The 72,089-nt window shown below is 37.9% G+C and overlaps 1 protein-coding gene and 1 long non-coding RNA gene across 2 annotated transcripts in view; one reads left to right on the top strand and one right to left on the bottom strand.

The window, feature by feature from the left end:
- The window catches only part of LOC109425116 (uncharacterized), a 23,047-nt gene extending 196 nt beyond the window's left edge, over positions 1 to 22,851 (bottom strand). Inside the window, exons 1-3 of the long non-coding RNA XR_009998784.1 lie at positions 1,168 to 22,851; positions 1,029 to 1,114; positions 1 to 972 (exon numbers count right to left, since the gene is read on the bottom strand). The exon at positions 1 to 972 is cut by the window's left edge and continues 196 nt beyond it. This is a non-coding gene — a long non-coding RNA (uncharacterized LOC109425116). The remainder of the gene's footprint in view (positions 973 to 1,028; positions 1,115 to 1,167) is intronic.
- A 10,782-nt stretch (positions 22,852 to 33,633) lies between these two features.
- On the top strand, positions 33,634 to 50,689 carry LOC109423383 (transcription factor SPT20 homolog). Its single transcript, XM_062856412.1, has 2 exons — positions 33,634 to 33,975; positions 34,037 to 50,689. Exons 1-2 carry the CDS (start codon positions 33,961 to 33,963, stop codon positions 34,637 to 34,639), a joined length of 618 nt encoding a protein of 205 aa, XP_062712396.1. The 5' UTR covers positions 33,634 to 33,960; the 3' UTR covers positions 34,640 to 50,689.
- Positions 50,690 to 72,089: the final 21,400 nt, after the last annotated feature.

Below are 72,089 nucleotides of genomic sequence, written 5' to 3'. Positions count from 1 at the left end.
TGTACCTAGCTATTTAGCACTGTAGTTAGAGGAAATGACAATGCAGAATCCGTAGCTTCCGGGAAGGTAAGGCCAGTTTCCTGAGTGGAACTGCAGATCTCTCAACTTCATTTGGAGCACCCGCATACTCGCCGATATACTGCAGGACTGCGGGTTCGGAATCGTAGCACTGCAGGAGGTATGTTGGACAGGATTTATGGCGCAAACATATGGAAGTAATCATACCATCTAGTAGAGCTGCGGCAACACGCGTGAGCTGGAAACAGCTATTATAGGCTGACATGTAGAGGCGCGTGATCGGTTGGTGAACAATCGATGAAAGAATGTGCAGGTTGAGGATCAAGGGCCGATTCTTCAACTTCAGCATAATAAACATTGTTACTTATAAATCTCTTTCCCGTCAATTAGGGATGCGAGAATGACGGAAACAACAAACTGCAGCCCGAACTCAATTTGTCATAACAAAGTTGCTTTATTGCTCTGATTTGCAAAGAGCCTACCTGTCCCTACTGTTTCTTAACTCTAGTTCATATAGCTTAACTTAGGGTATTCGTAGCTCACCGAAAATTAGGATTGCACCAGCAACCGTGTATCATCGATCCTCCCTAATGGGGGCCTTGCCGCGACGTGCCGGCCAGCCTGCACTCCGCCATCGTTCTCATCAGGTGGCGGGCCTCTGTCACCTAGAATCACCGAGGCCGTTGACACTCCCAGCTGCCTCTTTCGATGGCCGTCGCGTGACCTCCGTCTGGGGAATTCCAGAAGGCTCGGCGGAGGACGTGATTTGCCGATGCGATCGCGCTTGGTTGTGCCGGATTGCTCGCGCCTTCTTGCTCGTGGTTTCCGTGCGTGGCCGACGATTTGGTGCGGATTGGTTCCAGACGGACGAGGGTAGAGACGGGAACGCCTCTGACGTGCAGAGCTCCCTCCGAGGTTCCCTCTATGTGCGCTGTGAAGATGGTAAACAAAACCCTGTGGGGACGTTTAGGTTAAGTGCTGTTTATTCCTGCTGTGAATAATTTCCTTACCCTGTAGAGGGGCTTGTTTGGTGCGACACACTCTCTCCGTTGCCGAGTAGCTCGATCTGGAGCTTATTCGTAGGTGGTTTAGATTCCTGAAAAGCACGCCAATTCGTATCAAGCCTATAGTGCCTTTTGCTTCACTTACAGTGCCTTTATGCAAGGATGCCCGATCGTGCTCAATCCTCGTGTCAGAGTGCTGCGGTCCGTCTCCTGGACAGTCTGATCAATACGCTCCCTGTTGTTACAAATCGGATATCATCAAATGAACATTGGTAGATGATTCTGAACTTACAGAAAAGCGATGTTGGCCGCAAATCGTTACGTTGACAGTCCAGGCGCAGCGGATTGGGTGACTGTTCTCTCGACAGCTCCCGACACGTGCGGAATGTTGTGACGCGGGTTTTTGCCTGTTTTAAGTTATGTATCTGATTAATTGCAACTGCGGTTTATTTCCTTTACGGATGCACTTACATTGAAGAAACCGGATCTGCGCTAGCGTAATCTCTATGGCCAATCTCGTTCCGGCCCGACTTTGGAGATTCGGTTTCTGCGCACTATCACCTACTATGTCCGCTCGTTGTCGAGGCTTTGCCACTTGTGGTGCTCGTTCGTTTTTGGCGGAAGTCTTTTGCTGGCACGACACGTCACGACGATTTCAAGAAAATTTTTCCTTTGCTTCGCTTTTCAAACAATTTAGGGATGCCTAGAAATTGTTTTCCTTCGATGTTTGTTTAACACTTGAACAAATTTACGCTTTTCAGTACAAATAATTGCTCTATAAAACTAACTGTAACAACATGCACAACCCACACTCCGGAAGCACTGATGATGACAAGGGCCCATTTTACGCACAGCTCGAACACGAGTACGATCGCTGTCCAAGCCACGACGTCAAGATCGTCATATGAGATTTAAACGACCAGGAGGAGGAATTCAGACCGACGATTGGAAAGCTCAGGGCTCACCAGCAAACGAACGAAAATGACATACATGTCATTGATTTCACCGCCTCCAAAAATATGGCCATAAGTAGCACCTTCTTCCAACACAGCCGTCCTTATCGTTACACCTGGAGATCACCATAGAAGACGGAATCGCAAATCGACTACGTTCTGATGACGGACGGCACTTTTCCGACATTATCGACGACATGACCTATCGTGGCGCCAACATCAACTCCGACCTAGTGATGGTCAAACTGCGCCTCAAACTCTCCGTCATCAACAATGTACGGTATCGGCGACCGCCACGGTACAATCTAGAGTGGCTAAAACAACCAGATGTCGCCTCAGCATACACGCAGAATGAGGTCCCTCTAGAGGACTGCTGGAGTACAGTGAAAGTAGCCATCAACGACACAGTCGAGAGCGAATCTATGACAAAAGGTCGAAAGACATAAGGTCGAAGGACAAAAGGTCGAAGGACAAAAGGTCGAAGGACAAAAAGGTCGAAGGACAAAAGGTCGAATAGACAAAAGGTCGAATGGACAAAAGGTCGAATGGACAAAAGGTCGAATGGATAAAAGGTCGAATAGAACAAAAAATATAATTGGTCGGCGTTAAGTCAGAGAGGACCATGTGTATTTTGCTTAATTTCTAGAAAAACGACTTTAAAGTTTGCAACTCTTATAAGTTTTGAGTTTTTCATCAAATGTTCTTGAATTTCTGCCATAAAGCTCAATAACTATTCATCACAGCATCGCTCTGTATTGAACGCGAAAAAAAACATAAATTAAAGCTTAAAACCGAGAAATTGCTAATTAATTGATTGTACTTAGCCCACTCTGACTGAACGGTTTTTGGAAAATCTTCAACCAACTACAGTTCACACTCAAGTATTTACATATTTGATGAAAAAATAATGCACAAGTAGCACAACAGATAATGGGAGTAGTGTATAATGTGAGCAGGAAGTTTGAAATTGGATATTTGTCTGTTCTTACACTGTTGATTACCATTTTCAATTTTTATGTTCAGTCAGAGTGGACCAAGTACAACAGTTCAATATCACATGAAGGGTAGTCACTTAATGAGCTATTTAAGAATTCCTAACTTGACCATTTAATAGCTAACAACTTTTGAATGTATGATCATAGTTCAATACGTTTTTGAAATATTGTAGTTTCACAGTTCATAATAACTTATTCAGAGGACTGGCATTTTTCAAGAATTCGTTCAGACAGAGTGAACCAAGTACATAATTCTTGAAAAATTGGTAAAATCAATTTCTTCATGAAACGGGTATTGGTACATTTCAATATGATGCCCAGCAGCTACTAAACAAACATATTTTGATTTGGAAAGGATTACGAAGAGTAAGGTAATTTCAACCATTTTTCTTAGAGACACATGGTCCCCTCTGTCTGCACGCGAAATGCCACAATATGCTTCAACACGATGATCTGTAAAATACGATATTGACCATAATAAAATGGAATTTCAAGAGCTTTCTTAATCAATAATCATCAGAAAATGCGTTAGGGAGTCATACGATTTGCAAACGTATCACATTTTGATGATAAACTATTTAATTTATTGGATTTTAACCAATACATATTTTTTCAACTCACTTGACATCAAGCATATGGTCCACTCTGACTGCACACTATTATCGATTTTTGCGGTTCAATCAAAAGAAAAATGTGCTATAACTCTCGTTAAATGTAATATTAAGAAAATTGGGTGAATGTTTCAAGTAGCTTAAGTAATTCTTAATCAAATTCCCTAAAAATCCAATTTTCGTCGATTTTGTTACTTGGTCCCCTCTGACTTAACGCCGACCAATTGACAATAGACAATTTGGAAGACATGATAAAGTGGTCAGTATTTGACAGAAAAACGACAATTAGCTTATATGCAGCTATTTACTACCGCATTGCAATCCGAAATAGATGCCTAGAATGCCACAATGGTCCGAATCCACGTTTTAGCAGGAAAAAAATGCGTATCTCTGTTTTCGTTAATTTTAGGCATTTGGTGTCTTCAGAGAAGTTGTTTGAATTTGTTTGCTGCATCTTTTCCAAAAATTTTTGATAAGGGTGGTCCGCGCCTTAACTCAAATCTGGAATAGAACTTTTAAATTTCAAGTCATTCGCGATCGAGTTCTTCAGCAAAGTTGTAGGCAATGCTTTTTTGAGCAACTTTGCCGAATACGCCGTTTATCTAGCTCTTAATTTGAACATAGTAGGTCAATTTTATGTTTTGACTTAGGGTGAGCCATTAAAAAACGGTTTTTTCGCAATAACTTTTTTATTTGATTTTTTTGACGATGAGAGCTTCGGAGCATTTTTAGAGCAAGTAATGACGCATATTTGTCCTGAAAATTGCACGTTGCTAGATCTTGTCATTCAAATGTTATGGGCAATTTTGACTTAAAATCAACGATGTCTTCAAATGCGTATATCTCGAGGAGCTGGTAAAATAAAAAAAGTTCTTTAAGCGGCATTTGGATGGTCACATATAAAGCCAAATTTGGAGCAAATATTACAAGAACGTTATTTTTTAAATTGGAATAAATCGACTCCAAAAATCCCCTTGAAAATTGAAAAAAACTACTTATAACTCATACAATTTCAAAGATAGAGTCAAACTGTCTTCGGAAAAAACGTAGGTTTTTATCATGCCTACAAGTTTCCCATACACGATTTTTTTGCAAAACGTGAAACAAAAGCTTGAAATTGATAATTTGATTCTTAGGGGTACATGCTATGTTTTTCTAGGAAATCAGAACGATTATATTCTCTAAAAACAAATTATCAATTTCAAGCTTTTGTTTCACGTTTTACAAAAAAATCGTGTATGGAAAACTTTTAGGTATGGTGAAATCCCACATTTTTCCCGAAGACAGTTTGACTCTATCTTTAAAATTGTATGAGTTATAAGTAGTTTTTCGATTTTTCAAAGGGATTTTTTGAGTCGATTTATTCCAATTTAAAATATAACGTTCTTGTAATATTTGCTCCACATTTGGCTTTATATGTGACCTTCCAAATGCCACTTAAAGAACTATTTTTATTTTACCAGCTCCATGAGATATAAGCATTTGAAGACATCGTTATTTTTAAGTAAAAATTACCCATAACATTTGAATGACAAGACCTAGCAACATGCAATGTTCAGGACAAATATGCGTCATTACTTGCTCTTCAAATGCTCCGAAGCTCACATTTTCGAAAAAAATCAAATAAAAAAGTTATTGCAAAAAAACCGTTTTTGGGGGGCTCACCCTAAGTCAAAACTTAAAATTGACCTACTATGTTCAAATTAAGAGCTAGATAAACGGCGTATTCAGCAAAGTTGCTCGAAATAGCATTGCCTACAACTTTTGTGAAGAACTCGATCGCGTATGACTTAAAATTAAAAAATTCATTTCCAGATTTGAGTTAGGACGAGGACCACCCTAATCAAAAATTTTTGGAAAAGATGCAGCAAACAAATACAAACAACTTCTCTGAAGACACCAAACGCCTAAAATTAACGAAAACAGAGATACTGATTTTTTTCCTGCTAAAACGTGGATTCGGACCATTGTGGAATGATAGAAAGTAGAAGCCAATAGAAGGATATAAAGTAATGTTATTCATGAAAGTTAAATGTGGAAAATAGTACTCCTTGAAAGAATAGCCTATGGGTAGAAGAAGTATGAATAATATTTTGAAATATTGTCATCTGAAATTCCAATAATTACAGCGATTTAATAAAGTTAAACAATCTATTCATTAGAGAAGAACAAATCTCTGGGTACTATATGAACAAACAAAACGAAATATTTTACGTTGGGAGCAGAGATCCAAAATGTACTGTCAAAAACTGTAATTTGCATGATAATCGTCGGTGTATGGTCTTGACTATCATGCAACAAAAACATTCACGTATGAGCACATGAAATATTCATGGGTGACTGTGACATTTTTTTAATCACTGCAAAAAATGTAGAGGATTGGCAAATTGAGTGAACTAATGAAATCCCAGTGGTTCCGAAAACTGCAACGGGACATGCGTATAACTTAGGAACCGGAAGTGTGAAGAAGCGGAGTGTCAGTGGCTCCCAACTGAATAGCTACGACCCACGTCTAACAAATCAAAAAGTCTCATGCCATACGGATATTTTCGGTTAATTGAGTTTATGTTGAAACCCGATATCCTAGGCCATTTTGGAAATAAATATTGCGCTTGGGGTTTCGAGGACAATATAGGGACACTACTGAGGATTTCCGCCATTCTCAAAACGCCTCTGTAACGACTTTGAAATCAAATCTGCTGAAAATGCTATGAAGCTTTTTGGAATGCCTCCGAAATCTACCTTAAACCCCCTGAAACCCCATGTAACGCACCTTAGATCCTCCAAAACCCCCGAAAACGCCATGTAACGCCGCCATAACGTTTCTGAAATCCTCCGAATATGCTCTGAAGCCTTTTGGAATGCCTCCAAAAACCCCCTAATACCGCCGGAAGCCCCATGTAACGCACCTTAGACCCTCCGAAACCCCCAAAAACGCCATATCGGCACCAACATTTCAAAAGGGCGCAACTGCTTTTGCCTTCTCACAGAGCTGTGGATCGTATTTCATTCATCTCACGCAATTCACATCCATTAATCGAAAGTAGAGGATTTTATCTTTCTATTTGTGCTAGTGGATTGCTCGAGAGGGATGGGATACGCTTCACAGCTTTGTGAGAAGGCATTGATTGTAAATGCAGTTACGCCCTTTTGAATTGTTGGTGCCGATATAACGCCTCCGTACCGTTTGTGAAATACGCCGAAAATGCTCTGAAGCTCTTTGTGGAATGCCTCCAAAATCCCCCTGAAACCCCCTGAAACCCCATGTAACGCACCTCAGACCTTCCGAAACCCCCGAAAACGCTATGTAACGCCTCCGTAACGATTATGAAATATGCTGAAAATGCTCTGAAGCTGTCTCTGACCCCATGTAACGCACATGTGACTCTCCGAAACCCCCCATTCGACCTTTTGTCCATTCGACCTTTTGTCCTTCGACCTTTTGTCCTTCGACCATTTGTCCTTCGACCTTCTGTCCTAAAGCCATCTACCCCATTCACAAGAATGACGACCGCATGGAATGTGAGAACTTCAGGGCGATCACTATTTTGAATGCTGCCTACAAAGTGCTGTTCCATTCCGTCGTCTGTCACCTAAAACAAATGAGTTCGTGGGAAGTTACCAAGCCGGCATCATCGACGGCCAGTCGACAACGGACCAGATCTTCAGCGTATGGCAAATCCTCCAGAAATGCCGTCAATACCAGGTCCCAACGCATCACCAGTCATCGACTTCAAAGCGGCATACGACAGTATCGACCGCACAGAGCTATGGAGATGGAGAATCATGGACAAGAACAGTTTTCCTGGGGAGCTGACCAGACTGATAAAAGCAGCGATGGACGGTGTTCAAAACAACGTAAGAATCCCGGGTGAACTATCGAGTTCATTCAAATCTCGACGGGGATTGAGGGATTGTGACAAGGTTATGGACTTTTCTGCCTACTATTCAAGATTGCCCTAGAATGTGTAATTCCGGGCTCAACAGCCGGAGTACGCTATTCGCGAGATCATGCTAGTTGTAGTTTTCGTTAAATCACACATTATTATGAATATCAAGGTTATACATATGTATGTAATTGCATCTGACCTTGATATCTGCATGAAATTTTCAAATCTGTATCTTCTGTACCTTCGAGTTAGATTATTGGCCTGATTTTCATGCTTTTGCTCTCTTCTTACTACCACTCTGGCCACCTGGCGAAGTCACATTCAAGTAATTAATTTTTCAACAACGTCGCCACCGGATGGCATTGTTTCGGTTAGAGAACGAGTTGGAAAACACGCTTGTCCTTGAGATGGAAGGAGGTTGTTGAGCCGTTGTATTGTTGAGTTGTTAAACTTTTAAGCCGATTTGTGGTAGAACGGAAAAGTACAATGTATTTAGATTTAGAAATATAATATTCGAAAAGTACGGCATGTAATGAAGTTAATTAAAAAAAAAACTTGATTTATCCACCCAGTGGTGATCACGCCTTTCTCGTCAAATATGTACTCATGATCATTCCATCGACGTAAGCTATTATCTAATTGGAAAACTTATTGTTGGTATAGACAGAGCGGAACGATATCAGTTTCTTCAGTTGACTGCAGATGATACCGCAAATGACAGAAGCATATCCCATTTTAGCTATAACCTGACCTCTTGTCGGGGCCCCTGGCGCAGTGGTCACACGTTCGCTTCATAAGGGGATGGTCATGAGTTCGATCCCAGCCTTGGCATTTGCTATTTTTCGTCAGTTACTCTTCCCCCCGGGAGCAACTGACACTGAGCCTACAGCTCTATCGGACCCGGAAAATTTGGATATCGGTGAACCGCAACCGCCATATAACAACATTATCGTGGTAGAAAAGCGAAAGCAGCACAAAGGCACCAATTCGATATAGTAGAATTAGAATAGAATACATTTAGACGATGTACAAAGTACAAGTGCAGCTGGCATCGCTCACATAAGGCCCTTGTGGACAAAAGAGAGCCCTGTAAATTAGGTTAAGTAATAAAGAATTTAAAAAAATCTGACCTCGGAAACTGTTCGCTTACAACATCACATTTATATCACACGGTTGCTCCAGAAACTAATTGTAACAAATTTATTTGACATTATTTATTTAATATTCGATCTACATCTCTTCTTACAGCTCCCATCCTTGATCCTCAAAAAGTGTAACTTATCCAGTGCCCAATTATAGCTTGCCTCAGTCCGAAAAAAAAATCACCCCAAACCCTTGATACGCAACCGCATGGCCCCCTTGGTAATTGAATACAATTTTTCATTTTACGCACCAACGCAGAACAAATTTTCCTGTCGCTTTTCACCACCACCTCCGTCTCATGGTGCGAATTCCCGGCCTTGCCAGTTTCGAGTTTGGTCGAGCACGTTCCTGCAGTGCTTATGGTAATGGCATGCGTTCCGACACCGCTTATCTTTCCAGTACATTCACTCACCCTCACTCACCACCGTCAAGTCGATTACGAAGTAGGTAATACGCATCATAAACTGGGCGAAAATTAGGTTGGCGACAATAATAATTATTTGCAACTTGCGTGCTCTTTTCGATACTCACGAACGATTCTAACCACCGTTTTCAAGAGCTCAAAAATACCGATGTAGATACCGTCAGTGCTGTGGTATTGGCTGTAGCACAGACACACAAACGTAACATCTAGAAGATCTAGAAGATGATGAGCATGTTGCACAAAATATGTTTTTGCAGACTATAGTCCACAGAAGGCGCTAGCACAGCTTGTTGGATCGTAAGAGAAGGTGTATATCAAAGGAATATATCGCTGTCTAATTAGTTTTGCGCTTAAAGCTTATTCACAAAAGCAAAAGCAAAAGCAAGTTACAGTTACAGCCCCCCAAAGATGGCAATTTTGTATGAAAATCGACATTTTTACCAGTCAATAATGGGATGACTGCTGTTTACATTTTTTATTGATTGCTCCCAGTTGGCGCCAGCAGTAAAAATTGCATGCAAGAACTTTTATAGAATCTAGTTTCCAGCGCTGACAGCCCGACGGCGACACCATCGCTTGTATTCAACAGCCGGTTGCGATTCGTCCATGTTTTTGAAGTCAGCATCAGTTTCGGGGCAAACATTTGATTTGAGCGTAATTTGCGAGTAAATTTTTTTATCTCTTCTTTAGGACCACAATAACGAGCTAATTCACACACGTTTTTATTTAAAGTACCATATACCAATCAACAAGATAACTTTTTGTCACAATTGCCCTAGTATTTTGGAAAATTATATATTTTGTTGGGAAAAATATTTTGCCTTTTTCAATTGTTGGTCCTGAAACGATTATTTGTTTGGGGTTCAGCACGTAGTGACGTAGTGGGGTTCAGCGATGTTGACTCACTTTTTTCCTGCGGGGTAGTATTCAGATGACAGCCGCCTGGTATTCGATGCATCGTCTGTGCTACTCTCGGTTGTCAACTTTCTAAAATCCTCACCTCAAGCTCACGGAAGCATGGTAGTCAAGAACTGCGAAATCGTATGGAAAAATCGCGAAAACCATTAATGGAATGATTGCTGTTTACATTTTCATTGATTGCTCTCAATTGGCGCCAGCAGTGAAAATTGCATACAAGCTCTTTTATAGGATCTAGTTTCCAGCGCTGACAACCCTCAAACTCACGGAAGCATGGTAGCCAAGAACTGTCAAATCATACACAGAAAAAAATATGTAATTAAAATTCAGCGAGAAATCATGCACATAAAGGGAATGCTAGAGTTAGTGCACTTTTACATGAGATATAATGTAAAATTACATTACAATCGTGTAAATTTCCGCCAACTATCGCGTAAACCATCATGGACTCCAACCGGTTACGCGACTATTAGCGGAAATTTACACGAACGTAACGTAATTTTACATGATATCTCATGTAAATATGTACTAACTCTAGCATTCCCTTTATGTGCATGATTTTACGCTGAATTTTACATGAATATTTTTTTCTGTGTATGGAACAAAAACGTTAATTGTTAGAAAACGGGATATTTTTGTGAAAAGTTAGTGATTAGAAACCAACAATGGTTTGGAAAGGCAACTTTTAGTGATTACTTCATGTTCCGGAAAAACTTCTTCACCGAGAAATTTCGTTTTTACTACCACAGAAAAAAGTGCCATCTGTTATATTTTTAGTTTGGAATGTCGATGTAGGTATTATGCATCACAATGCACATCAGTCATTCCGACTTTAGAAAACAAAATTCTGAAATGGAACAAGCTCACCAATTGTTGAACACTCTTTTACATAAATAAAAGAAAATCGGGCTCTATCAATTAGTAAATAGAACACAAAAAAGAACAATATTTTATTATTCTATTTAACTGTTCAATAATCTTGCGAGTTTACAAGTTTTTTTTAATTATTCCTTCGGACATTTTTTCGCAATTTCTTTGGTTTTTTTTCAGGCAATTTATTTGGAAATTTCTCTGGCCACATTTTTTTGGGAAATCACTTAGTTTGGAAATTTAAGTGTAATGACTTCGGAAATTTCTTCAAAGAATCTTCAAAGCACATTCTTTAAAATTTTCATCGGTAATTTATTTGGAAACTGTTTTGACAATTCCTTTAGTGGTTAACTTGGCATTGTTGTCAACCATTTTCGTAATTTCTTGGGCATTATTTTTTTTTTAATTTTTCCAGTAGTTGTTAAGATTATTGTTTGCCTTTCTCGTACACCAAAGTGTACTGAAAGGCTATATGTTCACTTAACAAACGAATTGTCGATAGAAGACTCGGAAGGTCAAGTCACATATACCAATCAACTCAGTTCGACGAATGATCCGAGATGATGTCTGTTGCTATTAAAAATGGTCCGGATCGGTCAAGGCGTTCTGGAGCTATGGCCATTTCAGTGATCCGGATCAGCACCGGTAGAACTGGCCGTATATAAAACTGAACCAAGCCCTATCAACCGACACATCAAACTGCGGCGATTTTTGTAGCTTTTGGAATGGTTGACGATTTTTGTACGAAAATCAACATAAGAGACCAGAAATTCCATTATGTCGGCCCAAAAGTCAAGATGGCAGCCTAATATTCAAGATGGCGGCTCCAAATTCAAGATAACGGATCTAAATTCAAGATGGCGTCTGTTCAATGCAGTTTTAGGTCCAAAACAATTTGGTATGAAAAAATTTCCGGAGTTCAAAAATTGCGAATAGAATGCTCGGTCTAACATCCAAGATGACGGCTCCAAATCAAAGATGGTGGCTGTTCAATGGCGTCTTAGGCTCTAAAACCATGTAATATGGTTGTATTTGGAATGAGGAAGATGTCCAGAGTCCAAAAATGGCGACCAGAATATCCAAGATAACGGTTCTAAATTCAAGATGGCGGCTGTTTAATTGAGTTTTAGGCCCTAAAACCATGCGATATGGGTATATTTGGTATGAGGAAGATATCCGGAGTCCAAAAATTGTAAACAGAATACCCAAGATGTCGGTCTAAAATCCAAGACGGCGGCTCCAAAGCCAAGATTACGGCTGTTTAATGGCGTCCTGGGCTCTAAACCATGCAATATGGGAATATTTGGTATAGAGAAGGTGTCTGAAATCCAAGATGGTGGCTCCAAATTCAAGATGGCGATTGAGAAATGGGGGTTTAGGCTCTAAAATCAAGATATATGGGTATATTCGATATGTAGAAGATGTCCGACAAGAATATCCAAGGCGAACTTAAATCCAAAAAGGCTGTTCAAAATTCAAGATAGCGGCTTTTTTTAAGATTTTTAGGCTCAAACATCCAAATCCAGATAAACGACATGATTTTTGGTGCCATGAAATGGATTCTTGTTAAACGTATGAAAGTGCGATATTCATCAACATGTCACTTGAGTTTTGTTGAAATGGGTTTTTTAGGGCACGAGAAAGGTGCAATCACTGCTAGGTGGATTAATTAAGGTTTTTTGCAATTGTTTTGGTCATTTTGTTTTCTGGAATTTATCCAGCAATCCCTCTGACCATCCCTTGGCAAATTTCTTCGGTAATGCAGTCAGCAATAAATTCAGCAACACAGGAATTCCTTTGAAAGTCCATCGTGAATTTTAACGGACATGTTTTCTGTGTCCTCTGGTAACTACCACATCAATGCCTTTGAGAATTTTATGCTCAATGTGAAAATTCTTTGGGAAATCCCTTTAAAAAATCCTTGCAGAATAAATTACCAAATTTTTTTATTAATTCCATTTAAATCCTATGAATTTCTCAGAAATATTCTTCGTGAATTCTTCAATGATGCAGCAGTTTCTTTGAGAATGTTTTTGGAAATTTCTTCGAAACTCGCTTCGTAGCTTTCTTTTAGAATTGCATTGACAATTCTTTTGATCATTTCTCAGCGAAATGTCGTTGATGTATTATCGGGGTTTGTTTTTTCCTATGGCAATTCTTCCAAAATTATTTTGACAATTCCTCCGACTTTTTCTTTGAAAAGCTGTTCTGAAAGTACTTTTTAATTCCTCGAGTAATTCCAGCAATTCCTTTAAGAATTTCTTTCAAAATTACTTCAGCATATTCTTTGCGAAATACTTTTGCGGGAGTTTTTGTTGGAACTTTTTTACAAATTCATTGGCATTTTTCCGATTTTTTTTAAGGAGACCCTTTGGTAATTCTCATATGTAGTCCTTTGCAATTTCTCTGGAAATTTCTTCAGCTCTTTTATGGAAATTTCCTCGGTAATTCCATTGGAAATTTCTCAAGCAGTTTTCGGAAATTTCTTAGGATTTTTTTCTGTGTTTTTTTTTTCAGAAGTCATTTGCGGAATTTATGTGACAATGTTCAAAAAATTTCGGCCATTTTTTTTCGAAATTGCAATTTCTTTGTGAATTCCTTCGAAATTAATTCCTTTAAATATTGCATCAGAAATTTCAATTGGTACCTTCTGAATTTCCAAAGAAATTGTATGAGAAATTTTCAGAGAAACTGCTGAAAAAATACCCAAAGAATATTGCGGAAGAAAAGCGGATGGAATTCCTAACATAATTGCACTGTCTAAATAGATGATAAATGAAGCTTCTTGTGAAATGGCCATAGAAGATGCCTAAAAATATTGGAAAAATAATTGAAAATAATTACTGTGAAAATATGCAAAGAAATTTCAGTGGAAATTTTATTTTTTTTAATTTGCGTCATTTTTTGAGAATATTAACCAACTTGCTTGCTCTTAACTCAAACATGTAAAAAAAAATCCACATTCCCGGCAATTCTTTCCGAACTACTTTACCTTCGGAAAATGATTAGGAAATTCCCAAGATATTGTCTTTAAAACACTTACTTGAAACTTCCCTAGCATTTTTTTTGTGGAATCCCTTCCGAAATTCCTTTAGCAAAAAAATAAATAAAATAAAATTGAAAATTTAGTTTAAAAATTATCAAAAAAAAAAAAAATTGCCGTGTGTTTTATTTGTAACGGTTAACTAACATGCTAGTTCTTCAAGATGTCCAAAGAACTCTAAAAATCTTATTAACCTACATGGAGATGAACCGGCCTCGGGCTGAAAGTCTCGGTAATAAAGATATATAAAAAATTAACCTACCGAAGAAATTCTCATTTTTTTGCCGAAGAAAATTTCATAGATATCGCTGAAGCATTATTCGAAGAAATTGCCAAAGGACTTCCAAAAAAAAATTGCAACAAAGTTAAATATTTTTTCTCAATATTCTCACAGAAATTGATGAAGAAGTTTTAAATGCATTACTTGAGCAACTTACAAAAGAATTGTTGAAAAAAAAAAATACCAAAGGAATCCCCAAAGCAATAGTTAAGAAATCTTACATGGGGATACACGAGTTTATAAATAAATTTTAAAAATCAAATTCGATACCAAAGTCCTTTAATTTTACCGTTATCACGGCATGGCAGTGGGAGTGTTAATGAGACGTAGATCTAAATATTCATGTTTTCATCCACAGAAAACGAACTGGGATGCTTTTGAATTATAGGAGAAGCGTCTTGCAGCAATTCCAGGATAAAATCCGAACAGCATTTGTAGATACTAATACAATCATCACGAAAGATACACTTTTGTATTGCTCCATCTTATCCATTCCGCTTTATGATTTTCGCTTCCTACTCCATTTCGATGAAAGAGAAGGAAAAATCCTTGTTGTGCACTTAGCGGTGTGTGTATGAGCGGTAATAAATAATTACAACGACAACACGGAATTTCCATTTTTGGAAATTTGCTTCCAACGTCGACATGCTGCTTTTAAGACCGGAAGAAATGGTTTCTAGTGTTAAAATGCCTGCCCTTTCTACACACGGTGTTTTATCCTCACACCAAAGGTTATTGGTAGATAAATTTGCACAAGAATAAACATTCACTAATCGTTAAATCAATGTGGGCTCTAACGTCTAAGCATGAATCTGAGCCATTTAAATGATTCTTAGAGGTTTGTTCGTCTCGTTGTCAAGTGTGTATTTCAGTGACTCTGATTCAAATTCCTAATTAGGAAGAATCAACTATTCATTAAATCAATCAATACCGAAGCCACAACAGGTCAAAACAATTTCTACCACAGAGGTGGTCAACAACCCATAAAGCACTTAAACGCTTCGCTGCAACCTCGTTGCACTTTTAAATACTTAATAAATTTTCCTCGCAAAGCCCCAGCCATTTGGGCTTCCTTATCCCTCGATTGACAGACAGTTTTTCACGAGAATCACCTCGCAGACTGTCTTTCTTCCCCAGCCATTTCTTGGCGTGTCCCAATTGCAGCGAACCCCCCATTAAACTTGCAGCATACAAATGTCGTTGACTTTTGCTTTTCTCTTTAAATGAGCTTCCTTTTGCCTAGAAGGAGCTTCCGCAGCTGAACTTAACTGCTGGCTTACCGGTGCCACTTAGACTATACTTTTTAAACTCCAGTCAACACAGAACCGTGCGAGACGAGCATCACTGTGGGGCGGCTTGAGGCTAGTAGGTGGTCAATTATAGGTATTGTATTGTCTGTTCTGAATATCAAGGTATGAAGATCTGAGAAAATTTGTGAAAATTTATGAAATCTTTTAAAGTTTCTAGAAAATTTCTGGAAGGATCTCTGAAAGTTCACTTTCGATACCTCTATAAGAATTAAGATTGATAAACTCATATCTTATCCTCTGGACCAATTATTGTCTTCTTCTTCTTCTACTTCTTGGTATAACGTTCCAGCTGGGCCAAAACCTGCTTCTCAGCTTGCTCAGTGTACTAAGAGCACTTCCATAGTCATTAGCTGAGAGCTTCATTTGCCAATGTCAATTTTGCATGTGTCTGGCACGAAGATACTATATGCCCATGAAAAACGAGAACAAGTCTTTAAGAAAAGGTTCCTGGACCGGCTGGAAATCGAATGCGTCACCCATGCGCTTACCCATCACAACTGAAGCTCTTCGACTATCCTGCTTGAATCACCAATCGAATATTGAAATCGATCATCATCCGTTTCTGATTTTTGGCCACCCAAAACTCCCAACAGTGCAGCAGTAGTGGCGGATGATGATTACGTAATGGGTTCCAGCTATGGCGGGGGCCAGTAATTTTCTACGAACGAGAGTAACTTCGTGCTACATACATGACGGTGAAAGTATGGATGGCTGCTTTGGTGGGTGGTGAAAAAAGATTCTCCCTCCGTCCGTTGCCATTTGTTCTTTTGCTATCACTTCGAACCTCTATCGATGACGATGACGAAGGATAAAACAACACGGAGCAAAAATGGTGTACATAGGTATATACATAGTTGTGTCATGGATATGGCTTTTTAGTGACACATTACAGTTTTACTTCTGTCTTTTGAATAATTCTAGCGCGAGTCTTGCAATCACAGGTCATACATTGAACCTTAATTAAATAAAATCTAAATAAAGGAATAAAGTTACAATGATAACGACGAATAAGTGTCATGACATATAAATATGCCTGAAAATAACATCATTACAAGAAACAGAGGTACAGGGGATAGTCAAATTACACTAGTTTACAGCGTTTTTGAACTCGGTAAGCTGATGATCATTTTTGATGCCCTGAGTTCGAAAACGCGAAGGAAAAAAATTACAGTAGAGCGCAATTTTTTTCAACTTTCCATACAAGGTTGATGATTTGAAATCGATTTTTGTTCCATTTTTAAGCAACGTCGCTTACTTCACATATCTCATTCTCCGTAATCAATGCTCCGATTGAGCTGAATTTTTTACTGTAACTCGCCTACATATGATATGTCAAATAAACGTTGAGAAACAATTTTGCCAACAAAGTTGCCTACAATTGCCAACAAAGTTTAGAAGAACTTTCCGAAGGTGTTACCAAAGAAATTAAAAAAAAACCCAAATTAATCCACCTAGTGGTGATAGTGCCTTTCTCGTCGAATATGTTCTCACAATCTTTCCGTCGACGTAAGTGAAAGTGTTCCTAAATCCTGATATTTTTTTAAAGAAAAGCAAGCATTTTATCAAAGCCATCATTGAATTGACTTAAAACTTATTAATGGCACATGGTCCGACGTTATGTTCAACGTATATGCAGAGCTGAATAATATCAGACTTCTCAGTTGACTGCTTGAGCACCTTCACCAACACTGGAGGCTAATCAATATTAAGACGATACTAACAAGCTAAGATATAAGTTTTTACACAATTACAGATCACTTTGCGGTCTTCGACAAAGTTTTTTCTGCATATTTTAGGCTATATTTTATTGACCGTTGAAAACAAGAACGATAGGTAGTAATTATAGTGAGACGTCTGTTTTTATGTGGGTTTAGTTTGTAAAGAATTTGTTCTCTTACACATATTTATCGCTTGCATGGAATTTATTTACTTTCGTAGTTCCGGCGAAGTACCAAACGCTGGTTGTGCAACTCTACCGGCAGTCTTTAATGTGGTATGAGCCTATTTACTAGTTAACCGTTCCTCAGGTTATTAAAAAAGCCGTGATGTAATGTATCGCATGGTACATTTGATTACTTTCGATACGGTACCGGAACAGGTTCCCGCACTACCGGGTCTCCCAAATATAGTCTGAGACTATTTCATTGCTTACAAGCATTAGGTTACCTGAAAAACACGATAAGCTTCATCTAATACATTTGACCACTTCCAGTGGGAAACCCAGAACTGGTTTCGGGACACTACCGGTTGTCTTAAATATGATCTGAGGCTAAGTTCTTACAAATCGATCATTGTGTTATCAAAAAAGCTGCTATTTCATGTACTGTCAAACCCTGCGCATTCATCACTCTTTAATACGACATTTTTTAATTCGACAATGTCACAATGTAATACACTGTAAATACGAATGATTCGATATTGTGCTGTTACTCACACCCGTAACGGCTCCTAGTGCAGCTGCTACTTCCGAAAGTTCAAATTTGGTGCTTTCCGACACCTGATCCGTTTTGTGACCAACTTCAGTGAACTTCGGAAGCCAACCATCGTAAAAGGAACAAGCTATCAATTCGTATAACCACAATATCTGTAGGATTTGTATTCAAAAACCAATCCTACAATCTAAACAAAAACTAAAATATAGTTAGTTTATCGAATTAAAAGTTCACCCAGGTAATCTGACAGCAATCATTGTCGAATTAGCGTGGTTTTATGGCACCACACGCATGGGTTTGCTTCAATTTCACATTTTACCACTTTCCAAAGCAGTTTCGGTTCACATTTCATCACTTACCGATTGTCCCTGATGCGGCCTTAGACTAGTTTCATGAAAATTGTCAATCAGTTTTCCTAAAAATCCGTGATTTGATGTGTTGCATGCCTGGACTTGGTTCACTTTTATATTTGGCCATGTCCAGCGGGACACCCAGAACCGGTTCCGGACATTACCGGTTCAGATATGTTCGGAAAATATTTTCCTGCTTACTGTTCATCAAAATAACAAAAAAGCGACTATTTGATATGTCGCATGCATGGGTTATACTTGGCCATCTCCGACGGGACATCTGGAACCGGTTCCGGAACACTACCGGTTCCGATATGATTAAAGAATGCTTTCCTGCTTACTGTTCATCAGATTATCTAAAAAGCCACGGTTTGATATATCGCATGCATGGTTTTGGTTCCCATTCATCTTTGGCCACATCCGGCGAATCACCCGGAACCGGTTCCGGAACACTACCGGTTCAGATATGATCCGAGAATATTTTCCTGCCTACTGTTCATCAGGCTATCAAAAAGCCGCTGTTTGATGTATCGCATGCATGGATATGGTTCACTTTCATATTTAGCCACTTCCGGCGGAACACCCAGAACCGGTTCCGGAATACTACCGGTTCAGATATGGTCTGAGAATGTTTTCCTGCCTACTGTTTATCAGGTTATCGAAAAATCCGCTGTTAGATGTGTCGCATGAAGGGTTTGATTCACTTTCATATTTGGCCACTTCCGGCGGGTCACCCGGAACCGGTTCCGGAACAGTACCGGTTCAGATATGGCCCGAGACTATTTTCCTGTTTACCGTTCATCATGTTTTCGAAAGTGCCGTGGTTTGATGTGTCGCATGAATGGGTTTGTAGCGTTTTCATATCTGGCCCCTTCTTGGGGTACCGATCCGGAACACCTAAATGGCCATAACTCCGGAACGGCTGGACCGATCCGAACCATTTTCAATAGGAAACAATGGGACCAGATTCCGCGTCGAATGAACCGTTGGTCATTAAAATCGGTTGAGGTTTACTGCCAAAAAGTGATGTGAGTTTTTTTTGTACACACACATACACACACACACATACATACACACACACACACATACATACACACACACAGACATCACCTCAATTCGTCGAGCTGAGTTGATTGGTATATGTGACTCGACCCTCCGGGCCTTCTATCAAAAAGTCATTTTTGGAGTGAACATATAGCCTTTCCAGTACACTTAGTGTACGAGAAAGGCAAAAACAAGTATTCTTATCAAAGGGCTTCTGTTACAGTTAGAATGTAATATTAAAAAGATGAGGAAGGGAAACTGATGAGAACATAATATTTTCTTATCAGTTCCTCGCGAAATGCTGTGGACAACGTCAATCTTGAATGGTTTAGTTTTGATAGCAAAGATTGTTATTGTTGTGCTAACAATGATCAAATATTTGTACAGTCACAATAACACAATAGTAACTGAATGTATGCTACCACAAAACATGTTATTGAAATGTAATTTAAAGAAAATATACCAATAGCATGATCATAACAAAATAAGATTGTCCAACACAACATGTTATGGAACGGTAATACCTCAATAAGTTAATAATAACAAACTAAGATATAAAAACAGATTTTGTGACTCCATTGTTATTATTTTGATATTCTCCTCTGCTCGGGAATCGAAGCTTTTGACAGAGCTTGATGACATTTCCAGAAAAATCCCTTATAATTTACCCTGACACGTGAATAAAGTATGTGTGGAAATCCAAGAAAACTACATTTACCTAATATCCAAGAGGAATTATTAAATAAAGATTTAATAGAATTTCAGCAGCAATTATATAACCAACTCATGGGGTCTATTATGTTATTTTTGGAAACAAATTATATATTTTGATAACAAAGTTCGGAGGGAGAAAGGTAAAAAAAATTTTGTCAGCATTTTGTTTTTTCTTTGAGAAAATATGTGAGTGAAGCAATTCAACTAATTTTGAAATAAATTCATGTTAAAATTTCGGAATTCCGTTTAGATTTATTGAAGAAACTGTGAAAAAACAGAGTATTTCTAAGCAGACCCTCTCAACAAACTTTTAGTAAAATTGATATAAATATCTTCAAAAATCCCTTAAATAGTCTAATAAAATTCTTTCAAAGATTTCTTCATGATTTCTATCCTGAAACTCCATTGACCATTTTTTTTATTTATTTTGCAAGATTACAACCTTTAGAAATTTCTTCAGATGGTTTTTGTGTTTTTTTTTCAACATTTCCATATTTTTATTATTTTTTTGCAATTCGATATGGTATGTTTCTCCAAGGTGCTGAAAAACTTCTGCCCAAAAAAGTTCTGGTCTGCTTGCTAGGTTGAGCTGTTACCTTCGAAGAAATTTCTGCAGAAAACGGTATTTTGTCAAAATTATCACTTGAATTATCTTTCGCGATTCTTGCTCTGAATATTCCAATGAGTTCCGCAGGAAATTTAGCCTAAGCTTAAAAAGAAAATGTCTCAACGAATTTAATCGAAAATATGTTTACGAAATCGTCCTGAAATATGGATTATCAAAGTCCCGCAGAAATTAGGAATTACTTATCCGTTTGCCTCTGAAAATTATGAGGATTTTCCTCATAATATAATGTATCCAGCAATTGCTCAGGGCAGTAGAATATTATATACGAATAGATTTTTTTTTAAGAAAAGTTTTCAGAAGTTGTAAAAATGTTTACAAAATCTGCTACTATAAATGTTGAACATGAACATGAATTCAAGGAATATTACCAGGACAATCTAGCAATAGCTTGAAATAACTCATTTTATTACGCATTTCGATATTCTTCCAGTTGTTCCGTTTTATTATAATTGTAATGTAACGCCACGTAAATGAAAAATGAATGACATAAGCTCTGCCAAAATTTCCTTGAAAAAATCGGAAAAAAATCATCAAAAACTTGATTTGAGTATAAATAAAGTAAATTATACCTGCTAGATAGCGTAGAATTGAATGGAAAATGGCAACATTGATAAAAAAGTTGTGATTTAGTAAACACACTGTAATTTTTTTTTTAATTTTCGGGGAATCCCGGGAATTTCGAAAAAATATCCCGGGATTCGGGATTTTTCAGATCCTGGGATGTCCCGAGATATTTGTCCCGGGAAATCCCAGGCAAGACCCTCTATTTGTTACTAATCGAACGGATCACCATCTGTTGAGAGTTTGAGCAGTTTTATTGTGGTAATAATGAATGCCAGAAAGTTTACATATTGGAGAATTTTGTTTACTCTTGAAATCTAGCTTTATGGATATCTTCAAGTATACTATAAAACATTTCATCAATGCTTTTCATAAAAGTAGTCATAACATTGTGAGTTTTAACTATTGCTGTAATAAAACCCTAATAAAAATCAAACAAAACCAATCAGCAAAGGAATTGTTACTTGGGCGTAGACGCGATCTTTGATAGTTTATGAGTTTATGAATGGAGTAATATTTATTACGGATCTGTATTAGATATCATATAATTTCTTGTTTACAAAAACCTTACTCTTCGATTTCTTTTATTTTTCTGTAGAAAGCTGACATCCAGCCTAAAAATTTGCCAAGCAGCCCAGGATGGTCAAATGCTTCTAACTTTTTTCCAATTTTTATATTTTATCAATTTTTAAAAAGGGCACAATTTTACCATAAAAGATTCTACGAACAAGTTTCAATGCAGAAACTATAAATAATTGTCATTCGTACATCTAATCATGAGCCAATGTTCTGATGCCCTGATACATCTAACCATACTTAAGTGACAGGGAATTCAAAAATAAAAATATTTAGAAAAAAACTAGACTTTGTTAAATGTTATTCGAGATGGACTTAAAATTCACATATCTGAAAAATAAGATTCCTTTTCAGTGATCATCAGGTCTATTTTTTCAACTACTTGCATTGCACCTCCTGGATCAATTTGTGAATCACTCAACACGTTATTGTAGATTACTTTAGATGTAGAACAACCTCCATAAGAAACATTGCAAGAAATTCTATGGCAACATAGAGAATAAAAAAAATCTCGAATGAAATTTCACAAGGTCCCATATTTTTTTTCTTTTTTTTTGTATTTTTAAATTGAAAGATATCGAGTTGAAAATGGCAATTTGTTTTGAGTTGGATATGCTCGAGGTCATGCGAGGTTTCTGATGGCATTCAATACATTTTTTTGGCGTTTCGTAGCATTTCTAGCCGTTTCAGGAGGTATCAGAAGGTATGCGGTTGTAGTCCAAAAAAAAAACAATCATAGGTCCTCAACATCTGATAATTTTCTCAAACTCAATTTCAGCACAACTCTTTAATTTTTTGCCTTTCTCGTACACTAAGTGTACTGGAAAGGCTATATGTTCACTCCAAAAATGACTGTTCGATAGAAGGCCCGGAGGGTCGAGTCACATATACCAATCAACTCAGCTCGACGAATTGGGGTGATGTCTGTGTGTATGTATGTGTGTGTGTGTATGTATGTGTGTATGTGTGTGTACAAAAAAACTCACATCACTTTTTGGCAGTAAACCTCATACGATTTCAATGACCGACGGTTCATTCGACGCGGAATCTGGTCCCATTGTTTCCTATTGAAAATGGTTCGAATCGGTCCAGCCGTTCCGGAGATATGGCCATTTAGGTGTTCCGGAACGGTACCCCAGGAAGGGACAAGATATGAAAATGCATCAAACCTATGCATACGACACATCAAACCAAGGCATTTTCAATAACCTGATGAGCGATAAGCAGGAAAATAGTCTCAGACCATATCTGAACCGGTAGTGTTCCCGAACCGGTTCTTCTGGGCGTCCCGCTGGAAGTGGCCAAATATGCAATTGAACCAAACCCATGCATGCGACACATCAAACCACGGCATTTTCGATGACCTGATGGGCAATGAGCAGGAAAATCATCCCAGACCATATCTGAACCGGTAGTGTTCCGGAACCGGGTCTTGGTGTTCCACTGGAAGTGGCCCAAAAAAACAATTGAACCAAACCCATGCATGTGACACATCAAACCACGGCATTTTCGATGACCTGATGGATAATGAGCAGGAAAACCATTTCAGACCATATCTGAACCGGTAGTGTTCCGGAACCGGTTCTAGGCGTCCCGCTGGAGGTGGCCAAATATACAATTGAACCAAACCCATACATGCGACACATCAAACCACGGCGTTTTCGATGACCTGATGGACAATGAGCAGGAAAATCATCTCAGACCATATTTGAACCAGTAGTGTTCCGGAACCGGTTCCAGGGTTTCCGCCGAAGTGGTCAAATCTGAAAGAGAAACAAACCCGTACATGCGTCACATCAAATAGCGGCTTTTTAGATTACCTAATGAACGGCCAGCAAGTGTTTCGGAATCGGTTTTGAGTGGCCGGGAGAGGCCAAATGTAAAAGTAAACCAAATCCAGGCATGTGACACATCAAATCGTGGCTTTTGCGATAACCTGATGAACAGTTAGGTAGAAAATAGCCTTAGGTCACACTAAATACAACTGGTAGTGTTCCGGAATGGGTTCCGAGAGTCCCGTCGAATTTGTCAAACTCTGCATGTGACACCTTCAATTTGCAGCGTTTTCGGTTAACCGATGAGCAGTTAACAAGACAATTATGTCAGACCATATTTGGTTCAGCCGGTAGTTACCCAGAATCAGATCCGGGTAGTAAAATGTAAAATTTAACCAAACCCATGGATGCGGTGTATCAAATCACGACCAGTCTTGTAAACATTCGACACTTTTCACTACCTTCATTTCGTTGCCGCAGTCGGGTGTCAGTTTGCTTTGTTACATTCGTGCGCTACCGTTACCTCTTACCTACACACAACACGAGCAGTAGAACGAAGATCAATAAACATAAGAAAGAGTCAAATCAATGTCATCTGACACGATGACACGTGTGTAATTCTAGCATTACGCATAGATTCTCAGCCAATTCCGATTATGAATGTTAATATGAGTTTATTCTTGCATGTTGCATTGAATACGGCACACAGATGGGCAACATAGCTCTTGTTATGGAAGAAGACAGCAATAACAAAAGCCGAACTGTCTTCCGAAGCCGCTATCGTGATGTAGTAGTTTGATTGATTGTGTTGCGAATACCGCCACCGGAGACAAAGGAGGCCGAATATCGACGAAAAGGTTCAAATGACTGTGATCTCTAACAAGACTGAATACGACTTATCGACATCCTGATGGAAAAAATAGGGTCTGACCCGGTAGTGTTGCGGGTTCAGCTGTGGCTTCGAAAGTGGTTAAAAGTAAAAGTGAATCAAACCATACATGCGATATTTTATGGATTTGGTTGGAAGTCAAATATATTTTTTTGACAAAAATATTTTTGCTAATGTTGAAATGTTTACATCATACATCGGAAGTAACGGATATGATAGTGCATCATTGAACGCACACAGCGCGTCACACCCGGTACTGAAAAAACGTGTCGCTAGACGAAAATTGTCACTAGTCAAAACGTCGCTATTCGGTTTGGTGCTGGCGCCATAATATCAAATTGCGGTGATTAGGTAAAGGTGAAAAATAAGCAATAAAATAATCTCCGACCATAATTGGGACAACCGGTAGTGTCGTGGTCCATGACACATGGAATCAGATTCGGCTATCCCACCGGATATTACCAAATATAAAAATGAACCAAACCCATATATACGACACATCAGATCGCAGATTTTTTGATAATCTAATGAACGGTTAGCAAGAAAATAGCCTTAGATCACATTTGAGACTAGCTTTTGTGTAGCAGAACCAACGTTCATGTGAAAAATTTAATCGTAGCTTTGTATAATGGCCTGATAAACGTTAGGTATGAACAACAGTGACGAATCGGTCTAAGTTCACATATATGAAAGAGAACAAAATATAGACAAAACTAAAGCGATCTCACCAAATCGTACCATTTTAGATTCCTAAGGTGTAAATTTATAGCAGGATGGGTCAACGTTGAATGGAAAAATAAGAATTTGATCGCGTCAACAGAAGATGGTGGCTATTTTAAGGAATTTTGAGCTCTAAAACTATGTAAAATAAGTGTGTTTGGTATGGGAAATATGTTCGGAGTCCACCAGAGTATCCAAGATAGCGGTCCAAAATCTAAGATAATGGCCCAGTATTCAAGTAAGTGCCTATTTTATAGGATTTTAATTCTTGCATTATGGGCATATTTTGTATGGCAATATGTTCAGAATTCAAAATTTGTAATCTGAAAATCCAAGCTGTCCGCTGTTTCACAAGGTCTGCCATATGACTATAGTTTTAATAGGGAAGAATGCCGGTCTTCGTCCAAAACTGGTAAACAGAAAATCATAAACGACATGCCAAAATTCAATACGGCGACTATTTTATGTAATTTTAGTTTAGTTTAGTTGGGGCAGATATCCGGAGCCATAAAATGATGACCGAAAAATCTAAAATGACGTTTCAAAATTTTGCGGCTTCATGACACTTATATGGTTTGAATTTTGTTTTATAATTTCTGAATATTGGTTGTTATTTTTTTTTATCTTTATTATCGAGACTTTCAGCCCGAGGCTGGTTCGTCTCCGTATTGGATGTTATGCTAATATAAAATGTATCCATATTGAGTAGATTTAGCAAGCAGTTTTCATTTTGTATTTTTGTCAATGTCGTCAACATGTCGCTTAAGTTTTGTTGAAAGGATTTTTTAAAGCACGGGAAAGGCAACATCACCGCTAGGTGGATTAATTAGGGTTTTTATTATTATAGAGGCTTCCAACTTTTATTCTGATATTCTGACCCGTATAGATACAATACAACTCTAAAAGAGTGAATAAGATTGCAAGCTTTTTCAATACACATCAACCCCCATCAATTCGTAAAATTCCTCGTAGGAATCCCGAATATTATCCGGAGGAATCCAGTATCAGAATTAATCCCGAAAGAAATCTTTCAATACATATCGAGAGGAATTCCTGAAAGCATTCCGTGAAATTTTGAGCATTTTGGTATTTTGTTCTTATCTGGGAAATCAAAACATTTATATTTTCAAGTGATATTTAGAACTGTTCTGCATATTTCAAAATAGTTTTAGGTGTCTTTCAAAGCGTAGTTACATTTTCAAAAATCATTGAAAATATTGATGTTTTGATCACTTTTCAGATATCATTGTTTCTTAAGTATTGAATGGATCATTGAAGCCGACTTTTCCGCTACTGACCGCATCAAAACAAAAGCGCCACCGTATCTGGACGGTAACACAGTGACAGCTGTTCATTTCATAGCGGCCGTTTTAGTTATTTTAGTGATCCATTAATTAGGCTGATACAAATAATATTTCAACTTTTTGTCTCCCTCCCCCCCTTCAAAAAAATTTGGCTGGATTTTGCATTTTGAGAGGGCAGATGAAAAAATATTTATCTACATTCCGGGGTTCGGTGAAAATTCTTTAACAAATCCGATGAGTTTTAAATATTTTTCAGATTAAATGCTTTATTATTTTTACCCCCCCCCCCCTTCTCGACCAGCCAAAGAGTGATGGGACAAAAAGTGAAATAAATATTTGTAACGGCCAGGCCGATGCAAATATTTAATTTGTTTTATGTCACCCCCCCCCCTTCAAAAATCCCAAAATATTGAAGAGGCGAAAAAAACATGGCGTCCCATGACTCCACTTTCAATAGATTTTTTTTTACAAGCAACTATTTTTCAATAGTTGAAAAATATTTTTTTCAATAGTTGATAAAATTTTGAATTTTTCAAAATTTTTTTTTGTTTGTTCCTTATTTATTTTTGCCCCCCCCCGTCGTACCTGATAAGAGGGCTCGGACATAAAAGAAAAATAATATTTGCATCGGCCTAACCAGAAAAAGTTAACCGATTTAAATGAAAATTTTTCGGTTCGTAGAGTATGCATGTCAAAATGTTGTGTAAAAATTTCATTCAATTTTATCTAGCCTTCACAAAGTCATATTTTTTTAAGTGGCACCTGGTCAATTTTTTTCATATTCAAACTGCTACAACTTTGAGAGTACTCATACAAAATAACTCAAATTTTAACTAAGAACATATTTTTATAATAGTATATATTATACTGTAAAATTTTCATAAGAATCGGAGCAGTATTGGTATTTCAATAATCAAAATTGTGCTTTACTGTCCTTAAATTGCCGAAAATTTACTATGGAGCTCTTTGTACAAAATTTTAAAAAGGCAGGTCGTTGGTTTTATCTATATTCAACCAATACTTAATGGATTTTGATGAAAATTTTACGGTATAAGCTACATATAATGTACCATTACTGGTCCAAACATAAGCTGTTTTGGTGTACGAAATCTAAAGTTATAAAAAAAAAATGGTGTGACCAAATTTGACCGTACCATCCTTTAAGGATTATTTTTTAGTAATAATTATAGGGTGACAATGGGTATTATCGGGTAATTATAGGGTGACAATGAATAATTGTCCCTCGAAATCCATTTCTCTCTAGTCTACGTCTATTTCGGACACAAATTGAATTCAATTCCTGGCAAAACCTTCTACGTGACATTATGGTACATAACATGGTCAAAAATTATGATTCGACCGTAGGTGTTTATTCGAATTTTCGGTCAAATTCTTCGCAATCGAAATGAATTCATGTGTTCAAAGCAATACTAAGCAGAAAGCTTTTAAATTGAGATGGATATTTTTGCGCACCAGATCATAATATGCCATTACAGAGCAACGAAGAAAACTTTCTCTGTGGTTGTGAAATACGATGCTTCGTAAAATCCACACACACATTTGCTTGCATCCGCTCAAGATGAAGACATATTTTTGTTTACGTTTTCACCGACGAAAAAATATATTGATTTAATTAATTGAACAGCTTTTGCTGCATTCTGCAGCAGTGAAGTTCAACTTTGAAGTGTCAAAGAGCTTTTGTGAAGTGTGAATTGAAGGTTGGCTAAACAAGTGAATCTAGCGAACTGAAAATTGAAGCACAATTCGGCTAGCTGCTGTTTTGGTGTGGTTGCATTAGTCGTACGCAAAAAGAGAAAAAAAAATCAACTGGTAAGTGGAGTAAAATTGGAACGTGAAATTAATCGTATTTATTCAATTTCCAGTGCTAAAAGGACTGTTTATTGATAGTCTACATCTTTTTGCTTCCATCTGACTAGCCATTGTCAAAGATAAGTTGGAATTTAGTCTGGTATGACGGGAATTAGCGCATATTACGAGCTAGATTTCTACCCTACTCATCCCGAATGTACGGTCCTATAAATAGGAAACTGGACGAATATGGGTTAATGAGCATCTCGGAGGTTGAAGAGAGATTTCAGAACTGTTTCAATGCGTGTCGGGGTACATATTAAGAAGGTTTCGGAGAAGTTTTAGTGGGCTTCACAGACTTTTAGATGACTTTCATGCGGTTTCAGGAGGGTTTCGGAGGCGTTTCAAAGCGAGCGTTTCAGGATGTTTCATGAGTTTTCATAGAGGATTTAAGGACAAACTTGTTAAAATCCCAACATGGCTGTCACAATGGCCGACTTTGGCACCTACTCACGATTTCGAAAGCACAAATCTCTTCGTAAATAAAACCAGCGCACCTGAGTTTCTTATGTTAAGCTTTTTACAAGTGAGCAAGAACAGAATCATAAAATGCTGTGATGTTTGAAGCTTACTTTTTGAAATTTGTGCGTTTGAAGTTCTGATGCGCTGTTGAAGCAGGATTTCAAGACGTTTGTCCTTAAAAGGCTTTACTACCCCCACTTTTTAACACAAATTCCTGTTAGTCAACGTTACCTTAATATAGTAAAATACGTGTTATCTCTTTGAACGTTTATTACGGTATGAACGGCTTAAGTCAACTGTCAAAGTCTTTCCTGAGTCATGGCCTACTTAAGATTGGGAGTAGCTTAGTAATTAATGTAGGTACTTAACATTGTACACTTCTTCATACTACATTCGGTCATCCTGACTCGTCGATGTCCTCATCGACGCTATAATTAGAGAGTAATCTGGTATCTGTGAGCCATTTTCTCATTCGGTGAACAAACGGAGCTGAATGGAAGATTTGAAACTTGAAACCCGTCAATGTCAACAACAAGATATCGATCATTTGGCAAAATTTTCTTTATAACATAAGGACCTTTAAACTTCTTAGACAATTTATTATCAACATTACATTTTATAACAACAAAGTCGCCTTCTTTATAATCTGAAACTGCTTTCCGTTTTCTGTCCACCATTCCTTTATTATAAGCCTGCAGTTTTAGAATATTATCTTTAGCTTGTGCTCTTATTTCTGATAGACCTAAATTTTCTGAAGGAAGCTGATTATTTTTTACAAATACTTCTAAGTTATTGGTTTCATTATTAATATTGTTCTGATGTGTACCAAAAAGCAATATACTTGGAAAGTTTTTGATTGCTCTGTTATACGTATTGTTATGAACATATTCTAAATTTGGAAGCAAATTATCCCATTTGAGTTTTGTATCATCAATTAACTTAGCTAGCATCGGAGTAAGAGTTCTATTCATTCTTTCAGCTTGGCCATTAGCTTCAGGAGTATATGATGCTGTTTTAATGTGCTCAATATATCTGTCCGCACAAAACTTTTCAAAACTTGTAGACGTAAAACAACTACCTCTATTTTTCATGATCCTCAATGGTTTACTGTAGTGATTCATATATAATAGAATATTATCAATAACTTCCTTAGTATTGGTTGTTTTAGTAGGGTAAAATTTGACATATTTTGTAAACGCATCAACAATAACTAGAATAAATTTGAAATTTGTAGATGATTGTAGCTGAATTGGGCCATAATGATCTATATGAATTGTGTGAAATGGATTTTGTCCTTTGTCAATATTTTTTAGATATCCTTCCTTCTTTGAATCTAACGAACTATAAAATATACAACTCAAGCAGTTACTTATATATTTCTTTACTATTTTTCTCATACCCGAAAACCAGTAAAATTTCCTTATTTCTATCATGGTTTTTTCAATTCCAATATGGCCTAGCTTATCATGACAAATTCGCAAAATATTGTCATACATTGTTTTTGGCACAACCAATAAAAGCTTTCTATTATCGTTTCTAAATAATATTCCATTCTTTAGTTCAAAATTTGGAAATGTATTAGATTCTAAATGAATTTTGATATTTCTTATCTTTTCGTCTTGTTCTTGTGCCAAAATTACATTCCTTTCAATGTCCTCTGTATCTAGCAAACATACTTCATTTTGGTTAGTTTGCATTGGCTTTTGTGTTACTGTATGCTTTTCAACCTCACTCATTGCCAATCTGCTCAAAGTATCAACATGCTGCATTTTAACTCCATCTCTGTATTCTAAACTGTAATTATAATTTTCCAAAAACATTGCCCAACGACTAATTTTGGGATTTATTTCTTTTTTAGCTAACGTTTGTGCCAAAGCATTACAATCTGTAAAAATTTTGAATTTTATACCTGACAAATATACATGGAATCGCTTTATGGAATGAACTACTGCTAAAGTCTCTAGCTCAAAGCTATGTAACTTGCTCTCATACTCATCTGTTTTCTTGCTAAAGAAACTAACTGGATGATAACTTCCACTTTTTTGTTTTTGTAGCAAAATTGCGCCAAATCCGTAAGAGCTCGCATCGCAATGTAATTGAGTTTCAGCTTTTGGATCATAAATCGCCAAAACTGGAGCTGATAACAATTTATCTCTAAGAAGTTCAAAAGCATTGATTTCAGTTTCATTAAAAATAAACTCAACATCTTTTCTTAACAAATTGTACAATGGTCTAGCAATCGATGCAAAATTTTGGATAAATTTTCTGAAATAGCTTGTTAATCCTAAAAACCGTTGAACATCCTTTGAATTTTTCGGTAATGGAAAATTTGAAATGGATTCGATGTGTGACTTACTTGGCTTTCTGCCAAATTCATTGATCGTATAACTTAAGTAATCTATTTCATTCAAACAAAATTTACACTTTTCAAGATTTAACTCCAATAAATTATTACTCAAAATTTCCAGTACTCTACCTAATGTTTCAAAATGTTCTTCCATTGTTTCTGAAGCAATTAAAATATCATCAATATAAACAACAATTTTGCCTTCATCAATAAGAGGTTTGAAAATTTTATTAACGTACCTTTGAAATACAGCTGGTGCATTACACAGACCGAAAGGAACTCGCAAATATTCATATTGCCCACTTGGTGTTACGAAGGAAGTATATTTGGTACATTCAGAAGCAATTTCAATTTGATGAAAACCAGATTTCAAATCTAAAATGGTAAATACTGACTTATGTTTAAGTCTATCAAATATGTCTTCTATTAACGGTAAAGGACAATTGTCGCGATAAGTTTCTTTATTTAATTTTCGGTAATCCACACATAATCTTATTTCATCGCCTTTCTTTGGAATAACTACTATGGGGCTAGCAAAAGGTGAATCACTTTCTCTAATGATTCCTGATTTAAGCAATTTATCAACTTCCTTGTTAACTTAAGTTTTATCATTATGTGAAAGTCGTCTTGGTTTAAAGTGAAATGGTGCGCCAGACTTTAACATGATTTTCATTTCATAATCAATTTCAGGACGGGTTGGTCGATTAAAGTCAAAATAATTCTTTTTCAAAATATTATTCAAAGTTGCCAAATGAGCGTTACCGATGTCACCTACATTTTTTATTGATTTCAAATTGCAAATCGTATCCATAATTTTTACCTTATTTTCAGCTCCACTTGAATCACTATGCTCCACATAGCATTGATTGAAAGAGATTGAAATATGTGAATTTGGCTATTTTCAATAATCGTTTTCATACCAGGATCGAAAATAACATCTCTGCCAATTATTGCGTCATATGAGAGAACCGTCGAATCAGGAACCACCAAAAATTGAATTCTGAAAAATAGATTTTGAATTTTTACATTAGAAACAAATCTACCCACAATCTTTAGTCCAGATCCTCCTATACCCTTGAAAGATCTATTAGAATTATAAGGAAAAATATTTCCATGTTTAACCAAACCAAGGCGTATAAGACAAACTGGACTGCCTGTGTCGAAAAGTGCTTTCAAATCAATGTTTAAATCTGTTAATTGTATAGCTACTAGTCCGTCATGCTCTACGTCTGTAGTCCTTTTTGTTAATTTTTGATTAGTTTCAACTATTGAAATTTCCATCGATTTCTCTTTGCCAGTTGTTTTCTTATGAATAGGGATCCTTCCGAATGCTTCTCCTCTAAAGGCCTCTGAACGTTGATTTCTCGACTTCCGGCAGTTTGTTGCGATATGCCCAGGAAAACCACAGTTATAACAAACAGGAGTACGGACGAATCTTCGGTTTGGCAGATGAATTGCTTGAAAGGCTTTCAGCAGACTTGCAACTGTCGAAAATCCACATATTTTGGCTTGATTCTTTAAACGTTCATCTGGAATCCCATCTATTACGTTGTCAATCAATTCAGTTTCATGTAGCTTCAACGGCATGGCTAGATTCCTTTTTGACACAAAATATTCCAGAAATGTTTCTCCAGGGCTCCATTTGCGAAATTCTAGTTGTTTTCTTGTTTCTAACGAGCTTGTGTACACCATGAACGTCAACTTCATTTGATTGATAACTTCTCGGTAACTCATCTTGAACAACTCCGGTTTCGTCGATAACCAAGTTTTCGCATTACATCGTAGGTGTTTGAAGATCAATAGTTTCATTATTTCTCCTTCAATGTTGAATGTTCTTCGCGTTTGCTCCACAATATTGAAAAAAATATTGGACATCTTCATTTGGTGATCCCGAAAAAATAGGTAATATGGCGGACAGTTCTTCTAACTTGATCGATCGATTTTTTTCTTCATCCAGTTTTTCTACTCCATTACAGCACAGACTTTCTGCTCTAGAATCTCCTCTTCGAACGGTATTTCGATTCACAACTTCCAGTAATTCTGAGCTCAACGCATCGGGCTTGTTATTGATATCTTGAGAAGGAAGACCTCTTCCGATATTCTCCAGTATTTCAATTTCCGACTGCGAGCGACTCCTCAGGAACATGGTTGTATCCCACTTCTGATGTTTTAGTAAAATACGTGTTATCTCTTTGAACGTTTATTACGGTATGAACGGCTTAAGTCAACTGTCAAAGTCTTTCCTGAGTCATGGCCTAAGATTGGGAGTAGCTTAGTAATTAATGTAGGTACTTAACATTGTACACTTCTTCATACTACACTTAACCTTCCTTTTGCATCACGTTGGAAACAGCTCGCTCCCTATTATTCACAAGGAGGGTTAATGGAGGTATCTAAACAGACTTTTCCTAAATGGATTTTTCTAAATGGAGGGTCCTATCCCACGCCAATAATCCTTTGGAATCACAAATCCTTGTTGAATTAAGCTATTTGTCACATAACTTGTACCAGCATCTGATCATTTGTGTAACCGTTAATAGACCATCCAATCGAGTATAGGTATTAGTCAATTCTATTTTTGCCATCCGTTTCGTTTGTGAAACAATTTGCACAAGTTCATTGATAAACTGCGATACCCCAACAACAGCTTCACGGTTCGTTAGTCAACGTTTAAGTCGACGAAAAACGAACAGCGTCATAAAAAGCATACGAAAGCGAAGCACACCTTAAGAAACTGAAATTGAAACAAACTTATTGTATAAAATTGGTGCATTCGGACGTTCAATGGTATCACTTGATCGTGATCACCAGCTGAAAGCGCATCTCTTGGATGGTCACAATGAAGGTGGGTATCAGTAATTGGGTTCAATGTCAGTCGATCAACTTGATATTAATTACTGTTTCAGGTGCTGAGCGCGATCGTTGTCATCGCTTTTGTCGTTTGCGGCGTATCGTCGCAGAGTTTCAGTCAACAGGATCAACGATACATTGAATCGTACCGGTACCTCAACCGGCATGAAAATCAACGAGAACTCCATCGTCCGGAAAGCAGACAACAGTATTATTACATTCAGCAATCTCAGCAGAACGTAAACGACAATGTACAACACAGGCATCAATCGCAAAACAATCAAGAATCCCTAAGAAATTATAACGATTATAATCCTGTCAGTCGTTATAACAATCAACAAAATATGCGGGCACCCGAGTACCAACAGGATCCCAACAGGAAAGTTATCTATCAGGCTGTCCCCTACCCGGTTCCAGTACCTGACAATCAATATCACCATGCCCAAAAACAAGCAGATGATCCAGCATTCGAAATTCAACAAGCAATCCCGATCTACATGGCACGGCAAATCTACCAGCTAAGCCAGGGTGGCGCCTGGAAGCTAATTTCCGAGGAGGAGATCCGAAACCCAGGTCCCGATGCGAACTTCAACCAGCGACTGCTGCCGCCTTTGTTCGTGCAATATCCGGCCGTGACTGTGAACCACCACCGACATTAGTGCGCTATCTTTAGGGTCCTTTGTCAAATAAATGGCTCGTTATAAGCCGGAAAATTGAATTACTCCGGAAACTGTTTACTGCTGGACGCGCTTACTTTATGCAAACACAAATAACTGCTCCTTGGGCGCCACTTGGAGGCAGCAGCCGCTAGTACTCTCTCCACTCCATACACACGCCAAGGAACGCAAATCGCATTCCTTGCTTACAACAGTGCTCCTAGCTGGCTGCGGTGGTCTGGAGAACCAAGGGCCAGGATTCAGCAACATGCTTCTCGATTTCATGGATGGCGTGGAGGGGCCATCATTTTTTCCTTATGCTGTATTCGCGGTCTTATTCATTGTGTACATACCAACAATTTATATTTATGAGACCAAGTTCAGTGTGCAAATAAATTATACACACCATCAACACGCTGCTGGTCGGTCGATCGGTGGTGCCTGCGTGTCGTCATATTCGTACACACTCCGGTGGCCCCATTCTCTCCATATTGGGGAGAACGCTTCGGAACGCACATATGCGTCGTAGCCCACTGCGAAGAGTTTTCATTTATCGATTTTTATTTAGATCTCTTCTTGTTTTTTGTGCAACACGTTCCAACTGAGACTTCAGGGTCGAAAGTAAATGTTAAAAAAAAGTGGGATGTTTGTCAAAACTCGAAACTCAAAATCTGATAGTTCTTGAAAGTTATCAACATTTGCTGCTTGGAATTTTTCCAGAGGTTACTGTAAATATGGTTGCAAGCAGTTAGTCGACAAGGAGAGCGTCCAACATAGCTCTGTTCCTCAGAAGTTCCTACCTCATTCATCCACGGGTTAAGCGATGGCAAAGACCGCCAGTTAAGAGTTGTGTGCTTAGCTGGTAGTGCAACCTGAGCACTGTTGTCCTGAGCGTCTGTTCTCCAAGGAGGTGCGGCTCAAACAGCGCACAGTGGTCCACGAATCAGATTTACGAGGAAAGATGCATTCAACGCCTTCAAATGAGTTTTAAGACAAATATGGTCTTCTACAAAGTTGTCCCTAATAATAAAGCCCTCTTTCCTATGTGCATGAAAATTAGGGTGGTCCATATTTTCAAAGAAATTGGAAACCAAACTTTTTTATTTGCAAGAATAACTGTATACATTCTTCGGGAAAATAGTAGATTTATCAATTTTGAGCAAGTATGCTGAGGACATTTTTTATGTAGCTTTAAAATTGACCGATCTAGAGATATTTTCCTGAATAAGCTTAGGGTGGTTCAAGGAAAACCGGTTTTCTGGTGTTAGCTTTTTCAGTTCCGATTTTTCATCAAAGTCGCCCAAGAAACACTTGTAGAGAATTTGAAGACGCGTCGTTTCGCGCTGAGATGGTCGTTATCTCTTTTGGTTCAATAGCTACAGGTATTTTTCTTTAAAAAATCATAGTTTTTTGTAAAGCTGTTATGTTGGGGCAAACATAAAAAATATCTTTTTCCCGCATTTTTTTTATATTTTTTACTTGAGTTACACAAATAACACCTCTCCAACGGATATTTTTTTATGTTTGCCCCAATCGGTCATAACATCTTTTCAAAAAAATAAGATTTTATAGGGAAAACACCTGTAACTATTGAACCAAATGAGATAAAGACCATTGTCACAAAAATAAAAGAAATTAATTATTATAAAGGATTAACATATCACAACACATAGAACCTTACAAATGTACAAATAAGAGACATCACAAATAGACACAGCATAATACAAAACATAAATGTGCCCTGCTATCGAGATGGAAATTGGGTCCATCAGTCATCCTGGAATTGTATTTTAGTTGGCATTTTGCCTTTTAGTTCACAGCATTTGTTGCTGTGTTCATAGCTTGGTTTTGTCTAGGAAAACTAATCCTAATCGTCCATCCCGAATCGGGTTTTAATGCAAGACGGCTGCATTTTGATGTCCGTGCTAGGAACCGTTTGCCTGTCTTGCAGTCATTTATCGCAAGAAATATCCTGGAAGTATGCAACCGCTTTGGTTGCTAGGGCTATTTCCTCCTGAGTAATGAAAGAACCCTTTAAATGCACATCAAAATTGTGAGAATATTCACAAGTTAAAATCGAACATGCAACAGAAAAATAAAACTGGTAAACCATCTCAGCGCACGAAACGACGCGTCTTCAAATGCTCTACAAGTGTTTCTTGTGCGGCTTTGATGAGAAATCGGAACTAAAAAGTTAACACCAGAAAACCTGTTTTTCTTGAACAACCCTAAGCTAACTCAAAAAATACCTCTAGATCGGTCAATTTTAAAGCGACATAAAAAGTGTCGTCAGCAAACTTGCTCAAAATTGATGGATCTAAACTTTCCCGAAGAATGTATACAGTTATTCTTGCAAATAAAAAGGTTTGGTTCCCAATTTCTTTGAAAATATGGACCACCCAGATTTCCATGTATATTGAAAAGAGGGCCTTATTCGTAGAAACAACTTTGAAGAAGACCATATTAATCTAAAAAAATCATTTGAAGGTGCTGAATGCATCTTTCTTCGTAAATCTGTTTCGTGGACCATTGTGCAGCGTCTGTTCTGGCATCCAGCGGCTGAGTATCAAATCGCCCCCTTAATGCTAGAACAAGGTAACTCGTTTTGAAAAATGCGGATAAAAATGGCTGGTAAAACATATCCTGGTATAAAACATACTCTTTGTTGGTCTTAAAAGTTGAATTAATATGTGTTTTCGAGTTTTCAATTGACAAACTTGTGTTTATTGTGGTGTGATTTTCGTTCGAAAGTGGATTCGATCGAAAACAAGAATGAGGATGTATATAATTAATGCTTGGAGGGATCCCCAGAATGTTTTGTGAAATTAACTTTAGAGCAATGCCTTGGCAAATAATTCACTAAATAAATTTATGTGCGTTGTGGATATTATGAAGGAATATATCTAAGAATATCTGGGAAATTACTGGAGCGATGCATAAATGAGTTCAAACAAGAATCTTGAAAGATTTTTCGAATTAATGCAGGAAGAAAATTCTGTAGGGAAACTTTGCCGACAAAAGATTTGTACTTAATGAAGATTCTCCTATGAACTTTTCCAAATGTTTCTTTGATCTTTTTTTAGATATTCAGTTGTATGTTAGAGATTGCTCTGTAACCTTCTAAGCAGCTTAAGCAGCTTCATTTTTAAGTATTTTGGAACTTGAAAGCTCAAAAAAGGAAATCGTAAAGCCTTCTAAGCTACTTTTGACGGAACTTTCTCAAAATAAATGTAACAACAAAGATATATTTTTCAGATTCACCACGATCTTTTTTTTCAAAGGAAGTATGAAAGATGTCTGAATTTGCTATATTGCTTTTTCACTCGATACTTCTATTTAAATAACTTTGAACCGAATCTGCCACGGGTTTCATAGTGTTTCCAGCGGTTTTAGGAGGGTTCACGGGCTTCCAAGAGAGCTTCAGAAATTTTAGGACGTTTTAGGGAGTTTTGCGGGATATCTGAGACTTTCAGGAGGTTTCTGTAAGCTCCAGACCGTTCAGACAGGCTTCGTTGACATTTGAATGGCATTTATAGATCGTTTTATTTTATTAATATTTTTTTAATTAACGTGTACTTTAACTTAAAGCTAAGTTTGGTAGGGTCGTCGGAGTCTTGCATTCTGAGAGGTTTTAGAGGCAATTTATAGCATTTCAGGGGTATTTTCATGCGTTTTCAGGGGGTTTCTGGAGCCTTTCAAAGATGTTTCACAGCAGAAAAACCCACATCATAAAAAACCAGATCATTTCAAATGTTTTTTTTATATAAAAAAAACTCATCGAATTTGTTAAGAATAATGCGCAAGAGTTAGTAAAAAAATCAGGATTAGTCCTAAATTAGCCCAATTGCTAAATCAGGACAGATGGTAACCCTACCCTGGAACCTTTTGAGCCCCATTGGGACCCACTGAAACGTCCCTGAGATCTCATGAACCCCATAAAACGCTTCTGAGACCTCCTAAAATGCCCCACCCCTGAAAATCAGTGAGGTGCCCCTGGTGCCTTCTGGTACCCCAATAAGCCCTCTTAAATGCCCCTGAGATTTTATGAAATGCTCCTGAGACCCTGGAAACCCCTCCAGAAACCCGTTGAACCCCCTGAGACACATTGAAACCCCCTGTGACGTCCAGGTGCCCCTAAGACTTCTTGAAACGCCCCAGAGAATTCCTAAACCTTCTTAAACCCTCTGAGACCCCATGAACCCCATGAGACCCCTCTGAAACTTACCTTTGAGACCCCCTGGAATGCTCCATGGATTTCCAAGTACCCCCTAAAACCCTCTGGAACCACCCCGTCCTCCCGAAACCTCTTGGGGCTCTCTTGAAGCGCCCGTGAGACATCCTGAGACCTCCACGTACCCCTTGGAACTAACCTCGTTTCATCCAAATCTCTTGGGATCTCCCTGAAGCACCCATGAAACCCCTGAAATGCTCCTGAGACCTCCATGTATCACCTGGAACCCCTGAGGCTCCCTTTAATACCTCTTCAACGCTCTCTTTAACGAGACCTACCGAGACCCACTGAAATCCCTTGGGAACCCCGTCGTGAAGCGTCATCAGGATGTCGGATAGCAACCCAACTAAAATGGTTCTCGACAGTCATCCGACCGGTACGAGAAGACGTGGAGCGCATCGAGCTAGGTGGGTCGACCAAGTGGAGGACGATCTGCGGACCCTACGCAGAGTGCGAAACTGGAGACAAACAGCCATGGACCGAGTGGAATGGAGACGGCTACTATGTACAGCAGAGGTCACCCCGGCCTTAGCCTGATCGGTAAGTAAGACTCCTGAAGCGTCTTTGGGGCCTCCTAGTAGCCCCTGGAACCACCTGAAACGCCCTTGAAATGGAGTACAATGAAATTCCATTTTAGTAATGCGTGTTCCCGCATCAAATTCGATGATCGATTTTTTTTCATTTGCCTAAAATTATGCATAAAAGCATTATTCATGACAAAAAAATCGCAGTCCTTAAACCACCGACGAACCGACGTGACAGTGGTGTTTAAAAACTGTCCCCCCCAAATTTAACGGTCGACCAGCAAAGCGAGCGAACGCTTCTGTCAAATCAGCGCAGACGCGAACCGCTTCCTATATGAACACACGGGGGTTCGGGATCAAGCTATCAAAACAACGCACGGTCAGAAAATTCACTCATTTTCGAGCTAAAGTGGGACAACTCAAAATTGAGTAAATTTTTTCTCCAGCGATAGCGCTGGCCCAAGTGCGAAAATCTCATCAGTTTAAGCCGTATAATATACTTGATGATGCGAAGAATATTATACGGCTTCAACCAGTTGGATTTTTGCACTTGGGCCAGCGATATCGCTGGAAATGCAATTTACTCATTTTTTGAGCTGTTCCAGTTTAGCTCAGTTTTGTGTGAATCTTACTCATTTTAGAGTAACATTTTCTTAGCGTGCGCGAACCCTTATACACTGAACCAAAACCCCATCCCGAAATCGTCTGATTTGTCCGACCATCCAGTCCAAATTACCAAAATCGTGTTTTCGAATGACGAATCAGTCATACGGCAATCATCCTGAAAAGCGGATGACGATCATCTTATGCGCGTATGAGTCGACGCACGCTATGTGAATGAATATTAGTTGCAGAGCGAAGACCACACAGATGCACCAAATTTATTCATCGATAGCGTAACAAGTTCCTTGATCGTGACACCCGGGACGTTGACGATAATGCGTCGCATGTCCTATCCTGGACATGTCATATTTTTGGAAAAGGGTGCCCGCAAGGGTACCCTAGCCACTAAGCACATAATTTTTTAGAAGAATAGCGGTGTCATTATTGTTATCAATCGCTAAAAAACAAAGTTGCTCGACCATATGGTCGACATTCTATTTTCATATCACTGTCATCCGGTTTTAAGATGACATCATTCGGTCGGTGGACCATACGGTTTCCGACCGAATGTCGTTAAGGGGCGTGATCGTATCGCCTCTCAGTCGATCTTGGGCGGGGGTTTCCGTCGAGGTTTCCGTTCAGTGTAGGGGTGGCGGTAGTGTTCGGCTATTTTTCATCATGGCGTCGGGGACAACAAATTTGAATTTATTTGTTCTAGCTGACACGTCGGTTCGTCGGTGCTTAAACTACGTAGACTCAATTTTGGTCATCTTACACCCACCCTCCCCCATCGTAGACTTTCGTCCATACAAAATTATAGAAATTTGTATGGACCGTAGACTTTGGCCCATATTTTAGACACTCACTTCGTGGAGAGTCGTTTTCATAGCTCTGTCACGACTTGGTGTGAAAACCTTACTTTGTACAGTAAACTTTTAGATATAGTGGACTTCGTGGCCGCGCGGCTAGCAGCGTCAGTTGTCTAGCCGTTTCGTAAGCCTCGGAGTGTGGGGTCGATTCCTGCTCCAGTCGTTGGAAACTTTTCGTCAAACGTAAAATTCTCCACTGAACCACAGGGTGCTTCATGTGTTGTCCGTTGTCTCATGTTAGTGATCGTTCACTAACGGTGTAGCGTCTTTTTTAGAAAAATCCTCCATACACTGTTTCTGATAGCTTTTGTGCTTCTGAACTGAGACAGCATCAAGTGAGTGTATTTTTTGCAAGTGAGTGTTCCCATCATGGTTCCCATCCTTGGTGTTTCCTTTGTAAATTCCTTCAGTATTTCTTTTATGACTTAACAGGAAATTTTTTGCAAACCCTCATAACAATTCTTTCGACAACTTTTTTTTCAAAATTTTCATTTTTATTATTATTCTTCAAAAAAATATTTTTATTATTATTCTTCAATCCCTACAGAATTGCTTCGTCTGTTCCTTTTGTAATTGCTTATGAAACTGAATCTGCAAATTCTTGCAAATACTTTTTTATTACTCGTTCGGGAAACCGTTTGGAAATTTCTTTGGTAATTTCTTCGGAAGTTGCTTAAGACTAGCCTGGATGCACTTCCTTATTTTTTGATCATTGTTTTTTTTTTTCAAATTACATAACGGAGCAATATCTTCAAAATCTGTTTCCATACATAGGATATTGGTTCCCTTATTAAGCATGTGGCTCTAATTTTCATCCTACTCAAAACAAATGAATGAAACGGTGCACCGCGGTGTTTGTTTTGTTGCTTAGTTTTGTATTTTTTTAGAAGTCAGTACACACGAAAACAAAAAGACTGGAATTAATCGGTGCCGTTATCAAATAGGATGAATTTGGGAACATGAGATTGCTAAGGGCACCCATACTCTATTTAGAAAAAGGATCAAGGCATCTCATGATTTTTTTTCCCAAGTAGAAAATGTAAATCAGTTTTCCAGAAACCGTCTATATATGGAAGTCAATTCTGAAAATATTTCTCCGCTATTTAAAAAAAAACAAAAATGAAAATGTCAGTTTCGCCTTTAGCATTTTTTTGTGAATTCCTTTGTTTGTTATGCAAATTTCTGAGATGATTACACTAGTTTACAGCATTTTTGAACTAGGTAAGCTGATAATCATTTTTGGTGTAGAATCATGCCCTGAGTTCGAAAACGTGAAGAAAAAAAATTACAGTAGAGCGGAAATTTTTTCGACTTTCCATACAAAGTTGATGATTTGAAATCGATTTTTGTTCTATTTTTAAGCAACGTCGCTCACTTTACACATCTTCTCCGTAATGAATGCTCCGATTGAGCTGAATTTTTTACTGTAACTCGCCTACATATGATAGTTCAAATAAACGTTGAGAAAGAATTTTTAGAATGTTTTTTTTTTATTGAAAAAATACATTTCTTCATATATTTTTGGAAATTTGGCTAAAATTTAAGGAGATCGTCCCTAACACTCGCCAATATCTTGAATTACATCAATCTGACGCAAAACCTGCATTCAGATGATCGAATGGTATTGTATTCAGCATTTAATTTATGGAAAAAGATGTGAAATTGGTTGAACAAAACGCAAGATATTTGAATTTTAGTAAATTTTATATTTTAAAAAGTTGTAAAACTCGATATTGAGCTACTACTCAAAAATTGTTCTACTTAAAAAATTTTGAAGCACGGTTTCGAAATCAGTGATAAATTGTACTTCAAAAATTTTGGTCGTTGACAGAAGTTCACTATTTTCGTTTTATTTTGTAAACAAGTGTTATCTGTAAGTTTCTTTGGAATTTCTAAGGAAGTTTCAATCGGCTATTTGTTTGCAAATTCATTCGGTTATTTCTCTGGCAATTTATGCATTTCAGCGATTTCTTCAGCCATTCTTTCAGTCATTTCCTGACCCCCCCTCCCCCCAAAAAGTCTACGTGGTTTATGAACGGTCCCTTACTAGTTCAACTGTCAAGAAATAAACACACTACCGATTTGTCGATGAATTTCTGCGTAGCTTGAAGCTCTCCATGTTTATGGGTTTTAGTGTGCGTTTGACCAATTGCATATCACCCAGGGGCAACGTTGTTTTTGCAAATGCGATTAATTATCCGTAATAGGTGTAATCCCAGAACAATTAAATGGTAGTCCGGAAGCCATGACATCTTGAAACTGCTCACTGAAATTGATACTGTTATCTTCGGCTCATTATTGCCTGCAGATATTTGCATAATTGAGAAAACAACTAATTAGTTTTTTTCGGAAACAGAAAAGTATGGCGAATTTTATGCTGACAAAGTGGTTGAATATCGAGACGTCTTGAATTGGGATACAGATGCCTTGGTCATTTAAACGTGCGTGGGATAGTACAATTATTGCTGAATTTTCTGTTCCCAAGTAGAGCGCTCAAATGAAATTCAACCTATTTTTGCAAATGATTTTGACAACAGATCCAGTATGGAGGAAAATATGGAGCCGGATTTCTGGATTTTTCATACAAACTACAAATTGAAACCTTTCATTTGACACATTGGTAGTTTTCATAGAATGATTGGTTAGTTTTATAAAAAAAAATTCCTTGGACTGGCCAAAACCGGTGCCCGTACTCTATAACATAATTAGTCGATAGTTTTTTATCTCAATTTTTTTGGGTAAAATGTAAAAACCATCGTTTATCTAAATTTTCCATAATAAGCCACTTAACCAACTAGAATTACAATTTTTCTTCCAAATGAATACGAAGAATTAAAAAAAGAAATGACAGACATTAATTGCCCAATGTTTCGACACGGGCTAACTGTCTTCTTCAGCGTAAAATCAACTTGCTGACCGATAACTATCTACATATTTCCTGCTGTTACCGGACTTGCATTTAAACCGTGTGCACCAACCGAACGTCTCCACCAGAGTAACATTTTATAGTCAAATAGACTAGAAGAGGTTCCAAGAACCACCATAAAACCAAAATGAAAGAAAAAGGTTTTATAAAGGTTTACAAAACTTCTACAAGGCTAATTGGTCAGCAAAATGTTACTTGAGCTGCTATTGTTAGTCCGTTACGTTTGACAAAATATCACCCAACCATGGTGCAATTAACCCCACATCCCCTCATGTAAGCGAACCGAACGCATGATTGTGCGATTATGATAGCTCATAAATAAAAGCGGAAAGTGAGGAAAATTTGATCGCACCGCATCACACGAGAGCTCCCAACGCACGATTACAATGTTTGCCTCAATGCTACTGACGACGACGTGCCCCTACCTCCAATTGCCAGCAGGATGATGAGCAATGGCCCGTCATCGACCGGTGGCAGCCAGCTCAACAGTGGCAACGAACAGATAACTGACAAGCTGACAGACTGCTGACTGCTGGTGGTAGGTCTGAGACTTGGAATTGGAAAATAAAGGGGTCATGGTTTGGGGTTCTGGTTTTCATCCGAATAACGTCGAACTCCGTTGAAGTGGTGTTGAATATTTTGCATTCCTTGTTTCATGATAAAAGACTGGCTGCTCGTTGGGTATGGTTGTCTGGAATGTTTGCACTTGATTCATGTTCAAATGAATGGAATGATTAAAATGTTTAAACTCGATCCTCCGGCAAATCAAAACGATATCCACAGGTATTATGCAATCTTAATGCTCGAGTAATCACGCTATTGTATTTTGTACAACATGTTGAAAAATTCTCACTTTATGTACTCAGCATAACGTGGTGCTGGTCGCGACTGTAGGAAGGTTAATTGCAAAAGTAAAAATATAATGAACAGCAATATCTAACTCTGTTAAGTATGGATACTATTTATAGTAAAGAAATGGGTTTACGCATTGTCGCGTCCATTTTGATTATTATCATTCCAAACTACCATTAACAAGCACATAGAAAAATGTTCTATTTATTGAAGGTTTTTCCCAAGTAAGATTTATAGCAGCAAAAATTGGTAGGTATAGTATACATCTAGCTGGCTGATAATTTACTCAACGCGAGCCCAAGGAGTTCAACTTTTGACTGCGTGGGCTTGAATTTAATTGGCTCTCCGGATGCCAAAGGCAACTGGCGATGGTTGGTGACGCTAATTAACTTCAATTCAGATGAAAATGAGACGATAATTGGATCATTTACAATTCCACATCGCAAATAGCCGTGTGATTAAGTGTTGTCATGTTCGTTGGAAGATGAAATTTAGGAAAAGGGTAACCAATACGATGCTTACAGTCTCCAATTGCTTCAATTGCTACTGACCACTGCTATAAAGGACTGGACTTAGGGCCCCTAAAGCCTTAGTTGTAAAGGCGTAATTTAATGGGTATTCAGCATCAGGTATCAGCAGGTCGGCTCCAGAGGAACGTTCTCCTCCATATGGGAAATTTGTACCATCGCCATGAACATTACCTGAGGGAGGAGAAGGAAAAAAGGATGGGACAGCGAAAAGGACAGGTAAGAGAATAGGATCGTCAGACACGCATAAGCGTACCACAACGGGTTCACACAGCGTCCTAATGTAATGACCGAGTACTCGGAAACGTAGTTGCGCAAAAACTGGACAGTTACACATCAAATGATACGAAGTTCCATATTCAGATTCACAGCTACCACATACAAATAAATCAGCTTGTTAAATATTCGCCATATGATAGCTGAGTCGGCAGTGGCTAGTCAATACTTTGACCAGCATGCTGCAATTCTGCTTAGCAAGATTTGTTAGATACTTCGCCACCCCTGGAGGTGGCTCAGAACAATACAATTTTGATTGACTCCAAACTATTGCAATATTGTTTGTCTTGAGTTGCAGCCCAGGTGTCAATCTGAAGCTTAACCCACCACTTCGATATCGGAATAGCTGTCTCGGGGCCAATGAAGTCATGTGATGCTCCAGTGCAGCTAACTCATCAGCCATTTCATTTCCAGCGATGGAAGAATGGCCAGGTACCCATACGGACCCGTTCATAAACCACGTAGACTTTTTGGGGGGAGGGGGGGGGGGTCTGACCAAAGTCTACGCTTCATACAAGTTTTTCAAATTTTTGTATGGACAAAAGTCTACGAGGGGGAGGGGGGGGGGTGTCTGAGATGGCCAAAATTTGGTCTACGTGGTTTATGAACAGCCCCTACAAGGTAAACAGCATTAGCTGAATTCAGCTCATCGATTTGAGTTCAACAAGCGATAACTAACTTTGACTTAGAGTTGGCCGAAGCAAGTGCTTCAATAGAAGCCTGGCTATCTACCAAATGCGTAAGACTGGTGAAGCCCTAGCTCACGAGAGTGGTATCAGGTATCAGTAGGTCAGCTCTAGAGGCACGTTCTCCTCCATTCGGGAAATTTGTGCCATCGCCATGAACACGAGCCTATTCATCATTTACCTGACGGAGAAGGGAAGGAAAAAGGATAGGACATGGGAAAGGTCAGGTAAGGGAATAGGATCGTCATACTCGCAAAAGCGTACCACAATGGGTTCACATAGCGTCCTGAAAAGGACACTGTAATAACGCATAAGCGTACCACAATGGGTTCAAACAGCGCCCTGAGAAGGGCACTGTGATAACGCATAAAGCGTAAAGAGAGCCTATAGCTCTTTACCACAGCGGGTCAAGAACAACAGAACGTCCTGAAGATTCAGGTTTCTGAAGTCAGTTTCATAAGAGTTTCCCGAGTACTCGGAAACGCAATTGCGCAAAAACTGGATAGTTACATATTAAATGATACGAAATTTCATATTCGGATTCACAGCTATCACAGGCAAATAAATCAGCATGCTGAATATTCGCCATGTGATAACTGAGTCGGCAGTGGCCAGTCAATGCTTTGACCAGCATGCTGCAATTCTGCTTTGACAGATTTGTTAGATACTTTGCCACCCCTAGAGATGGTTCAGTACAATACAATTTTGTTTGACGACATGACTCCAAACTATTCCAGTATTATTTGTGCTGAGTGGCAGCCCAGGTGTCAATCTGAAGCTTCACCCAACACTTGGATACCGGAATAGCTGGCTCAGGGCCAATGCAGTCATGTGATGCTCCAGTGCGAGCTAACTCATCAGCCAATTCATTTCCAGCAATGGAAGAATGGCCAGGTACCCATACCAGGTGAACAGCGTTTGCTGAATTCAGCTCCTCGATTTGAGTTCGACAAGCGATAACTATCTTCGACCTGGAGTTGGCCGAAGCAAGTGCTTTAATAGCAGCCTGGCTATCTGAACAGAAGTATATTACTTTGCCCATTACGTGCTGCTGAAGTGCTGATTGCACTCCGCATATAAGAGCAAAGATTTCGGCCTGAAAAACGGTGCAATGTCTACCAAGTGAATAAGACTGATACAGCCTTAGCTCACGAGAATAAACACCAGCACCTGCTCGTCCTTCGAGAAGGGAGCCATCAGTGTATCACACGATGCCGTCTGAAATACTTTTCTCCAGATAACCAGATGTCCACTCTTCCCGGGAAGGGAATTTCGTGGAAAATGTCCTATATGGAAAATTACAAGCAATTGTAAGATCACTTTTGGGTTTAAGACCCTAAGTTGTACCAAAGGTTCGACGGCATTGCCCGAAGGCCATACAAGATTTCTTGATTCTGAACTCAACATGAGGTGTCCAGGAAAGCTAGGAATCAAGAATGACTCCAACGTACTTTACCTGTTCAGTCACATTGATTTCAGAATCAAAGAGACGTAAAGGTCGAACGCCATTACGGTTTCGCCTTTCCGTAAAAAGAACAATTAGATGTTTACTCGTATTAACCGAAAGGCCATATTGGCGACACCAACCATCAACTACCTGAAAAGCGCTTTGCATCATGTTGAAAAGGGTGCTGGCTGATGCACATACCAACTAACAATGTTAGATAGCTGTCGGCAAAACCATAAGTAGGAAAACTGCTATTATTGAGTTGAGCGTATCTGCTACGAGATTCCACAAAAGCTATGACAAGACTTTCTTTTGGGGGCATCTAATCGCTGCTTGACGCAATATCGAGTAGAGATGTCGGTTTTTGAGCATTTGGTGAATCCAACTGGAAATCATTGAAGATATGCCATGCTGCCCATAATCGCATAGTTGACGTAAGCGCCACTGTAGTTTTTAACACACTTTTGAAAACTTTAAAATGATTAATTAAAAATTGATGATTTTTTTCACGTTGATATCTAGCTTGTGATTAGATCCTGTGCTCTATTGAATAAAACTGGTCACAATTATACACATTTGATATTAGCTTGTGAGTGATGACATTGTCAATGGTGGTTACGTCAACTATGCGATTATGGGCAGCATGATGCCGTGCGGCTTCCAATCGTTGCCATAAAGGCACGTTGTCAAAGGCACCCTCGATATCTAAGAATATACCCAAACAAGATTGATTTTGAGTGAATGCTTTCTCGATATCATAAACATCCTTGTGTAAAAGAGTCACAGTGCGGATTTATAGGCATGTTGGTTCACATGAAGAGGCACGTTGGCCAGATGAACATCACGGATGTTCTAATGCGTTCTATAATCTATGCATTACAGAAGAAAGGAGGTCATGCTGATAGGTCTGAGACTCTTTGCTTCTTCATACGACGCACGACCCACTTTCGGAATAAACTTCACAGTAATATACCGCCAAGATTTGGGAATATACCTTGTACCAGAACTGCAAACAAGTTTTTTTTTTCAAAACATGTTTGAAATAATCAAATCTTTTCTGAAGCAAAATAAGATAAATCTCATCTGCACCAGGACATATAGTTACAATACCCCGAGCCGAAACCAGAGAATCATAATTACAAGAAAAGACATCAGGTTCATCCGAAGATATAATATCCACATCCACACATCCGGGGGAGTGTGTGCTGAATAAGCATTCTAGAACTTCCTCATCAGTGGAAGTGAAATTGCCATTTGGCAAACGAAGTTCGTTCACTCGAAAATCCTTAGATTTCGAAAGGATTCTGTTGAACCGACTGACTTCACTCAAACTGGAAACTGGAAGCTTCGCCAGATCAGATTTCCACCAAGGGGTTCCTCTTGTGGTCTTCACAGACCATAGAGAGCAAGTTTCTTCAAAAGCTTCCATGATTAAGGCCGTTGTAGTATCAACACCATCATTCAAATCACTTGGATTGTCAATGGATGGCGAGTATCTATGAAATTTGGCCGCAACCAAATCAGTAAAGAGATCCCAGTTGGTTGACCGGGGACTCCAAAAATGCAAAGTTTACGAAATTGCATTCTTGTGATGTACAAAAGTGATGTTCAGATAAAGATTCTGCATCTGGCACATGCCAATTACATACCGTGATAGACATTCGTTTAGCCGAGGTCGAACAATTTTCAAAATAGTGTCGGGAAACTCATACAATAGATGTTATGATAAAACTTTTTTTTATTGCAGTGATAGTATATCTAGTACAGTTTTATGAAAAGGTGATACATCACACTTACATATACACTGAAACAAAAACGAGGGTGAAAACCCTTTAAATGTCATTTTTTGCCTAGACATTCGTTTAGCCGAGGTAAATGAAAAAACCCAAATTAATCCACCTAGAGGTGATAGTGCCTTTCTCGTCGTATATGTTCTCACGATCTTTCCGTCGACGTAAGTCAAAATGTTCCTGAATGCTGATATTTTTTAAGAAAAGCAAGCATTTTATCAAAGTCATCATTGAAATGACTTAAAACTTATTGATGGCACATACTCCGACGTTGTGTTCAGCGTAAAAGCAGAGCTGAATAATATCAGATTTCTCAGTTGACTGCTTGAGTACCTTCACTAGCATTGGGAGCTGATCAATATCAAGACGATACTAACAAGCTAAGATATAACTTTTTACACATTCACAGATCACTTTGCGGTCTTCGATTAAGTTTATTCTGCACATTCTAGGTTATATTTTATTGAACGTTAAAAACAAGAACGTAGTGAGTATAGTGAGACGTCTGTTTGTATGTGGGTTTAATATGTCAAGATTTTGTTCTCTTACACATATTTATCGCTTGCATTGATTTTATTCACTTTCGTAGTTCCGGCGAAGCATCAAACGCTGGCTGTGCAACCCTACCAGTAGTCTCTAATGTGGTATGAGCCTATTTTCTAGTTAACCGTTCTTCAGGTTATTAAAAAAGCCGTGATGTGATGTGTCGCATGGTACATTTGGATACTTTCCCCAAGTAGCACCTGCAACTAAAATGGAAATGATCATCGTTGCAAACATGTTGCAACTGAGTTTTCATGAAACAAACCAAATTAAAACCTATTAAAATCCTGTTGTCAATGCCAAACTGAGGTGTAACAGTTTTATAACAACTAGCAAAATGAAAACAAACGTCATCATTAGTCGAAACTTTCGAAACCAATTTGTAACTGAAGTATAATTTGATTGTTTCAACGAATCTTAGTTACAACCGTTTACAAACCAAATCAACCAAAACATTGATTCTGATTGTTATAAACATGTTGCACCTGGAACTTATTTAGAACATAACGAACAATTTTGACAGGAGAGATAGAAGTTCCAAAATGTGCGGCAAAATGTTTTTGTGATCATGAAAAATATAAAATGCACTATAAAAAACCAAAATGTTTCAAAAATAACGAAATCGTGTACAAATAAAATGTAACCTTTTCTTCATAAATTTATCGACATATTCCAAATTTAATAAAATTAAAATGGTAAAATAGAAAAAAAAATCTGATTGGAAGTATAATATTGACCCAATAAAAAAAATCTGTCTCATTTTCGCATTACTGAACGACTGGTACACTGAAATAAATTTTGTTGTGGAAACTACCGATTCCATAGTAAAATTACTAACCGTACCTATGATTCTCAACCGACAACAAAATCTGTTAAGGTAACTGAAATATGCTTGAGATTACTATGCATTGTAGTAAATTCAACTAAAAGAGTAGTCGTCTCAACAACAAAACATTGTTAATTTTTCCTGGACACGCATTTTACAACACAATATGGTTAAAAATACAATGTTCATTTGTTAAATTAAGATTATTATTGGTAATGTTAACTGCACTGTTAGTTAAGTTGACAGTGTTTTAGTGGAATTAACTGGAAATTGTTGTCGGTTGAGAATCATAGGTACGGTTAGTAATTTTACCATGGAATCGGTAGTTTCCACAACAAAATTTATTTCAGTGTACCTACCACTGGGAAGAATTGAATATATGGGGTTGTGAGAAATCTAACGTAACGTACAAAAATATTAGGATGTTCCCATGAAAAATTTTACAAAAAAAATTTACAATTTTTTACAAAAAACGTGAAATTTTCGTTACGTAATAAATGGACAGCCTCTTGTTGACGCAAATGGGAAGTACGCATTCAAGTGTCTGCTTTTTTGGTTATTTATATCCTACACGGAAAATTCGAACTACCTTATTTTGGGTCGATTTTACCCTAAAATGAGTATATCAAATTGATTAGTTACCCAAAATTAAGTTGTTTTTTTCCTCTCTCCCCCACAGATGTTATCGTAAATAAACAGGGATTGAATTTACCTACTAATTGGGTTTTTAAATTTTGAAAAATGTATTGATTTTTCGATTTTATACGAAAGAGCGCCTTTTCTGAGTCACCATGATTTTTTTCAGATTTTTAGAAGAATCAATTTCAAAGAGATTTTTTGAAATCACTTTAGACAGCTGGGCAACTGTTTGACAGCTCCGTCCAGTACAAACTGCGACGAGGGGTGATTCGACAAATCGCTCCCATGAGCCTCTGCACGAATTTGCCCTGTCCTGCTCACTCCCACAGAAAGTTTGAACACAGCGCGCACAGTAAAAGTCAAATTTGACTTTTACTGTGCGCGCTGTTTTTAAACTTTCTGTGGGAGTGAGCAGGACAGGGCAAATTCGTGCAGAGGCTCATACAAACTTCAAATTGATTTTTAAATAGGTTCCCAGACTCCAAAATTCATGAAAATTTGGATTTCGGCTCAGTTTGACATGCAGATTCAGAATATCGAATTATCTCAACACCATTAGAGAACCTTGCGTGAGTTTAATCGATTCACTCAAATGTTGACTTATTGGGCCGAACTATAGGATTACATCAAAAGAATCCAATTGTTAGTAGTTTGGCGGTTCCGTGTACCAGGTGCAGCATTGTTGTACTTTGTCAATACGGATTCCCATAGACATGATTCAGTAAATAGTATCTTTCCAAATTCTAAAATTAATTTTCAGCATTTTATGGGTGCATTAAATAAGCTACTGAAATGCACTCCGGCAAAGCAATATGGCGAGAAAATGTTTACCATAAATGCCTAAATTTTCACTCGCAAAATGATAGGTAGACTGAGGCGCGTTGAGAATACGGAGCTAAAATGCGTAACTTACCGATAAATCTGGAACGACACACAAATTGACGTTCTCGGTCAGCCTAATTTGCGGTATATTTATGCACACAATTTATTAATCACATGAACGAAACTGTTGTTGATGCATTATTACTGGCAGTGACGAATGTGGTGACTAGCTGACTAGTTGTCGAATCGGTCACCATTTTTTAAGTAGACTTAAGTTAACTTATAGTTGTATCTTGGTTATAATGCGATTGCATATTAAAACCGTTTATATCACGAATGGATGTTTTATATTGGCTCCACCTCTTGCGCTTTTTTAGTTGCAATTTAGTCGTTACTAAGACGATTGGTTCAAATGGCATAACTTTCAATATAGTTGCATACAAATTACAGGAACTTATTAATGTCCAAGTGTGTTGCTTGGGTCCGGAACAGGTTCCGGAGCACCACCGGGTCTCCCAGATATAGTCTGAGGCAATATCATTGCTAACATACATCAGGTTACCTAAAAAAAACCACGATTTGATTTATCTTATGCATGGGTACAAATCACTTTTACATTTGACCACTTCCAATGGGACACCCAGACCTAGTTTCGAGACACTTGTCTAAAATATGGTCTGAGGCTATGTTCTTACGAATCGATCATCGTGTTATCAAAAAAGGGTCTCCAGTTGGCCTAGTGGTTAAGACTATGAATCGCCAATCCGGAAACGGCGGGTTTGATTCCCGGGAACGGGAATTTCCCCGGGTCGGGAACATTTTCTCGACTTCCTGAGCATAGTGTATCATTGAACTTGCCTCACAATATACAAATTTATGCAATGGCGGGCAAAGAAAACCCTTCAATTATTAACTGTGGAAGTGCTCTAAAGAACACTAAGTAGAAGAGAGGCAGGCCAAGTTCCAATGCGAACGTCGAGCTATAAAGAAGAAGAAGAAGTTATCAAAAAAGCTGCTATTTGATGTACTGTCAAACCCCGTGTATTCATCACTCTTTAATAAGACACTTTTTAACTTGTACCCCGCGCATTCGAAATGAAATGAATTAAAAAAATGATCAAATGTCACAGTGTAATACACTGTAAATACGAATGATACGATATTGTGATGTTACTTACACCCGCAGCGGCTCCTCGTGCAGCTGCTACTTCCGAAAGTTCTAATTTGGTGCATTCCGACACCTGATCCGTTTGGTGATTAACCGCAGTGAACCTCGGGAGCCAACAATCGTCAAATGTACGAGCTATCAATTCGTACCACCACAATATATGTAAGATTTGTGTTCAAAAACAAATCATACAATCTAAACAAAACTAAAATAGAGTTAGTTTATCGAATTGAAAGTTTACACAGGTAATTTGACAGCAATCATTGTCGAGTTAGCGTGGTTTTATGGTACGATACGCATGGATTTGATTCCATTTCACATTTACAACTTTCGGTTCACATTTTACCACTTACCGATTGTCCCTGATGTGGTCTTAGACTAGTTTCATGCAAATTATTAATCAGTTCTCCTAAAAAGTCGCAAACTGATGTAATGCATGTATGGGTTTGGTTCATTCGTGCATTTCGCCAGTTCCGGCGAGGCACTCGAGTCTGGTTCCGGAACACTACTGACCTGAAACTATTTTCTTGCTGACCGTTCTTCGCGTTATCGAAGAAGCCGTTATTTAGTGTGCTGCGTGTATGCGTTTGTTTTTTTTTGTACATTTGACCACTTCCGTCGGGGCACCTGGAACCGGTTTCGGCACACTATTGGTTTTCCAAAGTATGGTCTATCATTTTTTTTGTTAACCGGTTATCAGCTTACCTAATAAGTCTTTAAATGTGTCGAATTAATGGGTTTGGTTCTCCATTTGACCACTTCCGATGGGGCAACCGTAATCGGTTGCGGAACACTACCGGTTGTCCCCAATATGGCCGGAAAGTTTTTTTTTTGTCAAATCAAGATGCCTTAAAATCCGTGATTTGATGTGTCGCTTGCATAGGTTTGGTTCCCTTTTATATTTGGCCATTTCCGGCGGGACACCCGGAACCGGTTCTGGATCACAACCGATTCAGATATGTTCTGAAAATATTTTCCTGCTTACTGTTCATCAGGATATCAAAAAAAGCCACGATTTGATATGTCCCTTGCATGGGTTTAATTAACTTTTATACTTTGCCACCTCCGGTGGAACATCTGGAACCGGTTCCGATATGGTCTGAGAATGCTTTCCTGCTTACTGTTCATCAGGTTATTGAAAAAGCTGTGGTTTGATATGTCACATGCATGGTTTTATTTCAATTTTATATTTGGCCACTTCCGACGGGACACCCGGAACCGGTTCCGGGACACAACCGGTTCAGATATGATCTGAGAATATTATCCTGCTTACTGTTCATCAGGATATCAAAAAAGCCACTATTTGATATGTCGCATGCATGGGTTTGGTTAACTTTAATACTTGGCCACTTCCGGCGGGACATTTGCAACCGGTTCCGGAACACTACCGGTTCCGATATGGTCTGAGAATGTTTTCCTGCTTACTGTTCACCACGTTATCGAAAAAGCCACTATTTGATATGTCGCATGCATGGGTTTAGTTCACTTTTATGTTTGGTCACTTCCGGCGGGACACCCGGAGCCGGTTCCGGGACACTACCGGTTCAGATATGGTCTGAGACTATTTTTCTGCTTACCATTCATCAAGTTATCGAAAATGCCATAGTTTGGTGTGCCGCATGGATGGGTTTGTAGCGTTTTCATATCTGGCCCCCTCCTGGGGTACCGGTCCGGAACACCTAAATGGCCATAACTCCGGAACGGCTGGACCGATCTGAACCATTTTCAATAGGAAACAATGGGACCAGATTCCGCGTTGAATGAACCGTTGGTCAATAAAATCGGTTGAGGTTTACTGCCAAAAAGTGATGTGAGTTTTTTTGTACACACACATACACACACACACATACACACACATACACATACACACACAGACATCACCTCAATTCGTCGAGCTGAGTCGATTGGTATATAAGACTTGACCCCTCCGGAGGCTCTATCAAATTTTCGTTTTTGGAGTGAACATATAGCCTTTCGGTACACCTTGGTGTACGAGAAAGGCAAAAATGGTTTCTAATAGATTTTTTGTAATTTCGTGAATATATTTCGACGATATGCCCCAAGGCATTTAGTTTATGACGTGTTAGCAAGATATTTGACCTTAAAAGTTTTTATTTGTGGAATTCAAAGAAATATTACAAAAATTTGTCCCGATAAGGAGAAACAATGACGAACAATTTTATTTAAGGAAAATACTTTCTGTAAACACTCTAATGTAAGTTAGATAACTTGTTCTGAAAATATGACACCGAATTATTGTTCGTAATGTTTCAATTATTGCATAAAATGTCGTAAGAAAATCAGGTATATAGATTTTCTGTTGGTCAAACATCAAAATGGGATAGATAAAGGCTAAAATAAACAGTTCTGTGTAGAAATAAAGACGTATCCTAATGCCTCTGAAGTATAACTGTATAATACTAGCTTAGTAATGCTAGAAGAATGCCAAGTGAAAGAACTGCTAAAGGAGTCGGAATTTTTGAACCCTGTTCTTTTTAAAGCAGATGTGCATACAAAAATGCATGACATGGTCAAAACATTGACTTATTTAATTTAATCTGAAGAAATATATTATAAACTAGCTGGCCCGGCAAACTTTGTCTTGCCAAAATGTAGTTGTTTGAAAACTGAGAGGTCATTCGAATATTCAAGCACCGCACTCTAGATTGGTTTCATTTCGGTCATATTGATTTCCTTCCCAAATCATAAAAATGAGTACATTATTAATTTTCTTTTTAGTTGATTTTCGTAACCTTTTCTACTAATAAACACAGTGACCATGAATACCAATCGAACCGTACAAGAGTCATGTTGATCCGTTGACCCGTTCGCGAGTTTTGTCCTTTCAAATGGAATTCAAACTATTTTTTTATATATAGATGAGTCTTAGATTTGAATCACATTCATTTTTACCATGATTTATTTGAAAAGAACGTCTATATCATGAAACAAGCAGTTCATGCTAGAAATTTGAATACTTTGGGTGATATTTCTCAAAATGTGAGGCGTCCAATGTATGTTATTTCAGCTAGAATACAGTATAGAAGATATTAGGAGCTATAAGTAGACGTACACTCCCGTTCAAAAGTTTGGGGTCACCCCCTCAAAAACATGTCATTTTTTTAGGCCCATATCTCCGCCAATTTGCGTCCGATTTCAAAACCCTAGGTTTCATTCAAAAGATAATAAGTCAAAGAAACTTTAAACATGATTTAAAAAAAACTTTTTCAAAAAAATTTGTATGTAAACTTAACCCAAAGTTGCCAAATTTTCTAAAAAATGAATATAAACTTACGGCAGTGTCGCTGGAAGTTGGGTCGACCAAATTTTAAGATGAGAGCGGTAATATGACCCATTTTCTATTAGCTTTCAACTGCTTTTTACAGAACTTAGCTAAAAAATCTAGAAAAAAAGTTATTAAGTAAATTAATCCTTGATGTCATCGACCAAAAGTTTGGGGTCACCCCTCAAAATGCTGTATCGGCCAAAAGTTTGGGGTCACTATCGTAAAACATGGAAAAGTGATTTGTTGATATCTTTGTCATCTTCCATTCAATTTTAATTCTTCTTGGCTTATTTGAAACAAAATGAATGATACTTACTGCATAGACATTGAACCACACATATTTGTTGAAATTTACATACTAAAACTTAACGTAAAGTTGCCTCATTTTTTGATGCGTGGTAAAATGTGCCAACTTTACATAACATTTTTATATACAAAAATCGATAAATACGTTAAGTTGAAGACATCAAACGTAAATTTAGTTAATTATCTTTGAAATGAGCCAAAAATAATTAAAATTGAACTATAGATGACGAAGATATCACCAAATCACTTTTCCATGTTTTACGAAAGTGACCCCAAACTTTTGGCCGATACATCATATTGAGGGGTGACCCCAAACTTTTGGTCGATGACATCAAGTATTAATTTATTTAATAACTTTTTTTCTAGATTTTTTAGCTAAGTTCTGTAAAAAGCAGTTGAAAGCTAATAGAAAATGGGTCATATTACCGCTCTCATCTTAAAATTTGGTCGACCCAACTTCCAGCGACACTGCCGTAAGTTTATATTCATTTTTTAGAAAATTTGGCTACTTTGGGTTAAGTTTACATACAAAATTTTTTGAAAAAGTTTCTTTTAAATCATGTTCATAGTTTTTTTTGACTTATTATCTTTTGAATGCAACCTAGGGTTTTGAAATCGGACGCAAATTGGCGGAGATATGGGCCTAAAAAAATTACATGTTTTTGAGGGGGTGACCCCAAACTTTTGAACGGGAGTGTAAAACTAGTAAACGCTGTGATTTATGCAAGTGATACTATTATATTTCATCAAAACAATACTTTTTTATCTGTATTAACGAGATTTTTAGCCCTAGGCTAGTTCATCTCGGGACCCACGCTTTACTTCCCTTCCGAAGGAAGAACTCACATTTTGTGAGTTTGTCGGGAGTGACATTCGATCCCAGGTCCTCGGCGTGATAGTCAAGTGTTCTAACCATCACACCAGGTCCGCTCCACAAAAAAAAACAAAACTTAAATGCGTGATTTTTATGGTTTGCGGCATTTTTTCTGTTAAAACATTGTTTTTCGTAGATTTTTAACCTGTAATCATTGTGATACTTTTATAAGAATCTTTTGAAACCTCCGATGAAAATAACTACTACAAATATCAATTTGGAAATATTTTGAATATTATAATAAACTTACAGGGGATGCCCAAAATGTTTGGGATAGGCAACTTTTTTTCTCCCTTAAAAAAATTCAACATGCTGTAACTTTTCATAGAGTGCATCAAAAAATCTCAAATTTTGACTGTTTGTCACCCTATTATATGTGCATCATTGGTACAAATTTGGGCTCGATTGATTAATTTTTCGCGAAGTTAGAGCCGTTCGGGTAAACACTATTTTTTAGACAACTAGTTTTTGAACTGTCATATCTCCGAAACCAGTGAACCAAAATGAATGAATTTTTTAACGTTTATCAACAATATATTGATACTTAATACGACGTTATAAAATGTAATATTTTCTCACGAGGAATTAAGTTATACCGGGTTGAAATTTTTAGCCATATAGAGGAAAATAAGTCTAATTTACAATACCACACAAAAATTATTAAATGTGTTCTTCCTTCAATCTAAATGGGCTCTAATATATCTGATTAGAGATAATTTGAGAACAGAAGTGGAAAATCTTTGGATATCAACACGAAAATTTATTGATATTGATGTAAAAATATTACATATTTTCGAGAAAAATCCAAAAATTGTCAATCCATGATAACTTTGTTCAACGTTTAAAAAGTACCTATGTTTTAATAGTTTGTGAAGCATTTACATATTGTTAGTGTACGTTTAAAATTTCATTCAATTCGGTTCACTGGTTTCCGAGATATGACAGCTCAAAAATGAGTTGTCTAAAAAATAGTGTTTTAGCCGAACGGTTCTAACTTTGCGAAATATCAATCAATCGAGCCCAAATTTGTACCAATGATGCACATATAGTAGGTTGACAAACAGTCAAAATTTGAGATTTTTTGATGCGCTCTATGAAAAGTTATAGCATGTTGAACTTTTTTGTGAGAGAAAAAAAGTTGCCTATCCCAAACATTTTGGCCATCCCCTGTATATGAGATGCATGTAAAATTAATATAGCAACACTTCCAAAAACGATCAAATTCATGATTTACAAGTCGATCTATATTGCAGGTCACCATAAAAATTAATGTGTTGAATATTTTTCGAAACTCTATAGTTTTTATAATGGAATTCTTCAGTTAGCTCCAGTAAGGGGTCTCCAGTTAACCTAGTGGTTAGGGCTTTGGATCGCCAGTCCGGAGACGGCGGGTTCACGTTCAATTCCCGTTCCGGTCGGGAACATTTTCTCTACTCCCTGGGCATAGTGTATCATTGCACTTGCCACACAATGTACAAATTCATGCAATAAGCAGGCAACGAAAGCCCTTCAATTAATAACTGTAGAAGTGCTTGATTCATGCAAATTACTTAGAAGATCCTCCAAAAATTTATAAAAGAACATAAAATTATAACATTTGCGAGAAAAAATAGAAAAAAATATGCCTCGGCTAAACGAAAGTCTGCCACTGTAAACTTCTTGTAACTAATTTTACTAGAAAAAAGCGTCACTTCCTCTCTAACCGAAAATACCATAAAGGTTGGGCTGAGACTGGAGACCTCAAGTTAGCGTCTGCGCTGTCCCAGATGATATGGTGAGCATTAGCATCATTGTCAACAAGTAACGAAAGGCATTTTGAAGTGAAGTATGTGATGAAAGCATCCGTAGAGGATGATTCATAATGCAGTTAATGAATCAAACAGTTCGTATTTTGATGAGGTTTCCAACGGATGTATCAATTGTGATAGCACATATGGCTTTATGCATTCGAAATGCAAACATCAAAAGCGGGTGCACCAAATGCGGTAAGATTTACTAACAAGTAATCCGATGTCAAAGAGTGCATTTGCAACCATGGTTGGCGGTGATATTTACAGTGGTTGCTAAATTGCCTTTGGAACACTGTCTTACCACGTTTGAGGCGCATTTAGACAATGTTTGCATCTTGAATGCGCACAGAAATACATTTTTGGTGGTTAGTTCAGAAATGAGTGAAGCAACAATTACGTTTTTGACAAGCACATATGCTCGAGGCATGACACGAAAATTTGCAAGTTCATTTTTGCTGAAAATAGCAAATACTGGGTATGAAAGTAAGGTTTTTGGACTAAAACCACTAAACCACTGCATAGAACTGCAAAGATCGACGGTTCCTGTTCTTGTATGCTGAAGATTTGTCTGAACTATCGTAACCGTAGCTGGGCAAGATTAAATTCCTCAGAATCACAGCACAAAACAAGTACAGAGGCAATATAACTACATCGGTATAGATCGGAAAACGCCAAAGGCGATGATACACAGAATACACTGTGTAAATCGTATAATGTGAATCCATATAGGGAAGTGGAACCATCTCGGCAGGGCTCCTATTTTGGGCACTTTTCTGCTATAACTTAGCCAATTTTGAACCAATCGACACAATTTTTGGAACGGGGTGAGATATTTATAGTATCTAGCCGTGTACAAAATTTCAAGTCCATTGGTTTGGAATTCACTGAGTTATAGCGAGAAGTGCCCGTTATCGGCAACCGGCCACTACCCGTCCTTGCTCAGCCTCAAGTTTGAGACTAAAGAAGGGCAGCTAATTGTCTCGGAGAAAGACAAGGCCCACTGCGCTATTACTCCGGTTAGCGCAGAAAGGGAAAAATACTGTGGAAGGTACCCCGGTACTCCCGTTTGCGATTAGGTTTTTATTAGACCCCGATAATAATTGATTCCTAGGAGCGGTAAGCATAAAGCCGCATAATACCATGAATTAGGGGTCACCTGATAAGTGGACTCCTACCACAGGGAGGAGCGGTCCGTAATACTGTTGTAAGCCTGTTGGACCAACATCTAACGACACTAAACAGCTATCTTGGCTGATCGGGAAAAAAAAGTTAATATTGATGATTAACTACGGGCCCAAAATGCCGCTAAACATTATTTTTTTGCCTTCCTCTTGCACCAAGATGTAATCATCGCTGCAAAAACGAAATTTTAATAGAACCCCCGCCGAGTCTAGGTGATGTCCAAAGGTGTCCTATAGAAAATGGCCCTGATCGGTTTATGATTTTCAGGGTTATGGTCATTTTAGCGATCCGGACCAGCACCGCCGGAAGTAGCCAAATATGACACTGAAATAAACCACATCTTGTTTTGCGTTTACCAGTTTGCTATATCGGCACCAACATTTCAAAAGGGCGTAACTGCTTTTGCAACCAATGCCTTCTCACAGAGCTGTGGGTCGTATTTCATTCATCTCACGCATTTCACATCCATTAATCGAAAGAGGAGGATTTTATCTTTCTATTTGTGCTAGTGGATTGCTCGAGAGGGATGGGATACGCTCCACAGCTTTGTGAGAAGGCATTGGCTGTAAATGCAGTTACGCCCTTTTGAAATGTTGGAGCCGATATGTCCCCATGACGGACTAACGTTTCCAATCATATACTTCCGGAACATGTCCATAGCACATTAATTCGCTACACACCACCCACACACCAACTCACAGTAGCACTTGTATCGATACTGGCAGTCATGCAACAGGCATCAGGATGACGACAAAAAATGCAAGGATGAAATTAATACCATCCTCTACCCAATACCCTCCTCTTCTTCCAACCAGCTCCACAATCACGGCAAGCAATTTCACCCACCGCAACCTTGTCAAAGACTAGACATATGTACACATGTGAGTACATATTATGAATATCGATATACGGTAGCTCTATAAGAAATTGAAGCAAATCACTCGTATCGTCAATCAGGTAGTCGCCGTCGTCGTCGTCGTCATCGATAGTGTAGCGTGTAGGCAAAGATGTTCGTACGAGGGAGGGGAAGCTGAGACGAGGCAACAAGTAGCGAGATATCTACACACGTAGTCGCCACGAAACCATAAAACCGGAAGGCGAACGTATTCGTTATTCCGATAATGGCGCATTTCGACGAATGGATGTACTGTACAGCAGTGCGCAGTACACATGTGATACAATTTATTACCGCAGCAGCTTCTCAATGCAATCCAACGACACGACTTTGCAAAATTCAGGAAGAGATAATCTCTCGGCTGAATCCAGACCTTCCGGTGTTGGCCATTTGGCGAGATTGCCATCGCCCGTTCTATTGTATGGAAATTCATTGCGGAGCGGTGATATTTACATATCAGTAAGCAACGCTACGCTAATCCACTTACTGGTCGGAAAATTTCCTCGCTCCGATCGTTGCGAGTGGGAACATTCCTTTCGGATTTATCGGTGTCTTCTCATATGGCCGGGGGATATCTTCATAGCTGGGATTAGGGTAGCCCGACATTGTTTGAAATCTGGCCATAGCACTATAAAATACTATGGATATCGGTATTTGTTTCAATTTTCTGAAACAAACACTCGTTTTAAAAATTGTATAGGAAATTAGGCAATTGCGTAATATTTTATATGTTTGAGCACTCGCAAATTCAAGAAAAACAGCCCTTGCAAATATTCCAAGCTTTTGATCCCTTATACAAGGATTACCGTACAAATTCCTCTAAGGGCTATCAAAAAATCTATCAAAGACTCTGCGAAAACTTTCACCAATCCCTGGAGATTTTTACAAGCATGAAAACATTTCACTTGCTATTCCTCCGAAATTTCTCAAAAAAATTTTTTATGGCATTTGGCATGAATTGCTTCAAAAATTCCTCCTTGAAAATCTTCTAGTGATTCTTTTAGAAATTCTACGAGCGATACCTCCAGAAGTCTAGAATTTAGAAAACCATCCATGGTTTTAGAATCTAGATAATTAATCATGGATAAGTTAAAAAAATTCTCAGTGAACTTTTTTTCCTGCAATTGCTTCAGAAAATCTTCCAGAGAATTTTTAATAAATTCTGCTGGAAATGTATGTGGAGATTTCTTTGAGAATTCCTTCAGATTTTTTTATTACCTATTTCATAATTTCCTGTAGAATTTTATCAAAAGTTTTCTACAGATTACACCAGAAATTATTTTAAGAGATCCTTTACATAACCTTCCTTAGATTCGTTAAGAAAATGTTACAGGAATTCTTAACAGGAAATCTACCGCAAATTCCTTTTGAAAATTATTTTAGAACATCTTTCACGGCAAGCGATGAACCAGCCTCGGGCTGCAAATCTCTTTAATAAATACAATTAATTTGTCATGGATTTCTGCAGAAATTCCTCGAGAAGTTCCTTCAGAATTTCCTCTGAAGAATCCCCCTGAAAATACTCCAAGAACACTTGTAAAAAAACTTCCATGGATTTCTTCATCAATTCCTCCTTACAGAAATCGCGTGCTTTCTGGAAATCATTCATGGATTCCTTCAGAAAAGCTTTCAACGATTTCTTTAGGAAATCAAAAAGCTGTTCTCGATACATTTGCCCAAGGAATTTTTTTAAGAGTTTTTCTATGGATTCCATCCAAAACTGCTCCATGGATTCCTTCAGAAGTTACTTCAGGAATTCAGCCATAAAACTGTTGCAAAGGAAAATCACTTCTGGCACGATACACCAACGATTGCTAAAAAAAATATGCTATGTAGCTTCAATGTTGTAAGCCGTTTTAATTTATTACATTTATCTAAAACTCTAAAACAGTTATGTACTCAAATTTTGGTATCTTCTTCCGCACTTTTCAAAGATCTACCCAAAATAAACAATTTATCTAACTCTTCACTGTTATCTTCCTTCTATTTAGTCCTTGTTGCCAGCTTTTTCTCCCAAGGTTTCATTGAGAAAATCCTCCAGGTATTTTCTCCGGGATTCTTTAAAAAGTTTCGACAGGGCTTTCTTCAGATATTCCGTTAAGAATTTCTACAAAGTTTTCTGTTTCTTCAAGAATTCTATAATGGTTCCTTCTGGAACTCCGTCAAAAGTTGTTTTAGAAAACTTTTTGGAAATTTCTCCACGGGCTCCTTCAGAGTTTTCTACAGGGATTCTCTCAGAAATCCTTTCAACAATTCTTCCGCAAGTTCTTCCAGTGCTTTCTTCAGAAAATCTTCCAGAGATTCCTACAGAAACTAGTACAGGTATTTCTTCAAGAATTCCACCAGAGATTTGTTCGGGAATTGCATAGAAAATTTACGTTGGAATATGACCAGGAATTTCTACAGGGATTCAACCAGAAAGTCCTGCAGGTATGCTTCCACGTATTTCTCAGAACTTTATTCAAAATTTGCACTAACGATAACTTTAAAGATTTTTCTATGGATTCTTAAGGGAATTTGTCCAAAAATATTTCCTAGGAATTTCTACAGGAATTCTTTCATGAATATCTCAAGATTGTTTTTCTTGTGATATTTACAAAAGCTTATCTAGGCGTTGCTCCGGGAATTCCTACAGGAATTTCTCCATAACTACGTCCATAGATTACTCCAAGAACATTTCCATAAAATTATCTAAGAATATTAATAAAAGATTTCTCCAGGAATTTTCCAATATATTCCCCAATAAACTTTTCTAGGAATTCCACCAAGGGGTTTCCAAGAAGTTTCACCAGGTATTTCTATAGCAAACTCATCAGAAATTCCTGCTCGGATTCCTTTTTAAATTAAATCATAGATTCCTGCGAAAATATCTACAGAGATATTTTAAGGATTTCTCCAAGAATTTCAGTAAGGGAGTGCTTCAAAAGTTCTTCGATAGAGTTTTATGAAATTCTTTTAAAAATTTTAAAAAATCCCTCAGAAGTTCCATCGGAAATTTTCCCAGGGCTCCTCTAAGAACTCTTTGTGAAATTCCTTCAAGGGTCCCTGCATACATTTTCTTTGAGACTCCTGCAGAATTTTAGTAAAAAAAATAGAAACTGCAACTGCAAAATACAATGTAGACGAACCATGGAAGTAGTTTTGAAAAAATAAAACTTGAAATTGTCAAAGAACAGATTCAGGTGTAATTGTGCAGGAAGATACTCTTTGCAGAAATTTCTGAAGCATCACTAGAAATTTTTCTGAAAGAATTTCAGGAGAAATAAATAAAACAATGAACCCAAGCAATCTGTGAGGGATTGCTCCAAGAATACTTTCAGAAAATCCGTCAAGATTTTTTAAGGAGTTTACAAAATTTCTCTTGGAATTTTCCTAAACATGCCTCAATAAAGTTTGCTAAGTACTCCACCAAGGGTTTTCCAAGGAGTTTCTCCAGGTATTCCTACAGCAAATTCCTCCTGGGATTCCTTCAAAATTTTCTTTTGGTTTTCCTCAGATTTTCCTCTACAGATTCATTCGAGAGCGCTTTCAGAGATTTCTACAGGTTTCAAGAATTTCTTCAGTAAGAGTTTTTTTTATTCTTTGAAAGAGTTTTCTGAAATTCTTCTAAAAATGTATTCAAAAATCTTATAGAGAATCTTTCGGAAAATTCCTTTTCCATGGCTTCTCAAACATCTCCTGGGGAAATTCCTTAAAACATACATACATAAATTAACTCACAGATTCCAGCAGCTATTTCTACAAGGATTTACAGATACCTCCTTCATTCCTAGTAAAAAAAGCATTATAAACTTGTAGAGGAATTATGGGATTAATTTCATGGGAAATAGCTTGATAAATTTCTTAAGGAAAAATCCGAAAGAGAAGAATTTTCTTAAGGAACTCTTGGATGACCTGCTGGAGAAATTCTTAGAAGAATTGGTTACACAATTTCTAAAAATTCCTTAACAGGAAAAATATCCGAAGGAAATGCTACAGAAACAAAAAAGTCCAAGAGTACCACTGCTTATCAACCATTAAAGATTTTTTTGAAAAAAAATAAATGATTTTTTTAAAAACAAATCATTAAAAAAAAATACCTGGGAGAACTGGAGCAGAGCCCTCAACAGGTATTCATAAAAAAAATTCTAAAAAAAATCTTAAAATTGCCAAAGAATGGACTCTGCAGTAGTTCTACAGGAATTCCAGACAGAAGCTTTGTAGAAATTTCTGAAGTATCACTAGAAAATTTTCTGAAAGAATTCCTGAAAAAAAAAAAATGAATCCCAAGCAATCTGAGCCTAGAGGAACTTCTGGAGAATCAGACTTATCTCTTAATCATTTCTTGTAAAATTTTTCAATAAATATGCCTGAGGGAATTCCTGAGTATATTTATTTGCACTCGTGGCTAAGATTCAAGAAAAATCTTTCAAGAAATTTCTTGAAAAAGACTCAAGAAAAATTCCTAGAGAAATGTTCATGGAAAATTTCTGCATTTTCGAGCGATACCTGGAGGAATTGGATTCGATAAAAAAAATCCGGAAATTGTTTTGACAAATTCTGAAATAATTCCTAGAGGAATTACTGGTAATGTAACAGGAGGTAAACGTGAAGAAAATTCTGAAAAAGTGCATGGAAAAAAAGAAATAAAGAATTCATTTTCGTCCCTTATATGAATTACAAAAACATTTTGTAAAAAAATAATATATCTCCGGAAAAAAAGAGGAACCGCTGATATTTGTTATCATTGAGTAACCAGCTCTGATTTTACCATGTCAGCACTGCCGCAGAGGTTCTTTCAGGTATTTTTTTAGAAATCTACCCCGAATTCGCTCTACAGTTCTTCTAAGGCATAATATGTACAATCTATCCAGGATTACCCCTCTGAACAGCTTTCGAGATTTTTACATGATTTTTTCCGGAGTTTCTTCTTGCAGCTATCCAATGGTATCTTACAGAACCATTCTCAGGATTCCTGCTAAAATTTGTTTCAGGATTTCTTCCGAAATTCATCCCGGAATCCTTTTTGAATGTCAACACCGGGTGCCTTTCTAGAATTTATCCGAGGATAACTCCTGGAGTATTTTTACTTGGATTTTTCCCAAGGATGTGACGTTTTATTTTGAGATTTTCACCCAAAACTCCTTTTGGAGTATCTTCCGAGATTCCGTCTGGTATTACTCGAGAAACTTTATCCGCAATTCCTCCAAAGAAATTATTGTAATTTCCGTACGAATTTCTTACCTAATCACTCTTAGCACTTCCCTAATGCCTTCAAGAATTCTTCCGGAATCATATTCTTTACAAAAGGCTTCTTCGGAATGTCTTCTTGAATTAGTTCTGGAATCCCTCCAATATTTCTAACCATATTCTAGATATCACATGGATTCCTTGGGATATTCCTAGCATCCTTAATACTCTGCATATTTTTCAAAGCATTACCAGAAAATTCCGGTTGAATTTCTCCATATTTTCACAAGCGATTCAAGAGATAACGATCATAGAGAAACTTAAGGAAAAATACCGTGAACAGTTCCAGGTTACTTCCGGAACAAATTTCAAGAAAATTTCGTGAAAAATCGCGGAACAAAAATTCAAGAATATTCTCGCAAAAAACTCCGGGAGACACTTTTAATTAAATTTCGGTTGGAACACTGAGTGGAATTTTGGGAAGATACCTGAATGAAATTCCGGAAAGAACTGCTGAGGAAATCCTACGAAGAGCCCCAGGAGAAGTTCCGGAAATATGTCCTAAAGAAACGCACGGAAAAACTTTTGGAAAACTCCTGGGAAAAAATCGGGATAGTTTCTTGGAAATAATCCAGGATAAACCCCCAAAAAAGTCTTGGATGAACATCTTTAAAAACTCTGAGAAAAATCTCTGGGAGACATTCCGGAACAAAAGATTTGAGCAACTACAAGTGTACTGCAGTAATGCCATGAAAAACTGTGGTTAAAATCATGGGAGAACACTGATAGAATTCACAGGAAACCTATTAGAGGAATCCCGGATGAAACTCTAGCAAAAATCCCGTCAAAAAAAAAAATTAAAAAAATGAAAGAAAAATCTGAAAGAAATTCCGGGAAGTGGGTTACTGAGTTGAAGAAAAACTCACAGACAAACAGACGTAACATTTGCGAAATTTCCATCGACCACGATTTTAACGATCATTTTAAATTTTCATAGTTATGGCTTTCACAACCAGAGGCACGCGCATCGTTTTTCTATGCGTTTGACGTTTCACACTAGTTCCTTCTGTTGACGATATGGCACAACACAGTGATTCGTGCAACTTTTCCACCAGGTGATGGTAGTGTGAACTGGGCGATGGATTTCCATGAAAAACGTTCAAGGTGTTACATCAGTTTGTCTGTGATAAACTGTTCTACGCATGTAGTAAAATCTCACTGTCGAAAGAAGTGAAATGTGTGAACAATCAAAGGATTTTTATCTTAATTTCCTTCTACAGTATGACCCATAAAAAAATGCGACATTCCATTTTTTTGCGATATTTGATGATTTTTAATGAAATAATCCTAATGAATAATTATTTTTTGGATTAGTATACAATAAGGAGGTCATTGTCATACAGGATCTCTAAAATTTTTGTCAAAATATTCATTGGTTACGTATATGGGATACCTTATATTTATTAACAATTTTTAAATAAAATCAAGTTTTCCTCTAATTTTCAGAGCAAAATGAACTAAGATAAAAACTTTTAAACACATGAAAACCATGAAGAAATATGTACTCTTTAATACTTGTTTGAAAAATATTTTAAAAATAATTTCAAATGTTTAGGAAAAAAAAACTAAAAAAGGTGCTACATATTAAACACCGTATTTAAGACAAATTAATAAAAAACTCAACACTGTTTGAACATTTTTCAAAACAATTTTTTGTCGATGAAGGCATATAAACCTACCTTTATAATAGGTACAAATACTAAGTACTTAAAAACAATTTCATGCTTAAAACATAATATATGCTAAAAATTATCATTTGTCGACTAATTCAATTTTCAGAAAATGTCTCTTAATTTATAAGTTAATATTTTTTTCGTTCTTGTCCGACGAACCAACGAACTCCTGAAGACCTTATCCAGCCATAAAAGTACTATTTTGAAAATAAAATTTGATTATCACATTCAATCAAAACAATTGAAAACAATTGAAAAAAAAAATATCCCTAAAAAAGGGCGCTGGCGCGTGGACGATTTCGACATCTATATGTTCAAAGTTATATTTCCAAAGGTATGTGCATGAAATCAGTCTATGTTCCTTTGTCATTATCAGATTAGTGGCTCTACTATACTATCCAATAGATACAAGCAAGGTTAATCAGTTCGAAGCAGGGGAACGATGACTTTGAAAACTGTCGCATTTTTTATGGGTCATAATGTATATGTTCCTCCCAACTGAAACATAGTCCTATTGAACAGTTTTCATATTCTCATACTAACTTGGTCCACTCTAATGGCCATCGATGGAGAAGAACACCCGCTCCGCAATCATCAAGTGATTAAAATGTCTGGTTGAATGTGTTTTCATCATTTCAAAACTGATTTATCGCACTTCACTACGCTGCTGTAGGTATCACATAATGGTCGAAACCGATCCGAATTTCCATATTCGCTATACCACAGCATAATCATTGCGAATCAATCAAACTGTTTATATCCACACACAGATAATAACACTAGCGAGATAATTCTGGTGCCAAAGCGCATTAGATTCACGACTGACTGCTGACGACCAAATGGCGGACGTTGGCGGTTGCTCGAGCGGCTATGATGACGACTGGTACTGGACGACGCCATACCTCCCCCGTCACCCGAACGACCGGAAATCGCGTGGAGATGCGCACGCGGAAAGATCAATCTATCACCAGCACTGTAGCCTACCCGTTATTGTGGAACGTGTTCCAGCCGCTCGCGGACTGGCTTCTAACCGCAAACCGGTAGATTTAGCCGAGTCGATAGGGGGATCGAATTTCCCATCCCATGGAAAACGTGAATTGGTTCAATTCAGCTGGAACCGGGTGGTGCGAACTGCTGTTTAATGTTCTTGATTATTGGACGCGAGTGAGGTGGCAGATGGGGTTCAAGGCAATGAATGAAATGAGCTCCGAATCAAATAAATCGGTAAATGCGGCTGAATGTCAGTTGAAGTTTCAGGCGGTTTCTCATCGAATACTCAAGCAGAATATATAGGACTGAAGAATGGTGAGTCGCCGAAGAAGTGCCCATAGCGTAATTCTTCACAAAATCCTACTTCCTAAACCTGAAAGAAGTCAGTTTATTACCAAGGTTGCAAAGATGTTTATGGAGAGCGAGTGGCTAGAGGGGTCATGTGAGGTTTCGGGGGCTTTCAAGAGGGTTTCAAGAAGAGGAGAGTTCCGAGGCGTTACAGGAGGCTTCAGGGGCGTTTTCGGGGGTTCCGAAGAGTCTCAGGTGCTTTACATGGGGTGCAAGAAGGTTTCAAGTGATTTTCGGTTGTATTTTAGGAAGTTTCAGAGAATTTTTAACGGGTTTCGGAGCCGTTACAGGGTTGTTTTCTGGGATATCTGAGGATTTCAGATGGTCCGAGGGGGTTTCAGGGTTTTCGGTGGCATTTCAGGATGTTATATAGGATTTTAACGAGGTTCCGGAGGCGTAACGTTTACGAAGGTTTCGGAGGGCCTCAGGTGTGCTACAAGGAGGTCCAAAAGGTCACTGCTTTCATGTGTGTTTCAGGGGGATTTCAGAAGCGTTATAGAGTCTTTCATAAACATTTTTGGTAGGGATTCATGACGTTCCGGAATGGTTACGTCTGTAGATCCGATGATCTATAATAAACATATTTCTTGGAGATTGTCCAACGGTGGATGCTTCACAGCTACCGTTGGTTTGAGGAGAGGGTCACAAAAGGCTAACGAGACTCTGTATATACCTTATATATCAAGGGTCAGCACGCTTATTCTTACTTTCTCGCGGATTCAGGAAAACACTTGAATTGTTTTATTCACGCTCCTGTATATTTGGTATTTGTGCTCTTTCTGTCTATCTTTCCCTATCTACCTTTTTCACTCTACTTCACCAACTTTCTAAGGTCAATCTGACCTTTTCGCTGCTTTCTTAGGGTCCTTTACTCTTGCTGCCATCTTCTATCGCTTCACGCTCCACGTCCTTCTTGATGCACAGCTCAAATCCTTCATCCGGCCTGATGGTAGCTGTTATTTATAACTGCGTCCTTTTCGGGTGATCAGTACAAACACAAATATTGACAACAGACGAATACTATTCTAGACCGTGACAAACTCTCACAAACCTGCTAAGAAATTATTGTTGTTGAACCTTAACAATATTCTTTAACAAACTTTGAACTCATCACTTGACATCACATAGTTGCTTGAGGCTATGCAAGACTGAATTTCATTCAAATACACAAGTTATGCATGTAGATTCGATGACATATGGTTATACACGCTACTTCTTTCTTGTAAATCAACCTTATCATCCTCAACCTTAAATACAGTTTCTCTTTGAATTCCTGCAGAGATTCTATATGGAATTTCTTCAAAAAAAAATTCCATCGGTTTTCTTCAAGAGTTTCTAAAGAAGTATCTCAAACGACTCATCTTGAAACTAGTCCACAGGGTTCTTTAGAAATTCCTCCTGTGATTCCTTCAGGGATTCTTTAAGAAATTTCCTTCAAGATTACTACAGAGTTCGTGTATTTCTTCAAACATTTCTGAAGGAATTTCTTCAGGAATGTTATAAAAACTTCATCGAGGAGTTTTGCTCTCCAATTTCCCCTGAAAATTGTCTACAAATTTGTCAAGATTTTTTTCTAGAAATTTCTCCAAACACTGATCTCTCCACAAATCCCTCAAAAACTTCTTCAGAAGATGCAATCCCAGGAGATTTTTATTTTACAGAAATTCAGACATTCTCCTAGAGTTTTCTTTCAAAAAATAAGAATTTTCCCAGAAGCTCTTTCCGAAATTATTGTTGAATTTCTTCAGAGTTTCCTTCAGGAATTCTACTAGGCGTTTATACAGAAGTTAGTTTTTCTAAAAAAAAATGGTCAAGAGACCCTCTCAGCAATTCTCATTATTCCAGAATCTATTCCTTGGCATTTTGAAGGAACTTTTCAAGAAATCTTCTATAAATATCTGCACAGGGTTCTCAAGTGCTTCCAGATTCCTCATTAAGTATTTTTAGAAGTTTCTCCAGTGGTTAAAAAAAATTCCTTCATGATTTTGCTTGTTTCTGCAGGATTCTCTTCAAAAATTTATTCAGGATAAGTACTTCAGGGATTTTTGTGTAGTATGCCTTGTTCTAAGAATACCTTCAGATGTATATCCAGTAGTTCTTCCAAAAATTCCTTTAGAATATTTTCCAAGGGTTCCTCAAAAACTTATTGAG

This window comes from Aedes albopictus, chromosome 3 (assembly GCF_035046485.1).
Source record: "Aedes albopictus strain Foshan chromosome 3, AalbF5, whole genome shotgun sequence".
Lineage (NCBI taxonomy): Eukaryota > Metazoa > Arthropoda > Insecta > Diptera > Culicidae > Aedes > Aedes albopictus.
Note: the sequence above shows the minus strand (reverse complement) of the source record. Positions and strands in the feature narration are given on the sequence as shown.